Here is a 72089-nt window from a genome sequence, read left to right as displayed (position 1 = left end):
AAGCCCGACACGCTTTGTCGGTAAAATTAGTTTACCATGAATGGGTCGGTAATTGTTCGAAGCGGTCTTTGATAATTTTCGAAGCTAACCTCGTGTTAGTTTAAGCAACGGATTATTATCAAAGGCTGTTCCGAACCGCTTTTTGCGTTTTCTTCTGCTTAGTTGCTACAGGCTTCAATTAAGACTGATGCTTTTTGATCAATTGTGATCTTGACAAGCCGCAATTGTTGTGTGAAGTTCCAAGGCACTTTTTAAATTTTTTCTTGTTTTGTTGGGTCCTGATTTATGGCCGTTAAACATCGAAATTACAAGAAAGCAAGAAAGACAATCTTTGCGTTTCACGTCAGGCATGCTTGTATCTTGCCGAAGACACAATGTGTAGAAAATCGTTTGGAAAAAAACTGTTCGTTGCATCGTGCACTGTAGGAAGTAGGCTAATCTTTGTAGGGTAAGTAGGATTCTCTCATACCGCCTACGCCCTACATGACGACATGTTGTAAGAAAATTCGCTTTATTGTTACTTTAACGAGCGTCAATATCATGTCAAAATCCATTAAAAACGATGTAAAAACAATAAACTACAAGAAATGAGACAACATTAAAGCACAAGAGAACGCAAAGTGATCATTTTAACAAAGGAAAAAACATTCTGCAAAAGCAATAAGTCATACAATGACAAACAATGTTTGCATGAAGTTTAATTAGCCTAAAATGGAATTCACATCGAATTGCAATAACTTGGCCCACTGTATATCTAAAAAAAAACACTACTGTGCTAAATATCTAGTATTGCACACCTAGATTGGAAGCCTGTCATAAAAGAAACGTAAACTTTGAAAAAACTTATCCACATTTTAAGTAGTGTAGATTGTTGGGAGAGGTAGGCTGCTTGCTGTAGAAGTGTGGCTTCTTCGTTTAAACCAATTTATTGTTGAAGCTACCAATCAGCAGACGACAGGATAACATGAAGTTGTTTTTATGTAGGGTATGGTATATTTCAATATAACTTCTTCTAAAATGAGTAGTCACTAACAGGGTTGTTGAGAGAATATTTTGGGCCCGGTGCCAATGAGATTCCCGGGACCCAAATTACGACACTTTTAAGAAAAACGCATTACACCCGAACATTACGCGTTTCCGGGGCTCTTAAAAACGTACCGGCCCCTAAAATTATCCCCCATCCAAACGTACCCCTGGACCGCCCTGTCAACGTTACTGGTCAATAATAGGCCACGTATTGTAGCCTATGGTTAGATTCATTGACACGCTGCACGCTTAAATGTGCTTATTCCGAAAACACACTGAAAACGTTAACTTTACAGTCATACGTGCGTTTGAGAAAATGCAAAAATAGTTGAAAACGATAACTATTTCCAATAAACATATCAAGTTCTGTTACTTTTCTCTGGTTTTGATAACGGTGAAAAGCAAAGATTTTAATTCGATAGTGTCGCTGCCGATTGGACATACCCTGATAAAACCTATGATTCAGTCCAGACTTTTTGCCAAAAGCAAAATAACCTACAGTATACTGAAACGAATACATTGCAAACAGCATTTTCTGCTTCACGAGCAATGCTACCAAGCAAAATATGTGTGCTTTTGTAATTACAACATAACATGCAAAGCATAAATATAAGATAAAGTATTAAAACCCACCAAAAACATAAAAAAACATAAAACAATAAATACTACAAAAAGTGTTCAACGCCAAGCAGAAAGCCAAGCAGAGCAAATTAAATCAAATATAGTTATTACTCTCTAAGTCTAAACCCTTGACAGCCTGTTTCACCCTAAAAGGAGGATCATCACAAGGTCCTAATATAGGGACCTTTTGATGATCCTCCTTTTAGGGTGAAACAGGCTGTCAAAGGTTTAGAGAGTAACAACTATATTTGATTTAAAAAAACATGTATGCCTAAAGTACTAGGCCTATATTAAATATTTGACGTTATTTCAACTTATTGGTGCGAAGAAAATACGTCTCCCGACGAACTACAATCTGTCCAGTTTTTATGCTGGGAATGTTCTAAAGATAAATAGTGGGCATGAGAAGGCACGTGAGAAGAAGACGTTATGAAAGGATAATCATTAGAATAACCACAATTTGGAAAATCCACCGATTTGTTAATATAACGTGTCTGTACGCCATGAGTGTGCTGCATCTGCTTGTAAGGATGATGCCGGTAGTATTGGGTGTTGGAAGAAATGGGGAAAGAAAATCGTCTTTCCGCAGAATTGTGACTGTTCAAATTCTCACTTATTTGATCGCAAGATCGGAGGGAATCAGAAGACCGATGGAATGCTGCAGCATCTTTTATTGGCATACCATGTGGAAGATGATGTTCATCGACAGTGCAGCTGTCCACGTGTTCTTGTATGTTTAAGGACACGTTTCTTTGAACACCACTATGATTTAAAGACTGAGAATTTTCTAACCCAATGCAACCGATGTTGGATTCAGAATGTCTTTGACGTTGTGGTGGAGCTTGACTTTGAGGTGATCGGACAGCAGTAGATGACGCTGAAGATTTTTGGCACCGGAATGACTGCTCAGAGTTGACATGTTTGTAAAATTGTTTTTGAACTGGAGATATTTCTTCTTTTTTTACACACATATCAGTAGTCTGTGAGCCTTGTTGAAGATTAGAAAATGTCATAAAATTTGTAACTGATGATTGGGAAGAAACTGTCTGGTGTGATAGAAATTCAGGAAACTTCGTCTGCTCACAGTCATATGAAAATTCACTACCTTGATTAAATTGGTTGCGTTGGGTCAAAGTAGCATTTGATGAAGTATTGTCATCTTGCATGGATTTGTTGGTCGAAACTGTACCGGATTTTTCGGTCCAAGGAGCATTAGAGTACGTCATTCCTGAACTTGTGTGAGGAGAATACATAGAATCCTCAACTGAGTAGTTTATGGGACTATCAGCAGGTTCAGAAGGCTGGCCATAAGAGTTTGCATTGCTTTGGGAAATATTTGACAAAACGTCTATGCAAGGGGAAGGGTAGTTATTTGAGTCGAGGTTTTGTCTTTCTATAGATAAGCGATCACTGGGGCTAATTGGAATTGGAGAGTACTGAACATATTGATCGTATTCGGTGACATAAAAGTCTTTTTCCGCCGGAGTTGAATTTTTCATCCTCATAGATTCATAATTAAGAGTGTTATTGCAAGCGTTGTCTGCTGTAGAAACTAATTGAGAAGTTTTTGGTCGCGAAACATTGTGCAGGTTTCTTCTTATAATTTGAGAAACTTCTTCACCTGTATTTGACGCTTGAGATGAAGATGCAAGGATGAAATCAGAAAAAGGCTGGTAACTTGCCATACTTTGCTTTTGATCTAGTGGCATTTCTACGGAGGTAGGATGTTGCATGTGCATGGATGAAGTGCTAGCTGGAGACTGACACACCCCATTTGGTGAGAGCCGTTGGATGGATGACTGCGCTTTTGGCTGTTGCTTTAAAACTGGATTTGCTGACAACGATTGCTGACAATCATTTTTGTCTTGTGTTCCTGTGCACACATCTTCTTGTTTTTGGTGTTTTTCGTTCTGTGATTTTTGATTAATGCTGGATTGGCTGGATTCAGATGAGCTGCTTGCGGTTTTGCTTGCTTTTCGTCGACGAGGTTGATATTTATAGTCAGGATGATCTTTCTTGTGTTTAATTCTCAATCGCTCTGCTTCATCAACAAACGGCTTTTTTTCTCCCTCGCTCAACAACCTACACAACAAGTTGTAAGTTTACACACTATCAACACACTGTCACTTTACCCATAACCAACATTAAGATTGAGAACAAAAGTATGCGTGAACTATAAACATAATTGTAGAGCTGTTTAGAGGATATTTTGGGCTCGGTACCAATCAGATCTTCGGGGCCCCTACAGCAAGGTACTTTCAAAAAAGTAAGACACCTCTAACAATATTCATAAAACACCCCAAAGAAAGAGACAATGCTTGTAAAAATAGATTGGTTGTAAACACACAGTAAGCCTACCAAACTAATACGAGGTGCTTGTTGATAAGAGAAAGATTTAGGGCTCCAAAACTATATCACGGGCGCGGTTTCAAAAGTAGGATATCCCTTGAACCTCTATCAACATTAGCCTACTGCATGACTGGTAATTTCACCACAAATCAAAGTAAGGTAAAAAGTCGGCTTATTTTAGTTTTGATCAGTAGTTTTGACAGATCCCTGAGTTTTGATTCCACAGTATGGCATTATAACCGTTGCTTCAACTCACCTCCATAGCTTCCCCAACGTTTTGCTCAACTCTGCATTATGAAGATGGGGATATTGATCAGCTAGCTTTCTTCTTGCAGCCTAAGAAGTTAAATATAAAAAAAATTATTAAGATGTTGAAACAAGACAGTTTAGCTGCGGAATTTAGCTAAAACAAACTTCATGCATTTATCGTTTTTCAAAGAACCTACAATGAAATACTATTTCAGCAATGGGTTATCATTAAAATCAATATGGATTATGGAAACAACCGTTACTAGTATTAACTCGACAACGTTTTGTATTTTAACTGACTCAATGTCTTCTCACCTGTGCCCAAACCATGAAAGCGTTCATAGGACGTTTGACATGTGGCTTGTACTTGTGTGAGCCATTCATGCGAGCAGGCATTGGTACCAGCGTCCAATCATACCCTTCTAGAACTTGGCTCACTGCTTCTTTGATATCTTTTGTCATGTTATCTGCTTCTTTTTCAAAATTTTGATCTTTGTTTGACGTGCTGACATCACTGAGTTGTGTGCTTACAGTGACTGATGAAAGATCGTTTTTCACGGTGTGGGTTTCGTGCAACAAGTTATCATAAGATAAATCGTCACTTGTCGACTGCTTTGAGTCTATTATAGAAGCAGCTGCTCTTGCAACTGCTGATTTGACATTGCAAAACTGGCTCAAATCGTCAGAAGAAAAAGATAGTGATGAAAGGTCAGTGCCGTTCGTTGGACATTTTCTGTTAATTTTTTCAAATATTTCACAATTAGGGTGCTCGTCGGACATGCTTTCGTGTTTGTAGCTGCTTCTGGACACACTGCAATGCATTTCTTGATTGGAAGATGGTGATAATGATGGCCAGTTGTCTGTACAAACTGAGCTTGCATGATGTGAGGCTAGGATATTGGCAATATTTGCTTCACCAACCAAAGTCATTTTTTTGTTCATTACAAAATCAACTGAGAAGAAAATTAAATAGATTATTAAATACCATTTACCAGCTATTTGACCAAGTATCTAACAAAAAAAAAAAAAATATATATATATAAAATACTTTGCATATTAACTGTTAAACTTATAGGTCTTGAAATGTTTAGCCATGACTTATCAGCTCAAGTTTCCTTTCGATTACAGTTGCTGATCTGACTTTCAAGGATAAACTTGATGTCTATTTAAACTCCGGTTTAACCGCAAATTCTTCTCTTATTTCCTCTCTCGTTTGCTCTCTCGCTGCCATGACGCGTGTGTGCGTATGCTTAAATTTTTAGGATACGTTGTTCTTCGATACGCGTGCATTGTTCTGCACTGAAGCAATTCTTGAAAAAAAACAGTCATTTTTATATTATTTCTAAAAAAGTCAGCAGTTCGCAGTTGCCTGTTTTAAACTTATCACGTCATTCTTTAAGCCTGTGCATATAGAACGAATGCTCTCTCGTACGCACCCTTGCGGTTTGGTTATTACTTTTGTAGGAATCAAAAAAGTAGGTGTATTAGATTTTTTCACATTTTTAAAACAATTTCCGAAATAGGTCTACAATTGACATTACTATTTGAAAAGTTTTTGTAGTTTGTGCAAAATTGTTTTTCATTCTTAATGGTTTATAAATTCACCACCTTTCAAATAAAAAATAATGAGAACGAACGTTAATTTCATTGCGTCACTATAAATCAAAAGGCATTGTTTGATAGAGTGTGCCTTTGCAAAAGCGATCACGCCTTGGCGTACACAAGACTTTGAGATTGTGTCTTTGGAAATGCGCTGTTTAAGAAGAGCTGTAGCCTGCAGTTAATCTAAAGTATCTGACTCAACTTCAAAAGTCCTTTTAAAGACAGAATCTAGAAGCATCAAATCCTTCCAACTCTAGACGTGACAAACTTATTCCAACTCCCAACCCTTCATATGGCTATATGTAAAATAACAAGGTTCCAGCCAGCTGCGTCTATTTTTTGACGTATCGTATTTATTAAAGTGTCTTATTGCGAAGACAAAGTCACTTGCTTTCAAGCAGTGTCGAGACGTCCTTTTGAACGTTGTGCAAGCGCTTTCACCAGTATCACCACCTAGCTACGCAGCCGACAATTAAAGCAACACAATTTTCTTTCTTGTGTTTGTGTTATTGACCTATTTGTTTGAAGAGAAGTCAAAAATATGCCTTTTGCATGTAGACTACCCCTAGGAAAAAGTGAATGCTTATCCGACAACAATCTATTGTTTAGATTTAGAATGTTGGGGTCATTAGTTTCGTATTTTTGTGCTTCCTACGTGTTAATTTTTCTTTTCACATTTTAATGTAGTAAGATGAATACTACCAAAAAGTGTTTTCTGACATTTAGTAGTTTTTTGGTAAGAGCTGTGTCTGTGTGCATATCATATCAACTTGTAGGGTCTGACTATGTTATCGTAATCGCGTTTTTTGAAATATAAAGTTTAACAAGAGTAATACTTTTCTTGGAAATGGTAACTCAAACCAAAATGACAAAAAAAAAAAACTTTCTCCCTACTACACAGACAACACTTTTTATTCGGTTGTGGTTGAGTATTTTTGCGGCAAAACAGTAATATTTTGAAGTCCTGACATTACAGCGCAATTAGTTTGTTCCCAGGTCACAATGATCACCTAAAATCGTTTGACAGACGACTGACGAGCTGTAATCTGGTTATTTCAACCTTACGATGCACGGAGCCTTTTTTGCTTCGTGACGTTTTGTTCAATTTCACGCTTTCTCACATCTCATCTCCTCTGACGAGTGACCAGCATAACTTGCAAGGTTTTTCGTTTCAATAATCTCACAATGCCGCGACGACTCTTGTCCCATTAATGCAGCCGTACTTAACCTTTTGCCTTGTCGGCACCACCTTGAAATTTCCAACCAGTTCTTGCACCCGTTGCACCCCCTCCCAGGATTGGCTGAAAAAGTAATAGTCGTCTACAGTTCGAAATGAAATGAAACCTGGTAAAACAACTTTGCTTCTTGCGTCATATTATAACAAACCTTGATAATTTAACATCCTCGCACCACCTAGGCACAGGTCACGCACCCCTTAGTGGTGCGTGCACCCCTGGTTAAGAACCCCTGCAGTATTAATGGAACATTATTTCACGGTAGTCCGCGCTTTTGTTTCATTCACACTTTATATTAATTTCATTTTCTAATTTAAGCCATTTCGTTATATAAGATAAACAATTCGATTTTACTTTTATAACTTGATTTGGTTAAAAGATCATAGCTTTTATTTCATTAAATAACATCATCACGAAATGACAACAATATTTTAAAAACGATAATTAACGTATCTTTATGTAGATACGTGTTTATAGAGAAAGCGTAACACACGCTACAGCTTACTCAAAGGAAGTATTCGTGCAATACTGTAAACTCTGCGATAAGATTTCCAATCTCATGTCACCAGAGATTAGGCTATCTCATGTTTGGTCAAAAAGATGAATGTTAGATTTCGGTATCAATTACAACATGACCTGCAATTGATCTGGTACAGAAAGTTACACTCATTTCAGTATACTTAGCTATTTTTAGAAGGTGATGGTGTAAGAATAGACTTTCTGTTGCGAAGTATTTAGGTTTAGGTTTACCACCCAGTGGCGGATCCAGGAGGGGAGGGGGCGATTAGGGTTATCGCCCCCTTAAAACACAGAAAAGTAACTTTATTTTGGAAAATTTGCAAAATCGAATTAATGCAGATTTTAACAAACACATATCACTATGTTTTGTTAAAATCGCCCCCCTAAGACTACTTGATCCGCCCCTGTTACCACTCGTCCTTAGAGGATTTGTCTTTCGATCGTTTTGAAGTACAGTCAAACTTCCATACTATGCCACCTTGCTATTATGCCACTCTCGCTACTATACCACTTTTAATCGTCACCAACTAAATTCAATAGAAAATATATTTACTATGCCACCCTTTACTCTCGCTACTATGCCACATGAGAGTGCAGTATTACTGTATTAATGAAACAATAAATGCTACAAACGAAATGATTAAACGGCTGTAAAACGGCAAAAATATATGTATGTGTATGTAATGTGTTCTCTTAAGTTACCTACTGTAGCTCAGGCCAAAACTCTGAGGAATCGTCAGCTGGCGCATGTTCTTTCGGCGGATTTCGTGCACCTCGTCGTCTAGCCGATCGCATGCTTGCATCACGCTGGGCTTCCCGCTTCTCTACTGCATGAACTTCCGGACAGTCCTCCATGCCCGCTGGGCTTCCTCAGACAAAACGATTTCCTCCTCAACAGTTCTCGTCATCTTCGCTTTCAATCGGCTCCTCGCTGCGCAATATCTCCTTCGCAATCTCATCCAATGTGAAAAACCCACCAGGCTCGAGGCGCTTATCAGCTTCAAGAAAGTCAGACAACTCGATCTCCACGTTCTCGTGCATCTTTTCTTCGGCAGGCAGCGCTTCCCAGATCTCGAGCAGATTAACATTGTCTGGCTCAGATTGGATGTCCTCGTACATTATTATAATCATACAACGCAACGTGGCATTACATTGTCACGTCACAAGGCTGTTTTTACAAACTCTAGCTACTATGCCACTCTCGCTACTATGCCACTTTCTCTCGGTCCCAAAGGGTGGCATAGTATCGAAGTTTGACTGTAGCTTAGAAAATGGATTCCTTGGAGGACACTAAAAAATTCCCAAATAACATTCATTCTTAAATTTCTTATCGTTATGAATATTATTCTTCCTTTAGGTGCAGTTGATTAGATTATAATCCATACTTTTTAACTTGATAGGTTGAGTACCGAACTGTTAACTATTTGTCTAATTTGCTTTCAAACAGATTTAGACCTTTGACTTGCATACAAATGCAACATAACTAAGAGTAACGCACGCCGACCACAGGTTGGACAAAGCTGGTTTAGATTATGATTTTGAAGCAGTGCAATTCCTGAAAGCCGTTTTTCAAATACGTTGTAGCGCATTTCAGATCAAATTGTTTTGACATTTATAACCTTTAATTTAATCATCTTAACCCTCGCCAGAAAATATAAGCTTTCACGTATTTGTAACATGCTTTTGTAGTGCTTACAAAACAATTAAATGAGCTACAATGTGGATTAGGTTGCCATTTTTGCACTCAAAACAGACTCACAAATTTTGTGAGTAGGCTACTAAACACATCCATCATTTCAAATTACTTAATTAGGCCTACACTGTTTTGTAAAATACGCAAATCAGTATTGTAGTGTCGTGATGTGGCATAAAACAAATTCTCTTCTTGGAAACAATTTTGATAGATGGCCTATAACTTAAAAACACAAGTCATAATTTTTATAGCTTTTTTTTGGTGTGAAGACTTAAGTTCATTGTTGCTACATCCTAAGCTACAAAATTTTCAGACATTGCTTACTTCTGCATTTTTAGCACAAAGACATTCGTTTATCTTTAGATGCTGCATATAGAAATGTTTTACGAGTGCGAGTTCTCATTGCCTAATAGCCTACAATCCGTTCGTCTAGTCTGCGGTTCTATATGCATCTTTTTCGGAAGTGATCTTGATCTCTAAAACTTTTTCTTTTTCTTGATCTCTAAAACTATCCTTATTTGCCATGAATGAACTCTACAGTATATACAACCTATAGCGTGTCTATATGGTGAACACTTCGGTTTTGCTGTAGTAAATTCAATTTTGCGACGTGTGTGTCTCGACGTATAGGTGTCTGGCGTTTTCGCGCTTGACGTCATAAATGGCTGGTTATGTCCCAAAATAGTTATCAGACAATGCCTCTCCATGCTTCATGCTTGTGGGCATGCATCTGCGGTTAGGCACGCCCGTAAAAATGCGACGATAAACAAACCACTAGCGTTTTTAAAACAACGGTTTTAGCAAATTATTTCGTGTAAAATAGTGTTGTGACATCAAAGATTAAAATCTTTTGTACTGATTTGAACGGAACGTCTTTCTTTGGTATGCTCCAATGCTTGTAACTTCCGTTCCAGCGCGACTGCTACTATCATTGGCAGGGGCGTAGCCAGCACAAAATTTCGTGTAGGGGTGGGGGGAGAATAAGTACTATTACACATGTAGGGTTACCATATGTCCTCTTTTCTCAAGAAAAATGAAGTGTTCTCGGAAGACACTCGAAAACGTTTAAATGACTTCTTTTTTTTGCATTTTTAATTTTCTTGCTTATATATTCAACAAGAGTTTATTTTTTATGTGATTTTTCGACGTAAGCTAGATAGCGCAATGGCAAAAGGGAAAATTCTGTTTTTCGTGAGCTATGGCAGAAGTATCCTTGTTTAAGAAAGGGACTTATTGATTTTGAAGTTGAATGCATGTATATGATACATTTATTTGTAAGGCAAACAAAGGCAGTGTTAGCTTCAATGATCATATCAGATGTATTTCCATTGTACGACTCTTGTGTTTCCCATTGAGTTGAACAGATCACTTTGTTTAATTCAAATGTTTCGATTGGATGCTTCTATCCATTTAAACTATTCAATTCAATTTATTTTTCTTTCTTAAAACGCTAAAGAAAAGATATTGTAGAAATACAATACAGCAACAAAACTACTCAATTCAATTTAGGGGAGAGTGGGGTTAGTTGGAAGGCGGGGTTAGTTGAAAAATGATCATTTTTTTAACTCTCGATAACTTTTTTAAATATTTACTGCCAACATGTGAAGTAGTTTATAAAAACACATAATCCATGTTAGTTTCGATTTGTTGAGTCAAGGTATAGCCTACCTGTTTGGCTGACAATTTTCTATTTTCTTACTTTCGAAGTAAAATTTTTGGCGTATTAAAAAACATCTTATGCGTCGATATCGTTAAAGATAGGCAGAAGTTTTTTGATGTGTGTCATCTGTAGGTGTTCAGCAACACTAAGACATAAACAAATTTTAGTCCAATGCGCCATGCTTGAAAGTTTTAGGAAAATAGTTTGTCATATGCTAATGGGGCTAGTTGGAAAATATTGGGTGGGGTTAGTTGGAAAGTGGTTTGATAACGGTATGACTATGTAGTACGATACGAGTATATCGTCGTGGTGTGATAATAAGTAGTATAAGCTCCAATGTATTTTTTTTAAGCAGACATACATTGTAAAATTCTAATTTGAATAACTTGGAAAGTGTTATATATACGGCATCACAAGTTATAATAATGCGTTTATTAAAAAAATGGTTTACGATGATTAGGTGTAGAAGCAAGGTAGAAGTCATTGCATTTTGATTTTAAAGCAGGTAAACATATTTGCTTACAACCTCATGTAAATGTTTGTTGGTTGAAAAAAGAGTATCCATTCATTAGTAGGCATTAAACTGACGTTTTTCAACTAACCCCAGGCATGGGGTTAGTTGAAAAATCAATTGTATGTTTGTTTATTTTAAATTATCATTAAAAGCTGAGTTGACTCAATACTTATTTTTGGTTGTATGATAGAGGACACCATAGATGATAATTTAAGCCACTTCACGTTGCCAGGTTATGCACCAATTGTTTTAAATTTCAATTTAAAAAAAAATCTTTCCGACTAGCCCCACTCTCTCTTATTTTTCTTTCTTAGAACGCAAAAAATAAGATTTTAGTGGTTTGGATATTTTGACTCCTGAACTGAGCGACCAACGGGTCCTCGAAAGTCGCGAAAGGTTCAGTTCAGTTTGATTTCATTTCTGATCATCACAATGAAACACAGAGTAGCCTATGCCAAAAAAAAGGTAGAAGCGACAAAACAAGAAAATCCAGACGCTTCATTGTTAATGTTATCCACCAGAAACTATCACTTTGCGTGAAATCAGAAGTAGCCTAATAAAAAGTCAACTGAGCTGATCATTTGCAAGCTTTCTATCGGACGATGGGTTTGCCTGCCAAGACTGACCTTCGTTTTCAAAGCAGCGCTGTCATGACTCTGTAAGAAGCCAGCGAAGCGTAGTGTAGGCTACCTTTTCTGCCATGCCAAACGTGTCATCATCATGTGCAATGGCTATGGACATCCAGCTAGCTCATCGCATCTACGGAGAGCGCGTTTAATTAAGTGTCCTCAGTCCTCACATCAATCCAGATCCAGGTCAATTCCATAAAACAACGAAAGTCGGAATTAACCTAGGATAAGCCTATAGGTCTATATATAGCTAGTTTACGACAGGATTTATTTTTTGACCTTCGAAACCGATACTTTTACATAAGGCTGAGTAGTTCCATAATCTATTTTTAACAAATCAACGTATTAACCTACTACATAGCCTAAGATAAAACAGAAATAGGCAATTAATTTGGCCCGATTTGGCCACTCAGGGCCACTTTGACAAACCGCACGCAAAAAACACGAAAAGATGATTCATAAAACATAATTTGTCATCAGTGCTCTTGATACACAATATCCAACGCAAAGCAAGTCAATAAAATAAATTTGTACGGTTAAATTTAAAACTGTTTTGAAACGAGGAATATAAGCCCCCCGTACAATAGTTTATGTTCCAGGTTGAAATGATCTTTAATTGTACGCTATCTAAGAAGATTTAATTTTCCATTTGATGATATTCATACAAAAAAAAGCTTGAAATGCAAGATGCTTTCACAGAACTTCATACATTGATTGATGCTGTGAGAATCTTTTATCCTCGGATAGCTTTACAAACATTTTTGAGTAGCACATAAAATATCTACCCCATATAGGCCTAGAGAATGATGGGAATTAACTGGATGGATAAGATGACTAAAGAAGAAGTATGGAGACGCTCTGGGTGCACCCCTGGCGTCCTCATCACAACTATCAAAAAAAGGCAAATGGCTTTTATCGGGCATGTCTACCGCAAACGCGGAATTGACCACTCGGTAACGATGGGGCGACTTTCTGGTCAGAGGCACCGGGGTCGTCCACGTTTGGAAATTTTCAAAAATCTTTCCACATGGACAAACCAAAATTTTGAAAACCTAATTAGAACTACGGACAATCGATCGTTGTGGAGACTCACGGTAGCCGACGCCTTATTCAGGCATGGCCGATGATGGTGATAATAGGCCTATACATTCACTTCTGACAATGACAAAACGCAGTGGTGCCGAAGTAGGGGGGATGTGAGGATATATCCCCTCCCATATTTCGGCAGCAACCCCCCCCCCCAATAAGTTAATTTAAAAAAAATTATTTGCCATGAACTTGCACTTCCATTTAGTTATCTGCAAGCATCTCGAATTGCTGTTGCTTTTCTTTTATTGATGTTTGATCACAGTTCTAAATTGTCTTGGATTTGACGCTAGACAATGAATCATTGAAGGTAAGAACGAGTTGGACCCAACCACTGGCCACGGCACTGCAGTAGCCTATAAGCTACTGGCCACGGAACCACGGAAAATTGTTGCTTCTGGCAGTGCCGGTCTTAGGGTTTTTCGGGCCCTGTGCGGAATATGCTTTTGCGGGCCCCAATGACAATAATCCAATTCAGTGGCGTAGCTAGGTACTTTGAAAGGGGAGGGGCGGCGTGATCGCCAAAGACGACAACCAGGGGTCTGGGGGGCCTCCCCCAGAAAATTTTGAAAAATTACTTTGAATTTGGGACATTCTGAGAGCATGTTCAACAAAAATTTAGGTATGAATATTACTGTGAAATGGTGCTGTCCGGTGGCATAGCAAAAGGATAAGATCATGCTTTCTTTGGCATTTTTCGGAAATAAAGCTATGTCTCTACAGTATGTTGAGTCTGGATGCAACCTATTTCGTCCCCTGAAAAGATCGAGAAATTTTGAAATGTTTGCGGCAACTCCGATCAGCGATTTCGGCTATGTCGTTTTTTTTTCTCGATCTTTTCAGGGTACGAAATATTCAGGCGACGAAATAGGTTGAATTCGTTGAGTCTCTATGTTTTCTTGTTGCGAATTCCTTTGCTGAATTCACTTGTTGAATTTTTCCTTTGAAAATGACAAAATTACTGCATTTTCTGAGTAAATTGCGGGCCCCCTAACTTGCGGGCCCTGTGCGATCGCACGGTTTGCACATCCCAAAGACCGGCACTGCTTCTGGTCTACTGTCTACGCTAGAAGTAAAAATAAAACCACAGAGAATTTTAACAGCTTAGTTAAAGCTGAATTATATTTGGGACTTGTGCTGATTCTGAAGCCTTTGACACTTAAGGAGCAATTTAGTATCACGTTGCAAGGAAAAAAGCTTGACAATGACTCTTGTGAAAAGCTGTTTCAGACCTTGAAAATCACTCTAGAGAAATATCGTGATTTGGAGTTTGAAAACAATTACAAAAATGCAGTTTTACTTTCGGAAAAGTTTGCTGCTAGTTTTATCACGCCTTTACAAGCACCACGGCAAAGAATTAGAGTCTCCGAAAGATTGGGTGAAGGCTCGATGGCAGCTATAGTGGCTACTGCAGACACTCAACTGCATTATAAAATACTTTACAATCAGTTCATGGACAGAGTTATCTCTGAACTGACCGAACGATTTCAAAGTAGCCTGAATTCCGATTCGGAAAAGTAAGTTATAAAGAACTTGCACGAATTTTCAAGACCGGCTTAGTTCCTGAAATGGTCAAAAATTATCCAGAGTTGAATAGACAATTGATGATTTATCAAATTAATTCATTCAGAAAGGCAACAGGGGCAAAAATCTGTACGATGCTAAAAGAGCTTACCAGGCATTGTCCGAGTTGGAAAAACCTCTCTATTCTCAAATAGGCTACCGTACCGGTAGGCTACTCCTGATTAAAACCCTCTTAGTTTGCCCTGGTAAGCTCTCCTGACTAGTGACTTTGTCCTATAGTGCACCCAGGGCCTCCGAGAGAAGTAAGCACTGGTCGGGAAACAACATGAAAAATGGGCCCCATAATATTTTTTAGCAAATATTGCATTGCCTGTTCGTGTTAAGCTGAAATTAGCCTACTTCCAGCATGAAAAGAACTTCGTTCAATATAAAAATCATCAATATAATCACTGGATTACACTTGCAGCAAAAATGCCATTGAGGCAAACTATTTTGTCTAGAAAGCTTTGTAAACACACAATAGGCCGTCAGGCAACGAAAATAGTTCACCCAAGCGTTTAATTCAGGAGTGTACGAACTTTCTCCCACGCGAGCCAGTTTTGATAATAAGTGTTCGCGGGCCAACAGCCACAATAATTTTTCTGAAAACTGCAAGTTGAATTTATATGATTTTTGTGTGTCTGCAGGCCAAAAATAACACATTGTACAACAACAGGCGCGGGCCATACAAAAACGTCTCGTGGGCCGGAGTTGATCTGCGGGGCGGACTTTGGACATCCCTGATTTAATTCAACCCTTTCTGGACTTTTTGCAATGCTAAGTTACGGATCACAGCATCAAATGGTAAAATTTTGCGACGTCTGAATTGATGCACAACATGTCTAGTTAGGCTTTTCAATCGGTTTTGAGTCATAGGCCTACTGGAGCGCAAACAATTCTTTACAAGTTTCAGTAATTGCTAAAACCACGTTCACAGAGCACAACCGTTGAAGGTAGCTACCGAAACAACAAAAAAAATCATAACAAAACTATTTGGAAAAACCTTTCGAAAGTCGCTGAGGACTAGTAGAGATTATGGAGTGGTTCGTTTTGGTTTGCAGCTGAAGTTTGTTGTGTGGCTTTCTGTCAAAAGTATCAACTCATCCAAAATGTCTTGAAAATGTCATTGTTGTAGCCTACAAATGGTTTAAATTTGTCTCACATGCCCGCAACTGTACAGCAGACATACGATGAAATTTTCATGGAACTTCAAACTCATCGACGATATGTTTAAGTTTGTTGCTACATTTGTCAATTCCAACAACTATCGAATCCTTTGCAATGTACGGTAGAACAGTGCTCTTCAACCGGTGTGCACGGTGCACCCTAGGGTGCACCAAAATATGCATGGGGTGCACCAGTACGAAAAGGTATACACGGGTGCATCACAAACTTGTCACACTAAACAGACACTTTTTACAAAAACTTTCTGTGAGCAAAAATGAACCATTAATATTTGACTTTCAGGCATAGCCGTACGAGACCAAACCATTTTGGGGGGGCAGAACGTAAATTTGCCCAAATGTGCACGCTTTTATAGAAATTGCCCAAATATAATGTATGTGGTGCATGATAACAGTGAAAAACTAACATAAAAAGATCACCAGCAGTGGAGTAGCCAGGAATTTTGAATGGGGGAGGGGGATTGACGGCGTGTTTCGCTTATGGCGACACCCAGCGGCGGGGGGTCTGGGGGGCTTCCCCCAGAAATATTTAAAAAATAGCTTTGAATTTGGTATTTTGAATTTGGTGTTTTGAAGCTTTTGGAGCTTTGAATTTGGTGCATTCAGAGAGTATTTTCAACAAAAATGTGGGTATGAATATTCCTGTAAAATGGTGCTGTCCGGTGGCATAGCAAAAAGATAAGATCATGTTTTCTTCGGCATTTTTCGGAAATAAAGCTACAAGTCTCTATGTTTTCTTGTTGCTAATTCCTGGCTGAGATATTTGAATGTTTGGTAATGGCAAAACTCGCTCTGCATGTTTCATTTAAAATAAGGCAAACTTTGTTTTAGAGGCATAGACTGAAAGCGTCATTCTCAATATCGTGACGTCACACGCGTGCCAAAGGGGGAGGGGGGGGGTGCAACCCCCAGACCCAACCCACCCCCCTTGGCTACGCCACTGATCACCAACTAGCTAGAATTTCTTACCAAAGGAATCAAGATAGAATAACTGAATTCATCTTTGAAGATACCTTGCTTGTGCATGTGCATTGCTCGATGCTTCTGCACTTTGGCATGGTAGATAGGAGTAACAAACATTGTTTTACACACCACAAATAAAAAACAACCCCACTTAAATATTCAGTTGTGATGTCATAAAAGACTCAGAAAAATAAACATTGCAGGAAACCGGCTCAGGGTGACCATGCGGATTCAGAAAAAAGTACATAACAATAGAGAAATTATAATTAAATGTAATTATAATTCGTGAAGCTCTTGTCGCAAAGAAAATGAAAAGAGGAGGTAAAGAAAAAAATATTGGCAAAAATGATGCCGGTACCACTTTTGCAGAGGTAATTCAGGAAGTTGTTGGTATTGTTAACTATATTCGAAGCCGTGCAAAAAAATGCAGGATGTTCACTAAGTTGTGTGCACAAATGGACGCGTCATTCACAGAATTGCTCTTGCATACGGAAGTACAGTGGCTCTCCAGAGGCAAAGTTCTTAGCCGTATCTTTCTGCTTAGAGAAGAATTGGGAGTTTTTTTAACAAAGGAACATAACCAACAAGCTAGCAAATTTCGTGACAATTTTTTGTTGGCAAAAGTTGCGTATATGGCTTCCATTTTTGAACACCTCAATAAACTTAATCTGAATTTGCAGGGGAAGAAAGGGGATATTTTTGAAAGCATGTCCAAAGTCAATGCTATAAAGAAGAAACTACCACTGTGGCAGAACCGAGTTGCATCATACAATTTCTCTGATTTTCCGCTTTTCCACGACTTCATGGAAGAACATGGAAGCAATTGTCAAGAGCAACTGTTGCCACTTATTCATGCCCATCTTAATTTGTTGCAAGAAAACTTTGAGAAATATCTCAATGCTGAACAGAATGCCACACTTAATGCCAGTTCTTGGATATTACAACCTTTCATTTATGACGGGCCTACTACAGAAATTGAAGATTTGATTGATCTCCAATCGGATTTTGGTATGAAAGTATTATTTAAAGAGACACCATACACTGACTTTTGGGTGCACCTGTTAAATGTGCCAGAATACAGAAGCATAGCAGAAAGGGCAATTTCCGTACTTATTCAAATGCCAACAACGTATTTATGCGAAAGCGGCTTTTCTTGTTTGTGTGAAATCAAATCTCGAAAGAGAAATTCAATCACCCACATCGATCCATTGATGAGGGTAGCAATTGAAAAAGATATCATACCTCGGTTTGAGTTGTTAGTTAATAATGTGCAACAACAAAACAGTCATTAAATAATGATTTTTTATATCGCTTTTACCTCAGTTTACCTTTTAAGTAAACAGGGTGCATGAGTTCGTCACAACAACTTTAAGGGTTCACCAAACCAAAAAAGGTTGAAGAGCACTGCGGTAGAATACATTTCCTTCGAATGATTCAGCTAGTTTGGTGGAGTTATAAAAGCCTTCTGTCCTCAGGAAAAGAAAATCATTTTCTTTTAAATGTATAATTGCCACTGCAACTTTAGCTTGCGAGTAGTAGCCTACTCTTCTCAGCTTTCTTTTACTTAGATTACATCTTCCTTTAATTTAATTAAATTCATCAGTGAATCTTGTTTAGGACCGTAATCCACATAATGCAAAGCAGCCACAAATTTAAAACTGCTAACTTAGTTGTAGGCAACTTTAGCATTGACTCAGCTTCCGATCAAGCTCTTGTTGGTTTTAACTTGATGCATTTAAGAAACGTCTCTAAAGCTCCAATTGCAAAAGGATAATATAAAGCATTGGGTCTGACTGCACCACGCCTTGATTACATTCTCGAAGTCAATTTTCTTTGCAAGATCATAGGACAGCTTTCTTTAGATTTTTCAGAATTTTTTCTCTGACTGGGCTATAACTTTAAAGATGCCACTAGCTTACAGATAAATCAATTACTCCAAATATGATAAGACATTTGAACAACGCTGTCTGTATAGGCAACATTATGAATTCCAACTAGATTTAAGCAACAACATCCATAAACAAAACACCCAAATAAAGAAAAAAACTCACTACCTTCCAAATCACATCATGAGAAGCATGACCAACAAAAGGCTACTTGACCACACGAAAACAGAAGATCTTTTAACTATGACAAAATTACATCCAATTGCAGCAATAAGTTAATAAAATCAAAAGTTTTAAAACTGTTCGGCTACACTAAAAGATCACGATTCGGAATCAGCAAAGTTTGCACAGAAGGAAAAGTAGAAGGAAAAAGAAAACGTGGCATACAACCAACATGATGGCAAGACAACACCCAATCATGGACCGGACTCAACTTGGAGACACTGGGCGAGCTGGCTCAAATCGCCACTCTTGAAAGCAAATAACATGTTGATGCGCAATCTGCTGCAGGCGGAGATGATGACTGATGATGATGATGATCCATAAACAAAGAATATACAGGATTTACTTTCTTTAATCGTGCTTGGACTGATACCTTTAACTTTCCCAGATAACTTATATTGGATACAACATCCTATGCCTGGCCAACGCAAATTTTGAAGTTAAAGGGTAGGCTACTAAAGGAAAAGCCTGACTTGGCGATTTTCCACGTTCTTTGTGTTTAACATGCTACCATAAAACAATTTTCAATAAAATTTTGCCCCATTGCGGTCTGACCACCATTGTGGGCGTGCTTTTGTCAGAGCTTTCAAAATGAGTTTGAGCCTGAGCAACGAAGCGTGCGACTGTGCAGTCTACGTCATAAAGGCTAGCAATCAACCGATCACGCAATAATTGTTACTGCGGGCGATTTGACTGTAGGCTATGTATGTATTTACATCAAAACAGCACATTTTAACATCAAAACAGCAGACAGTTTGCTCAAAACATCAGATTGGTAACGTGGCTTTTGTTATTGCTGGCCTTTATGACGTATTCTCGAGCAGTGTTTGCACGTTTTGGTCATTTTAAAAAAAATGAAAATAAATGAAACTCTGGACTTTGGGCCTTGCCAGCGCCATTGAAAACAAATTTTTTTCGGTAATTGTTTTTGAAATGTATTCTTGAATGTTCAGTTTACTCATTTTAATGCTTAATTCCGGTTTGAAATTTTCCTTTAGTATGCCTTTAAGGTTCAGTTGTCAAGCAAAAATAGTTCCCGCTAAGCTAAAATAGCGCCAGTTTTCAAGTTGAAACTATCAATACAATCGAAACCGTTCAGTGATGCAGAAATCATTTTAGCTTCAGATTTTACGTCTTGAAGCTGTTCAACATCGCCCACCTTAACACGAAAATGATTTGTTCTTGATGAGAAGCATCGAGAGTGACATTTACAATGATTGAGAAATACTTGAGTTGAAACTACGCACATCATTTAAGAATTTGTTGATTATTTAGTTGGTACATTTTTACTTTAGTACTAAAAATGGGCCCCCCTCAAAAATGCAAAAACAAAAAAACTACTCGTTTTTCCTTTACAATGTTTTACTAGGGGGGAAACTGGCCCGACTTCCCCCCCCCTCTCGGAGCCACTGAGTGCACCCCGTGTAGTGATTCTAGTGAAGGAGAGGACAAGAAGAAAAGTAGGCTATAACTTCTGTTGTTTTTTTGGAAAAAATAAGTATTCATTGGAAGGTTATAGGTTCGAATACTGCTGGAGATACCAATTTTTCTTTGCTTGTTTCTTAATCTTGCAGCAGTCATTCACAAGAGCACTGGTAGCACTTTGATCCCCATGTTTTCTTATCTGTAAATTATGCTGTAAGCAGCTACAATTCAGGCTACCGAGGTCCGGTGATTACCATTAAAATTGTATAAAAAAATGCATTTTCCAATGTTCAAAATCATCTAAAATTTGATAAAATGTTGATTCATCCCCCCCAATCCTCAACTAACTTCTTCACCACTGACAACACGTGTAGGCAGTAGCGTACGCAGGGGGGGGGGGGGCTTTTGGCCATGCCCCCCCCCTTAAGAATGTTTTAGTAGTTAACGACGTAGATTAAGGCATTTAATATGTTTTGCATTGCTCTGTCAAAGCAATTACTGTAACAATGTTGTTTTATAGACTAAGCCAATACGAAATTCATGGCCCAATCCACCTACCCCACCCCAGGTATGCCAATGTAGCATAGTGTTCTGTAAGCCTATTATAGTGATTAGTGAGAAAGAAATGGATAAAGTCTAAACTAAAACCATACTGGGATATCATGAAGACGTCTGGGATATCAATGGCCAGTGGCATAGCTAAAGGGGGGGGGGGGGGGGGGGGTTGGGCCTTGGCGGTTACAACCCCACTTTGGCACGCGTGTGACGTCACGATATTGAGAATGATGCTTTCAGTTTCTTTATGCTTGGGAATGATGGTTTCAGTCTAAAAAAAACTGGCCTAATTTTAAACAAAACTGCATTAAAAGAGCGAGTTTTGCCAATACCAAACATTCAAACATCTCAGCCAGGAATTAACAACAAGAAAACATAGAGACTTAGCTTCATTTCCGAAAAATGCCGAAGAAAACATGATCTTATCCTTTTGCTATGCCACCTGACAGCACCATTTTACAGGAATATACATACCCACATTTTTGTTGAAAATGCTCTCAGAATGCACCAAATTCAAAGTAATTTTTCAAAATTTTCTGGGGAGGCCCCCCAGACCCCCCGCCGCTCGGTGTCGTCTTAAGCGAAAACGCCGTCGGGCTTCGCCCGCCGGTCGTCAAAACCTCCCCTTTCAAAATCCCTGACTACGCTACTCTCAATGCCCCCCCCCCCCTTGAGAAAATCCTGCATACGCCACTGCGTGTAGGCTACCCAATGCGGCCAGAAAAGTTAATGAAATGGAATTGAGTGAGGGAATTTTGCAGAAATAAAGAAAAATAGGCCTAGGTTTAAGGTTTAGCCTATATATTTTTTTATCGGTTTTGGAAGGTACATGTCCAAGACTCCAAGTGTATGTTACTCCTCTGGATTCGCGACAGGGAGTAGGTAAGTAATAACACTTTGTCAAAAAGATGTTTGAGCCCTTATTAGAATGACTTAACGTTCCAAAAAGTGAAGAGAGAAACCTTTTATTTTGTCTGCTGTATAAAAATAGTATAAATTACGGCACAAAAATAAACCGGTACAAATATATTCAACAACAGACAGGAAGCAGCGAAAGACTAGGCTATAGGCCTACTAGTCATCGAGTCAGCTGCTTCCCGTGCTTTTAATGTGACAAATGTAAAGCATCGCCTGCATCGGCAATACGTTGAAAACAGGATAAGTATAAGTTCCGTAAAAATGTAAACAAAAAAATGAATTCCTGTGAAAACATGCGTAGCATAGGCGTAGCCAGGGGGGGGGGGGACAAAAGGGGCAATTCCCCCCCAAAAATTTTCAAAGTTTGGATTCAGAAACTGAACCTTTTGTTAAAAATATAATATAATTTGTATAAATTTATGTCGTTTTCCAAGACATCTGGCTATTAACACCCCCCAGGACTTGTTTCAGACACACAGAAAGACACCAATAAATTTTGCAAATCGTAAATCGCGCAAAGTTTACCCGATTTACGCTTCTTTAACTAATCTGTGGAAGCAATTTCAGAATCGCTTACTCTGTTGGTTTTTTTTGTACTTTTTGTGTAGCTGAGTTTTTTGTGTTCTCTAATTTTAGCCGCAGTTTTGCCCGTTCGTGTGTAACAGCTACCTTTATTAAATTAATAGCTGTTTATCTGCTAATAAATTTCATACAAGTATCACCCTGAAAGTGTTTCCAGAAAGAGCTATAATCCATTATTTGAGTGTATGTTTGCAAAAAATTTTCGGGGGAGCATGCCCCCGGACCCCCATACAGTATTCTCCACCAGATTTATTGCTTCCCTTGCTTAAACCATCACTGCACATCATGTGGCGATGTCTTAAATCAAACACTTTGTCGTTCTCTTTAATTCATCAAAAATTGGCCCCCCCTATTTTTTTTCTGGCTACGCCACTGATGCGTAGTCTCACTATTCTAACCAGCGTAAATAATAAGTTAATCTATGGCTACACCAGAGCCGCTCTGGTTACACACTGCAGTCACAGCTACTGCTTATCTCTTTCTTATCTGATCCGCAATATCCATCGGGACAAGTCATCTGTTTTTAGAGATGACAGTTTTAAAAAGTGTGAGTTTTTTAGCTTGTTGGTCTTAGTGTTTATTTTGCATAACAAGCCTATTGCACACTGTAATAATCATTGATGAATTTAAAATGGTGAAGTCTTTTTTGTCCACTTTTGGACGAGCATAAACTTTCCATCTGGCAAAAACAGCGGAAAAACAATACTCCGTAATGATCTTCTTGGCATCCCTAATTCCATTGGTTAAATCATTTTGCTTCAGCAGGCCAGCAGGCAGTGTTTGCTTTGTCTGAGTCCATCTCCATGTCTATGTTTAGTTAAGTTTAGGGCTCATAGACAGGTTTTAGAACAGTGTTAGAATAGTTGGACGAATTTAGGTCAGGCACAAACCTGATTTCTTGCTCAATTTGGTCTGCTTGTTAGTAGTTTAAAGCTCACCATGGAGTAAATTTTGGCTTTTTCCTAACCCAAATGTTGAATTTTGTTTTACTATTGACAAGTTTACATATGTAATTTAGGAAAAGGTTAATCGTATACACTGCATTTTCATTCTTATCGAGTAGATTTAGTAGCTGTACAAATTAACAGTTATTGATTTTAGAAAAGTTCCATCAATGTAGAAATCCTTAAAAATGATGTGACAAAATTTATTTATTTATAGTAAATTATTTTTTGAGCGTGATTTAAAAAGTTTGTGTTTTTACGCTTTCACCTTTTTCCAAGCCTCTGCTATGTTATAGCAGTGATATTATTTTTTTCTTTGATGTTTGAAAATAAAAAACATGATAATGATAAACTTTACTGTAGCCATGGTTATATTATTGCAGTGGCTATTCTTACCATGTAGCCTATACCAGGGCTACTCAACTGGCGGACCGCGCTCCGAATCCGGACCTTCTGGGTGTTGATAGTGGACCTTGAGCTTTTGGAAGAATAACCTCATTGCCACATTTCACCGCTTTAAACAGATTTCTACTGGAAAGAAGCAATTTTTACTGTGATTATTCTAGTTGCTGAGGGGCTTCAACTTCCAGACTCATTAACACTTTCTCAGAAATTCAATTCGAGTTACATTTTACCTAAAAAAGTGTTTGGTACAGATAATTTACCTTTTGTGGTTGCGTGGGAAATAACTTATTTACCGGCCCGCTAAAAATATTCAACTTGTCAAACTCGACCTTTGTTAACGTTAGTTGAGTACCGGTAACCCTGGCCTATATTGTACTGTAAATGTGTTGTAAATCTAAAATATAGCCTCAGAGGCTATCTGCACTTGTTCACCAAAGCATAACATATTTATTCTTATCTTCTCTCGAAAACAAAAAAAGCTGCGTTTATAACCTCTAAACTCGACAAATTTTGGGCAACACTAAAAGGCAGAAATGCGGAAACGCAGAAATACGCCGAAATAACTTTAGAATTAAAACAGTGATAGTATTTAATAATCTCACAATTGCTTCTAAATAATATCTTTCAATAATATTTCTACGTAAGAAAATGTTCGGTTTGAGTTGTGGCTAGAAAATCGCATTTCCGTCTTTTTCCTATTTCAATAAATTGGAACCATTAAATTTCGAAATTTACTCCAATAACTGTGGAATTAAAACAGTCAAAGTATTTAATGACCTCACAATTGCTTCTAAACAATACATATCTTTCAATGATATTTCAACATAAAAGTAGGTTCGGTGGTGAGTTGTTGTTAAAAATCGCATTTCCGCCTTTTTCTTGTTTAAATAAATTCCTTTCAATTTTCGAAATTTACTTCAATAACTGTGGAATTAAAACAGTCAAAGTATTTAATGACCTCACAATTGCTTCTAAACAATATCTTTCAATGATATTTCAACATAAAAGTAGGTTCGGTGGTGAGTTGTTGTTTAAAATCGCATTTCTGCCTTTTTCCATGTTGCAACATTTCATTCTTTCATGATGAAGTTATCTCTATGTTAAACAATATGGACGCCAAGATTGTACTTCCGAGTTTTCTACATCGACATTAAATCGCTACTTCTGCGGACAATACGCCATTTCACGCCCGGCTTATTTCTGCGTTCCGCACTTCCGCCTTTTAATGTTGCCCACAAATTTTAGCATGATTGTCCATGGCTCACATCGACTTGCATTGATTTTAGATTGCAAATGGTGTCGGTTTGACACCACCCAGGAGTGTTTGTTTTAGACCTTGATTAATAAAAGTGCTTTTTTGCTGCTTCCAGCTGTAACAGTACAGTAGGAAAAATTATGTTCAATTGTTAAAGTTTAATTAAAGAAGTTAGAGAATTTCTCTTGTTAAATTTTCGTTTAACAAAAGAGATTGACCACATTTGCTGAACAAACTTGCACGTGATCTTAACTGCACAAGTGTTTGCTCCAGGTCACTGAGTCAAATTTCTTTTCATGTAATTTGCTAGCCAAGTTTACAAAAATGACTAATTTTGTGCACTTCATTTTTACTATCAACTAGTATTTTTGGTGGCTGCAAAATTAACTAGCCTATAATTATTTCAAAAAAATAGTTTTATTACATGTATTATATATTTAATGGTTTTAGTTTTGCAATTTTTTAAGGCAGTGGCTATTTGACCGGCGCCGGTCTTTGAATCTGAAACACTATTTGACCGTCATTACGTCATTGTACACTGTACAGTCACTTTTTTTCTTTTTCTCTTTCAAAGCAAAAGACGAGAAGCGCGTATATAAGTTCTGAATCCAACCATTTTATTCAACTCGTTACGTTGCGCGTGTGGTACGTCGCCCCTTCCTATTCTATAGGGACCGAGTTCGATACTACCCGAAAGCGTTCTTTTTTTTTTAACTAAATTTTGACCCGAAGTGCATTTTTGTAGTCAATTTTTAATTTGAGTTGCATTACATTTACATACCATTACCATTTTGTTTAAAGAAGCATTGTATATAAGTTAATATAACTAACTTGTTGAGAGCAAAAATGTATTGCTTTGTTCGGCAAACACGGTCGCATCAATCAATCAATCATTTTATTTTTCGTCATTAACGCGTCCGGGACGAAAAAGATACTAACTACAAAAATCGATATAGACCTACCAGCACGTTAATGAACTATAAAAGGTGGCAAAACCTTGAAAGGTTTAAAACGTGCCTGAATGAAAAATTATGTAGTAGGCTATAGTTAGCACGGCCACAAACACAAAATTATCCAGAGAAATTCTCAAATTCCAGCAAATTAAAAAAAACTCTAACTTTATTACTCACTAAAAAATCAACCAGGTTTGGTAACTACAAAAATTTATTGGTAGAGCTTTCGCCACATTAAAGGCGGCTTCATCAGTACTCTTATTCAAATAGAATATTATTATTACTCACAATTTATTACTCACATTTGAAAAGACCTATAAAAATGAGCTGTAGACAACTCAAATTAAAAATTGACTACAAAAATGCACTTTGGGTCAAAATTTAGTTAAAAAAAAAAAAATACAAAAAAGTGCTTCCGAGAAGTATCAAACTCAGTCCCTCTAGAGTAGGAAGCGGCAACATACCACACGCGCCACGTAACGAGTTGAATAAAATGGTTGGATTCACAACTTATATACGCGCTTCTCGTCTTTTGCTTTGAAAGAGAAAAAGAAAAAAAGTGACTGCATAGTGACGTCACGACCGGTCAAATAGTGTTTCAGATTCAAAGACCGGCGCCGGTCAAATAGCCACTGCCTTTTTTTAATGCTGCCGCCTTCATTAGTTTATTAAAGCATGCACAACTTTAAGTTTCTCACTTGGCGCTATGGTTGCGCAAAAATATATAGAGCCTACCATATGTAAAACGGGTGCAACCTAGTTTGTACCCTCAGTTTGTGGGAGCAAGTCTTTTAGGCGCAGACAGTTAGGCACCGGTCAAATAGGTGCGCACACTGTGGCGTCTGGATACTTAGGTGCGGAGCACCTTGGCGCCCGTTCATTTAGGTGCTAGGTATTCCTAGTAAAGTCTGCAGATTGTATCAGCTTGGCAGGTGGGACAATGCTTTTCACACAAAATGTTGTATTGAACAGAAAAATATGTCATGGCTTCAGTGAGTGAAGTTGCTTAAACCGACAATGCTTTTCACACAAAATGTTATATTGAACTGAAAAATGTATTGTATTTTAATGTGCATGTTCGGCATTTATTTGTTGTTAGTCCAGGTTTCAAGTTTCCGAACATGACTGAGTTCACTTTTAGTGAGTCAAATAATAACTACACTAAACATCAGTAAAAAATATACCGTAGCCTATATTCAAGAGGGTAGTAGGCTTAAGTGAAGAGTAACTTAGTTTTCTGTCAAAACCTTGACTAGGTTTAATAATGAGCAAAGTCGCACCATTATGCTTGCAACTTGTTGCCAGGGTTCATATGCCCTATAGAAATGCAGGCCTTAAAACTCGTGTTTTTTTCCGGCAGCCATCGTGGCCTACCGAGAGCTCCTTCTATGCGGACAAATCTGCGCGCTTAGAGGCCAAAATATAAAACGATAGGACAAGTAAATAGAATTAAACTTGCAACAGTGTTACAATGATCACTTAGTGTTGTTGATTATGTTGAAGTCTGGGCGACGTCCTGCTATAGAATCGTTGTACCACGCAATAACTGCTTTATCGGGATTGTAATCCGGTATTGCAGGACCATCTGACGACACTACATTGTTGCAACTACTCGCAGCTCAGAAGATTGTTTCAACTGCATTAAACCGCCTTTCATAAAACCTGACCATTTATTCCGTTATGGCGCTGGTTTTTTTTTGCTGAGACTTTTCGGTCATTTGTCTGAAATGACTTGAAGAATTTCGGTTATTTTTTATTTATTTCGGTCATTTTTTCTGATGAAAATAGTCCTTTAAAGTATAGCTGATACAAACCAAAATTTGCACTTCCTGACTAGCTACAACATTAAGTTTCGCTGAGAAACGTTGTCGTGTTTTATCTGAGAAAAGTTAAAACAGACAAACGTTTCTTCAACGTTCATCAGCGAAACTCAACCTTGCAACACCCGGCCGCAGCCATCTTTTATTGCACCGAATTGACTAAATATTTTTTCGGACATTTTGACCGAATTGACTGCATTTTTTCGGACATTTTGCTAAAAAATCGGTCAATGACCGATAAATGACCAAAAAAAACAAAAAAATAGTTATGATGTCACCATTGAAGGTGTGAAGTCACTAACCCACAGCCGGAAAATTTCTCAACTTTGAAGACACATGCTTTCCCTTCCGATTTCAACTAACCTAGTTCTCCTTTTCAACAACGATTCAATGTCCGACAACATTGAATCGATATAAAAACAACAACATTGCCAGCCTATGTAAATTATCACTTTGATTAACACTTTGTTAAAATAAACGTCGGGAATTGCAAACAAGACTTACAGCGCTGGTGATCGCAGCTGGATGTATTCCATTTACAATATATAGGCCTACAATAGCAAATGTTCCCGCGCAATACAATAATGGTGATTATGAGGCGCTGACCTAATTCTGCGTCACTCTTTGATACTACATATTTTTGACATTTAATCCACGATCATTCTAATGCGAAATTAAATAATTGGCTAGAAGAAACCGGCGGCCAAACTTGGCCGACTGAGGAGGTAGCACCGGCAGTCATTTAAGCACTACTTAGCGGCCATGGCCGCGATGGCCGCCGGTTGCTTTAAGGCTTGGAAATGTATTCTTGTAGTAGAGCGTTGTCTCATACGTACTCGCCATACGACCAATCCAATCCTTCAATTGCACTACAGTAGTATATAACCTGGTGAAATTTTATTTTATATGTTATTCGCTCTGAGAATGCGTATTGTCATGGTGCGCGAAACGTCAGTGAAGCAATAAACCATCTTGTTTGTTGTTAATTTTACTTTCAATTTCATCAGATGAACGTAGCAACTAGTGCTAGAAACGATAACTGTCCTGATAAACACCCAAACTTTTCAGTATTCAGATTAAGTGAGGTTCCATCTGGCTGCAACCCCCTGCTGCAACCTGTGTTCAGTATGCATAGCAAATGTCCTGCGGAGACGCGCTAATATCAAGAGTAGTAGAGCGTTGTCTCGCACCTATCTCCACATGCGCATTAACAAAACAACATATTTTTCTGTTCAATATTTATATAACATTTTGTGTGAAAAGCATTGCCCTAGCTGCCGAACAATCTGCAGACTTTACTAGGAATAGCACCTAAATGAACAAGCGCCACAGTGCTTCGCACCTAAATATCCAGGCGCCACAGTGTGCGCGCCTATTTGACCGCCGCCTAACTGTCTGCGCCTAAAAGACGTGGACCCCAGTTCGTACTAGGGTGGAGTGAAAAAAATAAAAATCACCATTTCAAAAAACGTCCCCTCTCAATAGTTGCCTTTGGTCCCAAAACTAAGTTTAAAAGTGGTTTTGGAAAGTTGCCTCGAATACTCAGGTGACAACCTTGACGCAAAGGTCATGCGGGGGTCAAAACCCATAAAAATGCCATAACTCTGTGAGCGGTGATGCTAGGGAGCTAATTTTGATGCTAAAAGCAGCAGAATGTGCACTTTCCTATCTGTCTCAAAAGAATTTTTTTTCGAAATTTTACTAGATATATGGTTATTTTCACAAAATGTAATTTTCAAGTCAAATATGAATAACACATGGATACATAGCATTATGCACAGTTTAACATCATCATAATGAATAATTGAATATGATATACCTCTAACCAATGAAACGCACATTTGAGTGGTTTTAGAGCAAGCACAAGCACAGGATGGTAACAACAAACAAATATAAAATTGGGTTTCATAATATTACAATAGCCTAGACGACAGACGTTAAATGCCAGTTTTATGCAGGGGGAAGTGGTATCGGCAGGAGGACCTAAGATTGAAATTGCTTTTTGGTATTGTATTGCTTCATCAGTTTTTGCGACTGAATGTTTAGCCTGATCAGACCGTCACGTCTGTTAAAGCCAGCTATTGCTGATGAAGCTTTGGTTACAAGCTTTATGTGGCGCTCCACAGCTTAATTGTGGCATGGGTGGCACATAATGAGCTTTTCTTTGATTTTTTCGATATTGCAGTTACTCAGGTGTCGAATTGCTGGTGGTTCGTTGGTTTGGTCAGAATTTAAGTTCACAAGTTTGCAGTAAGATTTAGCATGATTGAATTTTCTCACATGGACAGAAGCTACGGATTCTTCCCCATCGGATGGCTCATTTTGGACTGGTACTGCTTTGCTTTCAGGCACTTTATTTTCGATTGAAAATTGTTCAATGACCCCCCTCAAACTAAGGATTTTGTTCACAGCTAAATGACGAATATTATGGGTACAGAATCTGCATGGCGTAATGTTAGGCACTGTTGATGAAGATCTCGAGCTTCTCGAAGTTGGAGGACTTTCCCATACAAGGTGGCTGACCTTGGCCTGTCGCATACCCCGTTTCTATGTTTCTGTACAACGACCAACCACAACATTGACAACAATCGTAGAATTTTGCATTATAGTTTACTTTCCGGCATGGTTTGAAATCAAGCACTACCACACGATCACAGATGACCCGAAAAACTTCTTCAACATGCTACAAAGAGTCGTCAAATTTCCAAACAATAAAGTCAAGAAGATTGCACTGGATGTCCTTAAGTGAAATGCATTCTTTGCGCACCAAGAAAACATTTTCTTGGGGATGTTGGCAGATGATTATGAGACAATTCGTCATTTAGTTGTGAACAAAATCCTTAGTTTGAGAGGGGTCATTGAACAATTTTCAATCGAAAATGAAGTGCCTGAAAGTGAAGCAGCACCAGTCCAAAACAAGCCATCCGATGGGGAAGAATCCGTAGCTTCTATCCATGTGAGAAAGTTCAATGTTCCAGCAATCAACGTTCATGCTAAATCTTACTACAAACATGTGAACTTAAATTCTGACCAAACCAACAAACCACCAGAAATTCGACACCTGAGTAACTGCAATATCGAAAAAATCAAAAAAAAGCTCATTCTGGGCCACCCATGCCACAATTAAGCTGTGGAGCGCCACATAAAGCTTGTAATCGAAGCTTCATCAGCAGTAGCTGGCTTCAACAGACATGACGGTCTGATCAGGCTAAAGATTCGGTCACGAAAACTGATGAAGCAATACAATACCAAAAAGCAATTTCAATCTTAGGTCCTCCTGCCGATACCACTTCCCCCTGCATAAAACTGGCATTTAACGTCTGTCGTCTAGGCTATTGTAATATTATGAAACCCAATTCCATATTTGTTTGTTGTGACCATCCTGTGTTGTGCTTGCTCTAAAACTACTCAAATGTGTGTTTCATTGGTTAGAGATATATCATACTCATTATGCTGATTTCTTGTGGAGTGATTATGTCATGATGATGTTAAACTGTGCATAATGCTATGTGTTATTCATATTTGACTTGAAAATTACATTTTGTGAAAATAACCATATATATATCTAGCGAAATTTCGAAAAAAAATATTTTTGAGACAGATAGGAAAGTGCACATTCTGCTTCTTTTGGCATCAAAATTAGCTCCCTAGCATCACCGCTCATAGAGTTATGGCATTTTTATGGGATTTGACCCCCGCATGACCTTTGCGTCAAGGTTGTTACCTGAGTATTCGAGGCAACTTCCCAAAACCACTTTTAAACTTAGTTTTGGGACCAAAGGCAACTATTGAGAGGGGACGTTTTTTGAAATGGTGATTTTTATTTTTTTTACTCCACCCTAGTTCGTACCCTGAAAAGGTCGAGAGAAAAAATTAAAAAAAGTCGAAGTCGCTGATCACAGTTTAATAGCACAAAGCCAAAGTCGCTGATCGGAGTTTCTGCAGACAACTCGGGGGTTAGGGTTAGCGGAAACTGCGGAAAAATATTTGCGGAAACTGCGATCAGCGAGGGTTAGGGTTAGAGAGCATAGATTACTCGATGATTAGAGTTTGGGTAAGCGGAATCTGCGATTAGCGGAAACAGCGGAAAAATGTTTGCAGAAACTGCGATCAGCGAGGGTTAGATCATAGATTACTTTATGGTTAGAGTTAGGGTAAAGGTTAGCAGAAACTGCGGAAAAATGTTTGCGGAAACTGGGGTCAGCGAGGGTTAGAGCATAGATTACTCTAAGGTTATGGTAAGGGTTAGCGGAAACTGCGGTTAGTGGAAACTACAGAAAAATGTTTGCAAAAACTGCGATCAGCGAGGGTTAGAGCATAGATTAGTCTATGGTTAGGGTTAGCGGAAAGTGCAGAATAATGTTTGCGGAATCAGCGAGGGTTAGCGTTAGGGTGAGGGTTAGGGTTAGCGGAAACTGCAATCAGCGACTTCCGCTTTTTTAATTTTTTTTTTCGATCTTTTTAGGGTACGAGTTAGGTTGCATCCATGTAAAACACGCCTGAGGTGATCGTTTTTTTTTTAGTATACAGGAGAATTTAGCCTCAGGCTATATTTTGTACGTATGATATGGATATGAAACGATGCAACGTATTCCGTCCCATGAAAAGATTGGGAAAAAAAATAGAACAAAGCTGATGTCACTGATCGGAGTTTCTGCAAACATTTTAAAATTTTGAATTAATTATTGAATTTTTATGGATCACCACAAAATATGTGTGACTAACTTTAACCCTAATCTTAATTTGATAACCAACATCCTAGCGTGATCAACTGATTCGGCAACTCCAATCAGCGACTTCGGTGCTTCTGTATTTTTTCTCATTCTTTTCAAAGGAAAGATTTTGTTCGCTGCAACTCCGATCAACAATTTCGTCTCTGTTGTATTTTTTTCTTGATCTTTTCAGAGGACAAAATCTGATGACGAAGTGTTTAGGGGACGGAGTAGATAGGGGACGGAGAGAAAAAAATACAACAGAGCCGAAGTCGCTGATCGGAGGTGCCACAAACATTTCAAAATTTCTCTCAATCTTTTCAGGGGACGAAATAGGTTGCAGGCCTCAAAATTTGATTTTGTTGACGCATACAAACGTGTCCGGTCTGCGCAGCTATCTTGGCTGATAAATAAAGCCTTATCGCAGACACACCAGTTTAAACGTCGATCGTCCAGCTTAATACTTTATCTTGATAATTTTTCGCCATTTGAGAACTGTAGCTACAGTTTAGAAGGCTTTTTAAAATTTGAACAAAGTCAATCTGAAAGGCTTTCGTTAGACCAACAATGTGCGCTTGAAGAATCAAAGCGCATTGTAGCTGCCCAATACGCCACATGTCTGATTAACTTCCGAACCGAACCAAGTCATCTGGCTTTATGCGTCACAATGCTTTGGGCATGAGTCGGAAAACTTCTGCAGTAACAGTACGGTACTGTTTTTTTTGGGCAACATTCCACTAGGCCAGGGGTTCTTAACCAGGAGTACGTGCAGGGTTGGATTAAGGGTACTGTAGGCCTAAGGCTGTTTACTAGAGAAGGGCCTAATTCTGCAAACCAAGCTACAAAAAGTAATAAAAATACATATATAAAAAATTGAAATTATTTACTTCAAAATAACATGAACATAACAGAAAAATGGCTAATGATGGCGCATAATTGGTTTTGGAAACAAACACAATTTTTTTTGTCAAATTTGAAACAGATGGAAAAGATTTTGGAAAGACAGAAATGGATTGTAGGTGCCTACTGCCTATGGTAGTACATTACCTAATGCCACTCTAAACCAGGGGCATTCAACCTTTTTTCCAACGCGACCCCCTCAGAGCAATCAATGTAGTCTCGCACCCCCCCCCCCATAAAAGTACTCAAAAAAGCATAATTAATGCAAAATTTAACCAAATTTGATTCATGTCGACATCCAGTTATATTTAGTTTTGCTGTTCCAACGTTAACTTCCAAAACAAAAAACGTTTTTTGCGATGTTATTACGGCTTTTATTACATTTCCTCCGATTGTTATTTCCATTTTCTATCAAGCTTAGCTAGATAATAGGAGAAAAAATAATGAGGATAATCTATGTTTTCGCACTTTCACCGGTTGAATTTATTGCAATCTTTTATTGATTTATTTAAATCAATTTCAGTGAGATGGTTGGTGCTGCATATTTTTAACTATTAACTTTGTCAATGCGTGCACCTGTTGCTGAAAATACTTTCAAATAAAATAACCGACACTAATTTTTTTCAATGCCATTGAAAACGATACTGAGAAATCTATATTTTGCATAAGATTCTACATAAAGTGAATAAAAAAATAACAGTAACTTTGCATTTTTACCATAGCGTTGTTACTGGTTAACTTTAGTCTGCACAAAACAGGGAAAAAGCACCCACCACCTCATACAAGAACTTAATGAAAAATATCGAATGCTTTCCTATAATTAAAGTCTTTGCAACGTCTGAAAGCTTAAACGATATAATAACCTCAAGTAGAGGAATGGGCAATTGCGAAAAAAACAAAGGTTTTAATCCTTTCTGGCAACAGAGAATTGAAAACAATACACTAGAATTTCAAGCGCCTCGCGAACCTCCAAAAAACGGCTCGCGACCTCCAGGTTGAAAAGCCCTGCTCCAAACTCAATTTCGGGAAAAGAGGCGCCTACTTGGTTTTGGAAATTGGCTCTTCATATGTATTGACTCAACTCAGTATTGACTCAAAACTGTAGGCTACTGTACTACTGTATTACTAGATCTGTATCACTATCATCCTTACAAAAATTGAGGGCCGAATTTTTCCAGGGCCTAAGGCTATAGCCTTATTAGCCTAATGGTTAATCCGGCCCTGGGTACGTGTACCCCTTGAGGGTACAAAGCACCAAAGCAGGGGTACGACATGCAGTGTGAAATTATACGCTATTTAGGCATATGTGTGAAGACTGCGTAACAAGTAACTTTTGTATATTATGTCTGATTGTCTGTATACTGGAAAGGTTTATACTTCTCAGTGATGGATGCAACACCCATTTATTTTCAGCCTACATTCTATGGATGATAATGACCAAATGAAAGACTATTGTATTGAAATGAAAGCTAGTAGTAAAAGCAAAATGGAGTTTGATCCAATGCAGTTGGATGCCTTCTGGTGTGCACAACTCAACACATTTCTCCAGTTAGAAAAAAAGCTTTAGAAATACTAGAAATCCTTGTGGCTTTTGCGACAACCTACCTATGTGAAACTGGGTTCTCAACTTTTGTAAACATCAAAACTAAGTCGTACAATTGTTTGGATCCAAGAGATAATATGCGTGTGTCTATCTCAAAGAAAGTACCTTGTTTCAACATAATCATTGACGAAAAGCAGCAACAAAAAAGCCATTCGTATATTGACTAATAAATATTGTTGAACTTGCAAGACTGTTTTTAATGCCTACATGCATACATTCAACACGTAAGTTATAACTACACTGAGTTTAATTCCTATTATTACAAATTTATTTGCTTCCGTCGGCCATTGTAGGCAGGGGGTACGACAAAAGTTCATGAAAGCTCAAAGGGTATGAGCGCTAAAAAGGTTAAGAAACGCTGCACTAGGCTTTTTTCCTTAGGTTTGTTTTTGCGTGTCATGTGAGCAAAAGTGACGAAGAGCATTCATTGTCCTCATTCTCACTCATAGGCATCGAAATAGGGTGGGTCGGGTGGGCGGCGCCCACCCTGCCGTGAAACGAGGGCGGGCAAAATATGTTTCGCCCACCCTGTTTTCATGACACTTATGAAGTGTTCGTTACAATTATTTCCATTTTTGTTAAACGCTGAATTATCCAACCAACTGCAGCGCAACTTCTTGTTTTACGCTATGACTCTCGCTAGGTATCCGACATAACAAAGCAATTCCGCAACAACACTGCATTGAAAAAAAGGCGTTTGGGCACGATTTGATATCAAGCCAATACGCTGTAAAACCGCCAAACTCATCTCTCTCTTGGGACGTCGCACGTTGAAAACCTGTCTCAGAGAGCAGAAAGCCAAGAAAATTAGAATCCGTGTGGCCTAGCTTTTCGTGGTTATCGAAATTTCGCTGACAAGTGTGTCTGTACTTAAAACGCTAAATTGGATGCAAGCATTTACCGCACTCCTCTCTTCTAAAAGGACTTGTCGTATGTTTTCTCTATTTACATATTGAATTTCGTCGCGGTTAGAAACAAAAAGCAGCATCTGCAAACCTTTTTCGGTACTGTTGTTGCTACGGCAACTGCCACACGCTGGCAATTCCTGGTGAGAGAAAGCCACGTTTGATCTTTTCTCCGAATGGTCTCACTTTGGTTACGTCACAATCAAACTTCAGTTATGTGTCAGCGTTAGGGAATATGAATATGACATCATAATGAACATGACAATAAAATAACCCACACCAACCAAAGACGTACGGTACTGAAACAATTGCTTTTTACAAATCTTTCCTCACAAACTTGTTGCTTGGTATAAATTGGGGCACCGCGAGATGTTGTCATTTCATTATTGAAAAGTTAAACATGAAGCAAAGTCAAACATCTATTCGTGCATTCTTAAAACCAGCTTCTGAAAGGCCACCCACCCAGAATTCCTCTCTTCTAAGAAAAAATCGACGCCTATGTTCTCACTTATAGAGTTTTCGGTTCTCCTATAGCAGGGTTACTCAACTGATCTTAACAAAGGTCGAGTTTGACAAGTTGAATGTTTTTAGTGGTCCGGTGAATGGGTTATTTCAGATGCAATCACAAAAGATAAATTATCTGTACCAAACCACTTTTTTTAAGTACAATGTAACTCAAATTGGACTTCTGAGAAAGTGTTGGGGAGTCTGGGAGTCAAAGCCCCCCAGCAACTAGGATAATCACAGTAAACATTGCTTCTTCCCAGTAGAAATCTGTTTAAAGAAGCCCTGAAACGTGGCAATGAGGTTATTCTTCCAAAAGCTTTAGGTCCACCATCAACACCCAGAAGGTCCGGATTCGGACCGTAGTTACCCGTCGGTTACCATTACCCAATACCAGTCGATCAAGAGGCAGATGGCTTCATCATCATCAACTAATTTTGATTATACAGGCCATGAATTAATCCTCATGTCGAGGGTGTGGCCTATCTGTCTGTCGAGAACGAAATCTTCCCCTCTACACCTCGAGATTTATTGGGTTGGCAGAGTCCATGTTCAGGGCTACAAGGTCACGTTTTACAAGTTCTTCCCAAGAAAGTTTTGGTCTACCTTGACCCCGCTGTGCTGCGATGTTGACGCATCAGTATTTTCATGATCTGGTCAATCAGCTTCAAGCCTCTGTAATTACCCCTATCAAGGGCATTCCCTGTACCTTTATAGATGTTGACGATGTAGCTTTTTCCCAGTCTGCTGGTATACGACCCTCGCTAACAATAGCTTCTACAAGATCTCGTATTAGAGCTACTCCAGTTTTGCCTGTTGGCTTCAGCATCTCTGCTATTAGGCTTCTTTGCGACAAAGCTCAGCAGGTTGGATGCCAGCAACAATGGGGGATTGTTTATTTTCTATTTATGGTATCGTAAGAGATTCGCAATTAGTGGATTACAATCGGTTAGCCTGAAAATCGGCTACCATACTTTAAGAATTAATATATACTTCCATACCATACTTCTATACCATACTTCTTCCTTCTAGAATTAGCTTACTTCAGTAAAAATTCGACACCTATGCTTGTGCACATATAATTATGTCGCAACTGATGCAAATAAAAATAATGTCATCATCATAATCCATCCTCGGTTTGTTCCCCACTAGTGGGGGTGGCCGATTGTTTCCGCGCAGCAATTGTTTTAATCCCTTTTCTCCATTTCACCCTGTCCCTTGCATCTTCCTCCTTCAGTCCGACTTTTTTAAATTCATCCTTCACTTGTTGTTTCCACGTTCTTCTTGGACGACTGCGTTTCCTCTTCCCATCCACCTTTAGATCTAGTGCCTTTCTAAGAAAATTCCTTCCTCCCTCCTTATCACATGTCCATGCCATCTTACTCCATTTGCCCTTGCCAGTTGGTCTATGGTTTCTCTCATCTCTAGCATATCCAACAATTCTTCAGTCCTTTTTTCCCTTCTCGTTTTCACCCCACACATTGCTCTCACCATTGACCTTTCCGTTCTTTTCAGGATTGCCAGTTCACTCTCTCTCAATACCCATGTCTCGCTACCATATAGCATTGCAGGCCGCACACAGCTCCGATATACTTTTCTTTTCATCCTTAGTGAAAATTTTCTGCCATGCAACATTTCCCCACATTCCCTGAACTTTGCCCAGCCCAATCTTGTCCTTGTTGTCACCGCTGCTTCACATCCACCACTTCCATTTATCCGATCACCCAGATAACAAAAGTCTGTCACTGTTTCGATGCCATGGCAGAACTCATCATCATGGCCTTCCACTTCATTCCTTCCTTTACTGCATTTCCCACAAACAAAACACTTCGCCAATCTTGTTGCGGCTCTCTTGACATTAGCACATCTTGCATGTACCTACTTTCCACATTCCTTGCATTGAATTTCTCATCACTCTTTTGCCACATATTCCACAGGGATCTACTTTGTTCTCAACAACTGTTCCTTCTGCTCCTGTATTTCTATTTCCTTCTGCTTCTGAAATGTATTTCTTGGAAATATCACATACCATTTCAATGTTGAACTTACCGGTAAATTAGGTTTTTTAATGACTGAAGAGTACTGGTATGTCAACTACAGTAGTTGAAGATTGAACTGAACACAAACAAGTTATCTATGTAAGGTAGGCTATACCAAAATTAATTTCAATCTAAGATATATAGGTGGAATGTCTCTTGTATTTCTGATACACTAAATTTTATTGTTTGATTGATTGGTTATAAGTCCACTGCAGTTCTCTAAGCTTCCAGCAGTCATGGCTGCCGAGAAGTCGTTAAATAGCCTCTGAAACTACCATGCTGGCAGGCTATGTTAGTCGCCGGCTTCCGCAAGCCAACATTTTTCCACTTTGTTAGTATTTGCAACTTTTGTCTTCACTGGTGTTTGTATGTTAAACTGTTTTTTTTTCTTGCGTTTGTATGTGAAACTTTTTTCTCTTTACTTGCATTTGCAAACTTTATTTCACAAACAAGTCAAAGCCTCTTGCACGCTTACAAGAAATATTGCCGATAAAAGTTTCACATTAAGTCTGAGGATCAATCTATAAACTACTGAATACTGATAGTGATAGCTCTACACCTGCTCTGAAAGCAGTGTGTTTAAATGGGTTTGCTACTATTCGGTGAGAACCTTTTTCGGAGAGTTCCCTATTTGGGGATTTTTTAAAAAATTTTTTGAAAATTATTGGGTACCATAGCCTAATTATCAGTGCCGCTTTTACATCAAATGTTTTAACGTCGCTAAACGTTGAAATAAGACCCTAACCCCTACTCCTACCTCTAACCCTGAAACGGCAATGATAATTAGGTTACGGTACCCAATAATTTAAAAAAAATCATCAAATAGGAAACTCTCCGAAAAAGGCTCTCACTGAATAGGGAACTCACCAAATCGGACTCACCGAAATGGGCCATTCTGTGTTTAAATGCAGCTGCAATTGTTTTTCAGGATCTTGTTTATATTGTTCTTATTTGAGTAAACGCAAAACATGATATCAATTGACAGAGTCTAGAAAGCAAGTGTTTTTCAGCAATTTTTTACTTGACATAAAACTAAAACTACTCCACCTCCAGAGCTCTCTTCTATCAGAGCGTAGCTCCAGCTCCGGAGCTTTTTCATACCACTGCTCCGACTCCAGCTCCATTACTGTAATTTCTCGAATGATATATGACTTCATTCATACGCGCCGACTTCCGGGGGGCGGCGCCCTCTATAAATTTATGGTTGAGGGGCAACAATAATGACTAATCACAAGTGGTGTTTCAAAGATAAAATATTTTGTGAAATAGATTTAGATCATTTAAACAAACTTTAAGAATTCCGAAAGCGAAAAACAGCCTACCTTTTTCTGGCCTGCAAAACAGCTGATTGCACGGCTTTTTCTGGAACGTGAATTACTGCAGAGATGCGCACGGCACGCACACTGCTTTTCTTCCCGCGCATGAGGCGCAACTTCAAAGTTAAATTGCGTGGTAGCAAAAAAGCGAATGCGAAGTTGAATGTTTATTCTCATTTCACGAGTTATTTTTTCTGTAACTTCAAACATGAAATCGATTTCAGCAAACTTTGTACGACATAACGAACAATTACGTGAATACTGTACAGCTTTAAAAAAGTGCATTTTTCAAAACTGTCATCCGTGTTTTTCTTTAATAAGCACTGTATTGATGTATACATTTTTACAATATATACATCAACAATTATGAGAAAACTGCACTATTCAAAAAAAGGCTAGCCATTCCCACTAACAGAAGAGAAAACACTTTGTCGTTATTGACGCTTTGAAAGTAACTACTGTAATTAGCAAAAGGAGCGAAACGAGGTATTAAAACTGATAGCGGGTTTCCGCTCTGCTTGAAATCATGATTTTTTGCGTATTATTTCGATAACTTCACTGTCTTGATCGTTGTTATTCACTCGCCCGAAAAGGAAATGAATCGGCTTGTTTTCCAACTGTTCCAATTATGAGCTAACACTATCAAAATTTTTACGACTAGGCGTACTGCATGCTTAAAACTAATCGTTTCAAGCAGCGGTTCTAATAAATTTGGTTTGCGACCTAGGTGTCAGTATAAACAAGACAGTAAGCTATTTTACTATTTTAATTGAGTAAAATAGCGTTATGGTTATGACGTCATCACCTTTCTCGCCCCCCAAGGTTTTTTGAAAAGTTGGCGCCTATGACTTCATTAATAGTCGCCCTCGATTAGTAATCATGCCAAATTTAAAGTTTTACAAAATAGCAGATGCACAACAATTAAAAATACCAGCCAACAAGTATCAATTTTGTAATGAGTTGCTGTTAAATTATGTGAAATCAGCCAATAGCAACAGCATCTCATAAAATTAATTGGAGCTGAAGATGTCTATCAAAACTGGCTCCAGCTTTGGTACACCTGAATTTTACATACAGCTCTGGCTTTTTTTGAAAATACAAAGCTCTGTTATTTTTAACCAATTTGTTTTTGGCTGCTGGGCGACGCGACAATTTGGCCACCAGGAAGAAGCTATGGTATGTCATGCTTGAAAAATAAAGGAGCTTAGAGGCCTGCACTGATTATAGTGTTAAACAAGTCTTGCTTACCTAACGTTGAATATTTTTTATTTTGTTTGCAAGAAAATATAATTTTTGGAAATGAACTCAAGCAGTATTGATTTGAAAAAACTTCTTTGTGTGTCATCAGCAAACAATGAAGCTGCAAAGGAAAAGTTTGAAAGAGTTTCTTACTCTAAAGTAAGTGCATCTGTGAAATAAATGTATATCATATAAGTGCTTTGTGATTTTTGTACTGAAGTATCATGAGCTGCACTGTGTACAATAAACTAAATTAACCATTTTCAGACTTCTAAGATACCCTGTTCAATGCAGTAGAAATATGTTTATTGCATATGTACAATGTATGATACATCTTGTATTTATGCAAGTAATATCAGAATTTTGAAACAATTGTTAGGCCTACTATTCTTTGAGATAATTAAGATCTGTGCTCAAAGATTATATTAAGAGTAGACTGAATGTTGGTGCATTTGTTTACTCGAAAGGTATTTCACTTTTAGGACACTCTGATGATATTGTCAAAAAATCTTCCCTGCCAAACTCGTCCAGACTGCCTTTCCCCTGATTGCTTGGGGTATGATGAGTGATTTTATTATTTTTATTGTGAGGATGTTAAAATGTGCTATTTCTCAATATTTGTGAACCTCTAACAATGATTGAATGAAAATTGTGTTTTTGAAATAGTTTGTGTTTTTATTATAATAAACATTTCAATCAACTTAGTACCATACTGTAGTTTTCATTTATTAACTATTTTAAGCATTATACTATGAATATTGGTTGGGTTGCATGACAGCGGTGGGATGGCACAGCGGGTAAGGCGCTCGCTTTCCAAACATGCAATCCTGGTTCGACTCCCGGCTTATGCTGGTTGTTGACAAACACCGCTCACTCACCTACCCAGGGTGTAATAAATTGGGTGGGCGTAGTTGCTGAAGTAAAGGCGGCCGAGAGAAAGGAACTGGCCACCCTACTCTCGTTAGTGCCGAAGGCTTAGTATAATGAGAACCTTATCTTCTCATCCCCCAATGCTTGGATTCAAGTATGGGACTCACCTTTACCTGCATGACTGTGGTGAGAATGTCTGTGCAATGCTCAGAAGAATATTAGTTTTAACATTATTCCAAAGCATACATCTATGTTCTGACATGCTGACAACACGCATAATGGTGTGCCATATAATTGGAGAAGCTGACTCTGTAAGTAAATGCCCCTTTACTGCTCCTAGTTGTCTATTGTGTTGCATCTGGGATCACAGTTACGTTGTCACAGTAAGCGTGAGATGAAACATGATTATTATGACTAGGATTGATGGACTGTGGGATCCTGAAAAATGGCATCAAACCTTCACAACTGCCTCATCGTTACCAGAAGGTTTGTATGTGTTGAATTCATGAATTGTCATATAGGTTATTTGCATTTTGTAGCTTTGCATAAGTTTACAAATCATTCTTGTCACAAAATTATATTTGCATTGTTAAACAAAGCTGAGACGTTCCATTTATGTGCTCAAATTTTGTGGTCCTAAAGAGCACTCCATTGCTGTTTTCAGAATCAAATTTTGTTCTCAGAAGGTTGTTTTATATAAAAATGAATTGCATGTTTTTAAGGACATACCTTATTACTGGGTGTCTGAAGCCCACAAATACCAACGAATTTCATCTGTTTGCTGGCACTGCAGCACCACACATAAGAAGATATGTTAACGGTCAAGCTGAAAGGCTAAAGCAAACATGTGATGCAAAACATTCTCTGTGTTGACAAACTGCTGCTGCACACTGCACAGACCAGGTTGAAATCAAGAAAAGGCTTCCTAACACACGTTCAGCCACTAACCTTGATCAAAGAAGAAACAAGGCGTAAGCAATAAGCAACAGTTCGAAAATAACCCATCATATGAAAATAAATGAAAATTCTACCGTCAGAGTCCCCCCTCCCCTCAGGAGCAAACGCTCCTTGGGAAAAACGGAAAACATAGAATCGATTTCGAACCGGTGTTTTCCATACTAAATCTGGAAAGTGGGGCTACAATACAGGCCCAGTTACAGTACATGTGTCTGCGGCATCAAGTCCCAAGCAGTGGACTATCTTTTTGTGTGCCCTCAGCATACCACACTGTGCAGTAAGTGGTACCTTTCAATCTACCACTTTGTCGCTAAAGAATGTGTCAGTCTGTGGTGTAACAACCCAATTTAGATGACTTTATAAAAAAAAAAATAACAGCTACTGTTATTAATTCTACACTGATAGCCTAGTGATACACAAAACAAGGTGAAAATTGCTTTATAATTTTGCAGACCGTATTAGGTCACTGTCTAGTTTGTTTTGTTATTGTTTTTCTTTGTAGTTCAATAATGTAGCAATAAAAATGAATACAGTACTACAGTTTTACATAATGTTCAATCCAAGTGCATATGAACAGTCGACATTCAAAAAAGTATAACAAGTGGAGTTTCAAAGTTACATAGGGTCATGCGGGGTCAAACGGGACACTTTTTCAGTTTTTTGAATGCCACATAAAACCTATGATGAAATTAAAAAAAAATATATTTACCACAGAGCATTACACCTTTCAGCAATGAAATAAGACATTTTTCAGAAAAATTAAAAACTTGCAAAAACACAAAAAAATGTGCTAAGCTGGGGTAGGTGTGGCCCATTTGACCCCATCAGCTGTGGGGTCAAATGGGCCACAACTTCTATACGTCTAAATGGTAAGGAAAGAACTTTATTTTTGCTACTTTATCACAGACCTGTTGGGTGGCATGTATTTTGTTCAAGTGATGCTCAACAATTTTAGCAATGAAGGCCTTCTACGCCCTTTTCAGATAAAGGTAGAACACATAATTTGCACTGCTCTTTTTCGCAACTAAAATTGAACGATATGAATAAGGAAACATTTTACAAATGTTTAATTTTAAACCGGCAGCCATAAACAGAGTACAAGGGGCCAAGTCAAACAGCACGGTCTATAGTTGACAATTGAAATAGGATACTATACAATAGGGTGATTCATAAATTGGGGAAAAGTTAAAAGTTTGAAATTCAAATCGGGCACCCTCTCGCATCGTGTCAATACCTGAAAAAATAATCCTGTCAAATTTTTGGGGCAACTGAAAACATTTTTAAGGTTGCTATCTACTTTGAAAGCTTCACGGAATACACTAATAGCAACACGGGATTACATGATAGGAAAATAATGACAAAATTACTCAAAATTAATTAGTTCAGTGTTGACAGATGTCCAGAATGTTATTAGTTATAGTTATTGCATCAGTGTAGACTTATTCCTATCTGGATACAGCTGTCTGGAATTTTAGACTGTCATGAGGAGGAACTGTATTTGCTCTTTGTCATTGGTGTGCAGAAAATTGTATTGGCTCATCACGCTCAAATTTGTATTTGCCACACCACATTCAGATGTCATTCACAACTCTGATGCCAAGTAGAGTCGATGTTGTAGCAATGTAGGTGTCATTGGGTTCCTAAAGAGGTGGGTCTTGACTCAAAAAGTCAAAATGCAGTTCAGTAATTTTTTAAATCGTGTGTTGTTTGCTGTGATGAAGTCCTGCAGTTCTTCCCTATTGACAGTCATCAAGTCCACAATGGCACGTTTAGAAGGGTTCTCAAATCTTGGACTTTTCAAAGCCTTTACCACTTTCAGTTTTATGCTTTCTATTTTCTTTTTGCTCAAAGAGAAAAGGCATGTCTAGAGCATGCAACCAACAGCTATGTATATATGTCTAATAATAATAATAGGCCTGTTTACCTAAAAATACCATATAAATTAAATAGAATTAAAAAAGTTATGCGAGTGAGCTATAACTTGTCAAACAGTCAATGTGGCCCATTTGACCCCATTTTATTTAAACAGAAAAATTACAAAAAGTAAAAAAGTGGGACTATTAATATTTTCAACATACTAATTCAGCATTCTGGGGTGTATGCTGTTCAGTAAATTTTCATTTCAGCTTAATTAGTTTTTGTGGTATACCAAAGTTTTTTTGGTAAATTTTCAAATTTTAATATTTTCACATTTTTTGACCACTTTTTGCATCATCTGAAGTATATTTTCTAAATGTAGATCTGTGTTTGTTTTACATGATGCAAATCTATGGGAAAGCAGCTTTTAAATGAGCTATTAACTTCCGATTTTAAAAAAGAATAAGTAGGAAAAAAAATGTGATAAGTAAACAGAGTAACAGAATGGCCCGTTTGCCCCCGCGTCCCATTTGACCCCGCTTGACCCTACCTGTTCTAACCACATCATGTCGATTAGCACAGTTTAAGTTTTGTGTAATGCAAATGCAGGTGGCTTGTGTAGGACTGTAGGTGGAACACTGGTTGCTTAATTATGCAGTTTCGATGAGTATTGTATATTTAAGGTTTGGTAAATCAAACATTATATACCAAAATTGTATTATAACCTGTATTGTAATAGATTTTATACTTACGGTGTAATCTAATTTCATCATTCGAGATTCAAGAGCCGATAAAATTTGAAAAGCCCATGTAAAGTAATTAAACTTTTCATGAGCAATGATTGGAGGCCCTAGAAAAGCCAGAAAAAAATTTGAAAATTGGCTTGAAATTTTAATGCATAATTTATGACTGTCAGAAATATGACGCAAGGCTAGGCTACGGCAGCAACGATGTTAAAGTCTTGTGCATCGTAGGTAACAGTTAATGCTTCCCACAACCTAGCATATGAATAAGCATTCTCATTAATGCTTTTTTTTATTTGTTCATGATTGCTTAATTCAAATAACTTGGTTATCTTCTACACGTTAAAATGAGAATGTTTCGTGTATTCATACGCTTCTCATTAAGTTGCTCTATACCTTATTCGTTTAACTTTTCTAAATTAACCAATTTGCTGTGCATCTATTTTGGAGATTGACCTACTTGTCTGGATACCAATTTTCTTCAGGAAGAAAACACGTTGAGCATCATGACATTGGAGAAGAGAGTAATGTCGTACTCGGACCACAAAGACGAAGTTTCCAGGGTGGCTGCCACGTTGCTCCCAAGGAGAAAAGCACCAACGCATCAACTTTTACAAGATCGGGATTAACATCCGCTGGACCAAAATTATCAGGTGAGAAAGACTATTTCTAGCTTTCTTTTGTCATAGTGTACATGTTATTATTGCGTTTCTATTTTAAGCACATCAACAAACATTTGCTAAAAGTAAGTTAAGATCAAAGTAAGATTTTGAACAATGCTTACGGTGCTTGTTTTTGTGAGCCTTTGGTCTTGATCAGTTTGCTTGTAGACGTCACAGCCACGTGACATGTTTTGTTCACGTGACCTAAAATTACTGTCATGTTTTCTCGTTGAGATCGGGGATTGAAGATGTCGCGACAGGAAGAACACGAGCAGCAGCATCCTCACTTGAAACGCTTTCATTCCTTGCAAAGCGACAGTAACGACTGGTCAGTACATTACGCATGAAGTATCAATCTTGTGATTTTGTGTGATTGAATATGAGAATTGAATAACGTGATTTGACCTCAAAAGTTTCATGTATATATTATGTTATTTTACATTCCGCTGTACCAGGCTCGGTGATATCCACATTTGGTCAGAAGCTAGCTATTCGTATGATTAGAAATAAACTTTTTATTCTGTGTCGAGGATGGGTCGTTTTGCTGAGGATTTGCTGCAATAAGACCTTTTAATAACTATTTGCAAAAAAGTCTGGTTTTCTTGTACCGGTATGCATTGCATTGCAACGTGTACTTTTTCATGTTCATTCTTTTATCATCGAATGTCTGGTAGCGAAATCTGTCTGTGTGTGACTTTGTTACAATAGAACGTATCATTGTAGGCCTACCAAGTTTAACGGCTGTCAGCAATTCCTGAACAAATCGACAAAAAAACTGTGTCGCTTATGAAACTTTGATCGAGTGACAGCGTGGTGCGGCTATGACTGACTACATGAACTAGGCTATCTAGCTTTTTCATTATGTCATTACTTCTTGCGATTTTAACAGGTAGCTGTTGTGTTTATGTTGTGCGTGATCTGGCTGGATAAAGTTGCATTTCAAAGCAACTTATGGATAGAATGATGTTATATTCTGAGGTTGAGTTAGAATAATATTATTAGATTGAGTTGTTTCCGTTTGTTTTGCGAATGACAACTCGCATGTGTTGATATCAATTATTTAGGTCAAAACCGGAAAGCAGTGGGAAAAAATCCTTTGAAAAATTGGAACCAGCTTACAACAGAAAATCAAGAAACAGTGACTACAAAAGATTTTCGTCAACTGTAAGTCTCAAATGCAACTTTTGCTCTCGTTTCTAAATACTTATTCATGATGATGACGTTTGTTTATAGAACTGTTCTTAGGTTGTCCGTTAAAAATCGATATTTTTATCAGATTCAACCATCGGTGAAGTTGTCCTTCACCTTCGTTGGTCAATTTCCCACCAATTGTTCATATTACATTAAGACGTTAAATCAATGTAGAAAACAATCCCACACTTTTCTAAATACGACTGATTCGTGCACTGCTTAAGGCTTCAATTTATTGATTGTTCAACAGTCGTCTTCGAACACAAGATATGGTGAAAATAACTACCAGCATTCCCGGCAAGCCTACTACGAAGAAAGCGAGCCAGAGTGGATCAGCTATGGCCCCAAGTCTCAATTTGACACTGTGGAGTTATCTGGTTCGTCTCATCTCTATGTTAGAACACGCAGTTTAAGCGCGCTTTTTCGTGAATTTATGGGTTAGATCAGGGGTCACCAAACTTTTTTCTCTGAGGGCCGAATTGCTGCGAGATTAACAGTTGCGGGCCGGATGCAAATTACGAAAAGATATACAACTATTTAGAATCTCCATTGACTTGAATTGAGCACAATAAATAACAAAGTCAGCGGTGGAATAGCAAAGTTGTAATGAAAATCGAAAAGGTTGCTGGAAAAGTTATCTCCTGCTGTGATACACTACAGGGCATCGTGCTCTTGAAAAAACATTACATCTTTCCAAATTTGGCCTAGGCTGTCCCAATGTCCCATTTGTGGTGGCCTAATAATAAAAACAGAACACTAACATGTAGGCTGCCTGGTGGAAAAATGTACAAATTCAACATAGCCTACAAGTACAACAACGAACTACAAGAACGAACAATTTTAACAAAGAAGTCTCTATTACACAAAAAGGCAAAGCCAAAAACGGTTGCTAATGCCAAGGGAAGCACATGTACAGAATTGTAGTGCAGCTGTAATTTCCGCAGCATGTGGCGGGCCGGATGAAATCAGTTCGCGGGCCGGTTCTGGCCCGCTGGCCGTAGTTTGGTGACCCCTGGGTTAGATGCACCAAGACCAAGAGTGGATTATTCACTAATTAACTAAATTGGCCGATTACATAGCTAAATAGTTCGATTAAACCTTTTCCTTATGCAAACTTTTTCCATCGCGATCTGCGGATTAGAATCGCCGATTACTGATGGAACGATGAGCTTCGTGCAAACTGATCTTCGATTAACTAATCAGATGTTAGCGTAATCAGCCGCTTACAAGATCCGCGTTGGTACATCTAACCATGAGTACGAAGGCTACGACCCACCACGTTTTAGTGATACTTTAATTTTGGAAAAGCATTTGAAACTCCGCACAAGTACTGTCATTTCGTAGCAAGTTAGTGTGGTCGTTGCTTTTGTAAAATTCATTACAATATCTGTTCGTGGTGGCAGTGTTTTTTGTACTTCATAAAACAATCCAAAGATCACTACTTGCTTAGACTTACCAGAAGCTTATATCCAGCAGTTGTAAGATGAATTATTGCAACCGTACTATACTACTTCCGTCATATCTTCTATTTCGAAAAATACCTAAGTTATGACTCATTTGATGAATTTTTCAGGATTTGAGGAAGCAGATGATTTCAGCTGGATGGGTGGAGAGATCCCGATGGACGATGTTCCTGAGAGAAAGAAAAAAGAAGTTAAGATCGAAGAAAAAACTCCAGAAGATGACCCATTGGAGCCAGAGGAGAAAGAAGTTCCACTAGAAGAAAAAGAAGATAAAACACCAGAAATTGAATCGAAGAATGACAATAAGGAGGAACCACCAAGCACAAGTACAGGCGAGTCGAAGAAGCTCGGAGGTTTTCACTTGTACTTCCTTGTTCACTTTTCAGAAGAAATTTCAAGCTAATCTCCCGTGTCTTGGGATTAAGGTTCACTCTTGAATTGCCTCAACCATGACCAACTGAAACCATTTTTGGCGATAACGCTTCCAAGTTTTTTTGGAGCCAACATAACTTTTTAAACAGATCTTTTCAAAGCATAGAAGAACCTTCTTCGGTTATTAAGTTTTTAAGCTCAGGTAGCCTATATTACATTCTTTCCACTATCTGCAATTATCCTATGCCCTACCACTATTTTAAATAGCTGTTGAAAGCGACTTCGCCTTTCACAAATATACTTTGTTTTTCAGAAGAACAAGCAGTTACAAAAGAACCCGAACCTTCTAGAAAAGAGACTGTAGCCAAAGAAATTCCAGTAAGAAAAATATGTCATAATCTGAAAAATTTTCCAGTAATCTTATTGTTTCATGGGGATAGCAAGTTGTGCTCCACTGCCCGACAAAGCAAGTTTTGCTTTTTTTTCTTCTCGTTCGTGCAGATTGAAATAAAGAAATGTAATTTTCCACTTTGAACTCTTAACTCAAAATTTAGTAACTGTTACTTCAACTTGGAGCCAACCAGACCAATCAATCCGCCACAAATATAGGGCGTTAGCACATGTTGTGAAATGCGTTTGTACGTCCTTTGATGATACTTTATAACTTCGCAACTTGTCCCTTTTACATTGATATGGTACTTTATAACTTCGCAACTTGTCCCTTTTACATCGATTTAACATTGGCTGATGATAAAGTGACGTTCATGGTGCATTTGCGGTATAACGCATGATTAAACCGACCTGCACACAATCACTGCAGAATTCGCTTTCCTTGGATGAGGAGTTCTTTGGCTCCGATGCGGACACGAAACAAGGGAGCAGATTCAGTCGCTGGTTCAACAGCGGATCGCGTGAGTGTATTGTATTATTCATGTTGTTTCACGGCTTCAACCTTGATGACAAATGACCCAGACACCAAAAACCGTCATTACATTGTTTTAACGTCTGCGGACGTTGAATCAATGTGAAAATGACGGATTTTGCTCTCTGAGGATGCATAGTGAGGGAAAGTTTATGCTCTTAATGCTGCTATCACACGGGCAGAATTTTAAAAGCTTAACTCGGCTTTTGGAAATTTTGGTCTTCGAAACAAAATGGTGAGAAGAGGCTAACCATGCCTTTATGACGTTTTTGGGCGCTTGGTAAATGCAAATGCAATTTTGTTGTACCACATTGAGTCAACTTTCAGGCTCACACATAAATCATTAGTAGGGCGCCAAGACGCAGATTTGATTAAACAATAAAAACAAATATATTGCAAAAATAGACATCGTATGTTAAAGTACAGTATAAGACAACTTGAAGCCAAGTAAAACCAGTTGTTCATCTTAACTTAGAGATAGTTTTCACCCTGTAATGCTGCAAAGTTCTGTATTTAATTATTGTACAAAATCAAGTACAGTATAACGCTGCATGGGTCAATATTTAACCCTTCAGCTGCAAGCTTCGTTGAAACTAATAGTAGCCTAATCTATCTTTCAGCTCTTACTCCAGAACAGAAAATGGTCAATGATCTCACCTCTGATGCATCTCCTGCGAAGGAGGAACAACTTCACTCTAGCGCCACTCAAATCGGTTTGTCTAATTGCTCAATATAAAAATTAAATATTTTGTTGACGCTATGTTTTCCTTTGGGTACTGTCCTAAGACTGTGCTTTGGACAGCAGTTAAGTTATGATATGAAATGTAAAATTTCGGTTTTGAATATGTAGTTGTTGTATACCTAATATGCTTCACACTCTTTGTCATCCGAATTTCTGAAAGGTGGCACTTTCATTTCTTCTACCGAAGACGAGTTGATCCTATTCTCCAACTTTTGGCATTTTCCGAAAACATAACCTTGTCAGAAATGATAAATAAGTATGAAAAAAACAGAAGCAAACGGACCTTGCTCTTCTTGGATATTCTTGTTGAAGCTTCTCCCACTTCTGTTTACCGAAAACCCTCCTTTGCTGGCCAATGTACGTTGAAGCTTCTTTGCCCTTAACAAGCGTAGGATCAACCTGATGACACGAGGCAAACTTTAAATGTTAACCTGGCTGTATTTTTTTTAGGAGCTCAAAGACTTCCAGAGCAACAAGAGTTGAAAAAGCCAGAAAATAAACCGCCGAGCTTCAATGCTCGACCAACCGACTTGCACGAATCAGACGCTTTCAGTCGGCTCATTGCCTCCATACGTGCGAGTGATCAGGAAAAAGAGAAGATTCAACTTCGGGTGGGTTGCTATGTCACGTATTTTTAAAGAACGGTTACATATTGAACATTAGGACGAATTCACACGAGTACTTTTAATGCATTGCATAGTAATAATGCTTGTTTTTATATAGCGCTGTATTTTTCGCATTTTGCAACATCATTCAAAAAAAAACAGTATACAGAAAGTCGAAGAAAAACGAAACACTAGAAATAAAAAGCTAAAACTGCCACGTCCCCCACCCTCCATACAATTTCACTTTTGCCCACGTCTTTTCCATCATAGACTGGCCTCCAAAGCCACATACGACATCACCATCCAAATCCAAATTCGATTTGTAGACGAAACCAATGCTCGGACACGAGCTGGAGCCGACGACGATCGTTCGCAGAATACGTTGCTCTTCAGCGCTTTACAAAACAGAGATAGTAGTCAATGAAGCCGTGTAGAGGCGCAACTGAGTACATTATTACCCGAATCGTTTCCCTTGCTGGGTGGCAGGCAGGAATAAGATTCAGTACAAATTGTTAGCTCATTAAATCTATCGGCTTGCTTAAACTTGTGTTTCCTTCAACAGAATCAAAAAATGCAAGCACTTCAAAACATGGTGAAAATAAACGCCGACCAGCAAAGAAATCAAGGTGATGTTGTTGTTTGTGAAACTAACTTTACCATGACTATGTGTTTGTAACCGACCTGGTGACATGTGTCGTCCTATAGCCTATCAAACTGCAGTTTTGGAAATTGCGCTCTTGGTGTTTCAGGTCTGGAATGTTTTGTCGTGTAATGTAGCCTACAATTTTTTAATAAATACATGTCATGTAATAAAAAATTGCCTTAAAAGATTTGAAAGTACGTTTTGTTGCCTTGCGGAAGCAGTAGAGAAAGGAAGTTAAAAAACGTCCAATCGAACTGTTAGCGAGTGGTTAACAGTCTGACTGACATTTTATGAATCAAACTGTCTTTGTTTCTCCACGCCTGATGATTAACCCAATTCGTCACCTGGGGAAGACTGCAAGAAAACATTAAAATATAATTTTAATTCGAATGTTTTTGTTTCTTGAATGTAGCCTAATTGACTATCTTGTCAATTTTGAAAAATGCGTTCTCAATATTGAAGAGATGTTCGGATTTTTTCAAGTCTTTTTCATTGCGATATTTTTCCTGTCTAGGTTTCAACGTAAGTTCGTTAGAAAACGCAGGAGACCAAAATTTCAGGAACTTGCAGTCCATGGCGCTAAAGCAACAGTTCGAAAAACAGAAAGATGTGTATCAGCAAAAGCTCAGGTATGCGTAGCTGATTCCCCACTCAGAATTCATCCAACTGTGCAACAGTGGAGTTACGTTTTTAACTCATTGCAGGCAAATTGAGCAGCAGCAACAAAAATCGTCTTCCACTGTTTTCTCTGGACAAGAAGCGCATTTACAGGTTCGTTAGTTTCGATTTTTTTTTGTTTTGCTTCAATCAAAATAGTTTCCTAAAGCCTTTGAAATGAGTGGCGATTCAAAGCATGGATGCCAGAATGACAAAGATTAAACTTTTTAAAGGCTTTTGGACCACTTAAGTCGTGCTGATTTTTTTTCAATGGCTTCGAAAACAAACCATTTTTATTTATACCATGTATTTTTCCTTTTAAAATAAATTTGAAAGTGGAAAAAAATTTTTTGTACCGTTTTTGATGGTCAGACTACATTTTGCACCCAAGAGATACAAAACGAACATATTAAAAGGTTTGGTTTTTCAGGGTATGATGTCTGGGTTTTCTGGACCAAGTGCGAAAGGTACGATATAACCTACAATGTATTTTATCCAGTTTGTATATTGTGAATATTGTACGTTGAGAGTCTCCGATCCTAAACTAATCATAAGTCTATTTTATAAAATAAGTCTCTTGGGATGAAGGAAAATGTCTTTAAAAGATATAGCCTCCCTTATCTACTCATCGGTCAAATACATTGCAGTGGTCAATTTCTTTTCGTACTTAATGTTTTTCTGTCAACCTTTTTTCTTACTTTTCATTCGCAGATGCAGTAGATGAAAGAAAGGCTGCCACTGCTTCACTTGCTGCAAAATTAGCCGGAAAGGGCAAGAAGGATGAACCGGCTAAGCTACCAACCAATGCCCTGGTTGAGAGACTCTACTCCAACAGCGGACAGACACAAACGGACATGCTCAATGAGCAGGTGTTATTAGAGAGAGAAAAGTTTATGAAGCTGAAGCGTTTGCAGTCGAATCCCGCCGAAGTTTCTAAAAGTAGCGCTTTTCCAACTCCTAATGCTGCTCAAAATAGTTTAAAAAACAATTCCCTCATGATAGCGCAGATGCTCGCAAACGCAGGCGTAACTGAGGAACAGCTGAAACAACTCACGCTTGGACAGCAGGAGCTAGTCATCAGCATGGTTCAAAATCAGTTCACGCAGAAAGACATCGGAAAATTTGTCAATTTTGAAGGCCGAAATAATGCGAAACATCCCGATAGCGCTACTGTTCCAAGCAAAGGTCAGTTGCCTGGCGGATTAAATGCAAACAACTTTGGAAATCCAAATGTCTCAAAAGAAATGTTCACTAATAAATCACTGCCTATTCCAAGAGACGGACGCCTCCCTAACGCTGCTAGCGTATCTACGACCTCAAATGCCCTATCTTTTCTCACAGATAGTCAACCTACATATAAAGAGAACAATGTACACCATGGTATTGCCGCACAACCATCAAATTTAGCTCAAGTGTCTGCTGCGCAATCACGTTTGTTGCCGCGTAATATTATGCCGATTCATCCCACCATAGTTTCTCCGGTGGTTCCTTTAATTTCCCCGAACATAGCTCCTCACATGATAACTCCAACGGGCATGGCTGCTCCTCCACACCTCGCGCATCTCGTTCGAACTCCAGCTTCCCTCGCACCGCCGCATCCTGCGCTGCTCCTTCAAATGCAGCAACACCAACAACTGTACGCAAACCAACTTGCTGCGGCTCAGCAGCAACAAGCCGTCCTGGCTGCTTTTCAAAAGCAGCAACTCGCCAAGGCACAGTCGAATAACGCAGCCAAGTTACAACAGAGTATCCAGAACATGACGTTAGGTAAGTTTTGAAAATAAACCTCATAATCTTATTATGTATTTGTAAAACATACTGTATATCAGTTCAAACATGCACAATCCTACCTACAATATGTTTGCCTTGTGTTTATGAACACCGTGAAAACTTTTCACTGCATTAACAATGCCTGTTTACGTTTGAGACCCATTTGCAAGAGCGACAGAAAAGTGTCTTTGTTGTTTCAAGGTAAAACGTTAATTTGAGTCAGTGTGAACGATGCTGCACAAACTTGACACACGTCAGTATTTTGGCTATATTGTTCTATCAAGAGGCGGAGATGGTAACTTGCCTGTATTGGGATATCAAAGCATCGTAGGACGCCATTTTCTTATGCGATGAAGGTTTTTTTTTTAATTTCTATCACGTAATTTCATTGTTCTTACCCCTTTATCGTTGTCCTTAGTAGATGGCTACATTATAATCTAATTGTATTTTGCAGCGGCTACTTCACGCTCCGGCACCTCCGATGGGTCTACTGCCCAGGATCGTGCGCAATTTAATAATCCTCTCTCACAGTGGTTCAGCAGGGACGTACTTCAACAATCTCAGTTTCCTCCAGTGTCTCAGTTAACCGGACAGCAGACAATGAAATTATCGAATAACCCACATGGTGTGGAATCTGTCGTTCACATCACAAAGCATTAACCTTTCTTGTCGTGACGCTTTTGTAAAAAGTTTCATTTTCCTTGTACGTATTCTTTCTTACTACCAAACTGAAAGCTGTCAAAATGATCATGCTGTAATCACATGATGTTTAGAACTCTTAGGTGTACAGGCGTATTTTGTGCATAGTCTTATAAAATTTGGAATTGTCATACTGCTAGACCGTTGGTAGGGTTGAAGCCCACTCAGCAAAATCCGTCATTTTTACATTAGTTTAACGTCTGCAGACATTGAATTAGTGTAAAAATGGCGGATTTTTCTGTCTAGGTGATACAATACAATTACATACTAAACTGCAATTTTAAGTTGTCAATAAAAACGCATTTTCAAGTTCAAAGTTGATCAATGATCGTGTATCGCTCGGAGCTAGTTCATTCGTTCGTTCCTTGATTACACCTTTGCAACGTTTTAACAGAGTTCAAAACACGGTTTAAGCACTGCAAAAACTCCACTCAATTATAATTTGCCAGAACATCGTACGATATGAGCATTTTAGAATTCCCCAATTCTCTCGTTTTGTGCCATATATTTACTTGTAGCGACGTAATTTCAGCTCGGAGTTGAAACATCCCTTCATGTTTGCAACCGCGCGACTCTCATGCTCTTGTACAGTTTGTTCACGAAAAGATGTTGTAAAATTGCCCGGGATTCATTTGTGTGGGATAATAACTTTCTAATCTGCTTCACTGTCGGCATCATCTGCAAGGCTTGATATCATTGGGGAAGCACACCTTGGTCCTTGATGTTTTAGTACTATCTTGGCACTTCTCCAAACATATCAAGCCGATGAGTTTACTGTGCACTGCTTTTTCAATGGTGTTCCATTTGTGGCTGTATACTCAATGTTGTAAAGTATACAAGCATGTCAAGATAATACGTTTGCGACTTTTAAATGTCATTGGAGAAAAAAAAAACATTTTTGCTTGTCTAATTTATTATCACAGAAGCTAAGAAACTCGCATTTCTAAAATCTCCAGTTATTGCCACAGACAAATCCGATCATAGGCAGATCACCTGATTGAACGCATCAACAGCCTATCCAATTGATCACGGGTATACGAACTAATCGAATCTATCTATTCACACACAAGACCACCGCAGACCTTGTCTTGCAAGAGCTCATTGTTTGCTAACTTGGTTACCACGGAAATAATTTCGTATAGCGCTGGTTAGTACAGTAATAATGATATAGAGTTCAAAGTAAAAACAATCATGTTTGCCGTCACGTGGTTACAAAGTTATATTGAACAAATGGACCCTTGTCTATCGCTAGAGCTGCGAATAGTTAAGCAATTTCGCTGATGTGGTAGAAATTGGTTTATGTCATTTTAAGAAAAAGTAAGTGGATTGTTTGGCTACCACGTGTAGCTTGCTTCCAACTTCTAGAGTTGAAATGATCCAAAGTTATACTCAGGTTGTATTGAACACAAAAGAGCATACAATTTCTAAAGTACCGTATACATTTTGGCAGTGAAGATTTTTAAAAAACAATGATATCGCAGTTCATAAGCAAGTCTGGCAGCAACATTTATGTCATCATTATGATATAATATATGCACTATGCAGTAATCAATTTGTTATTTTGCATAGTTGTTATGTGAGTTATAAGAAATCACTATGATTGAAAATGCGAAGTGGAAAAAACAGTTGCATCAGACCAAATAGAAATAAAGTATTTAAACCGAAAAATAAATAACACAATCAAATGCATGATCTTAGGAGTAGTACATCAGAATAGCAAAATTGATTCAACAAAATAGTAATGATAGTACAATGGAATACTGTAATTGCAGATTCATTTTATCTTTCTATTCATGCATATTGCATATACTGTAGTCGAAAAATAAATCCAGCTGCAAATATTACATCATCGTCAAAAATTTAAATGCACCAGGGTGATGACAGTCAATTTTACTTATGGTAGATAAATATTAATCCTTAGTTTTGCCTTAGTAATGCCATTTTTTTCATTTATCTCCTGAATTTGTATAAAGCCAAATACATTTATTGCTATACACTGGGCCGGATTTAGCCTAAGTGCTTCCCTAGGCAGGTAAGAAAAGTGCCGCTCCCCCAATTTTTTTTGATTTTTCCATACAACACAGGCACTTGTCCTCAATGCCGCCATTTTTATAAAACTTCATGAAACTAAAGGTCTTTCCTAAACTAGTCTTACTTTTTGGCTTGTTTACATACTTTAAGCATCAAGGCCAGTACACAAAATAGCCTGCAACTTTTCTATCAACCTAACATTGACTAAAAACATTTTTTCTAGGCTCATTTACTAACAGTAAAACAAACCGAACAAAGATTAATAAAAATTGCACAGACAAATCCTAGTCCTCCATACTAAGCGAGACAGATAACTAAAAGAAGTGCTAAACAGCATATATTGTTGAAAACCAATAAAGCGTAAAGTACTCTAGGGACGATGACTTGCCATACATGACTTGCCGCACTGTTTATAAATGTGTGTGATAACATATTTATTATAATTGCTATATATCTGAGTATATCTGTTGTGAATTATTATATTCACGTACAGTATTATCAATGTAATATACCCTATTCGTATATTTTGCCGCCCTAGGCAACTGCCTACTGATAAATCCGGCCCTGGCTATACATGAGAAAACATGATGATTTTTGACACAAATATGAGATGAATGTTTAGCACCAGAAATAGTTTTTCAATGGCTAGATAGAGTAAACAGATTCACCCATGCAAGATGCTGCCAACAATCACCACTTTCAAAAACCTCTAAACGGGATATTCTATTGTGTATACAGTGTATACTGAAAACTAACACATATGCACACCAGCATTTGTTGGTTGTTTCATAGCTTGCAGGAGACTATTGCAAAAGGATCCATAGGTAGCTGTGCCAGTCACTACACCCGGGTTGGCAGGGTTCCTTCTTACAGTTTTCACATGGAAAGAAGATCCTGTTTTGGTTGGATGCCCTGAAACTTCAACTTCCACAACATGCCATTGTAACAAGCTTGGATCTGAAATAAGGCAGCCTATCACTCTGTCAAAGCCTAAAGTATGTGCAGCAATAGCTGCGGCAGCCATTGTGTTGACATTGTTTGGTGCTAAAGGACATAAGCCTCTCACTGGGCCATCGTACAAAGTGACAGAAGTAGATAAATCTTTCAAAACTTTCTCATTAATATCCTTTAATTTACCCATTAAGCGAAAAGCTGAAGGATGTTTTTTCATTGTAACTTTTAATTCGCTTAAAGTGTTAATGTCAGCCATCTTTTTAATATCCTGAGCACCCCAAAATGCCCCACTTGGTATAAACAATCTGCGATTGTGAGTAATACAAGCCTTTCTAAGACACTTTTCCACTTCTTGGTTGGCCAATGACGTAGGAGAACCAACTAAAAAATCTGCAACAGACAAAAACAACTCTCCATATTTCTCAGTTATGCTAGGATGAGCAACTTCAACAATCAAGTTTACATTTCTCGATGCCACATCTTCAATGTCTTGCAACACAAGTTCACGCTGGATATCATTCAACTTGTTCAAGTTGCAATTCCACACAAAGTCCAACTCCAAATCATGCTTGTCATTTTCCAAAATAAAGTCAACCAAATATTTTCCCAGATGACCATACCCAACAATTCCAACACGCATGATTTTTGTTTAACTTTCTGCAGAGAAACAAGGACACAGTAAAAATCAATGACATGTTACTGCTTTTTTACAAGGGCAATAAATTGTCTTGCAAATGAAAACCAGTCTTCAAACACCTCCAGTTGATTGAAGCAAAACACAAAACACTGTTAAATTTAGACTCAAAATCAAGCCCAAAAATAAAAAAATAAAATGGTGACAACATAAACACAAAACCAAGCAAACATTAAATCTAAAAAAAATTTGCAATCTCAAAAAATACAAGGCCACTGCCCAAATTTGCAGGAAAACTGCAAGGTTGCAACACTAGGACTGATCTCCATTCAGCGGCACTTTGTGGATAGAATATTTCACAGACAACACTTTTAACAATTAAAAATTTACTTTGCTAAGGTGCCACTCTCGGCTATTGGGCCTGCGTCACCAGTTCAATATGTCTAAAAGTATGCAAAACTGCCAGGAATAACTTTTCAAAGGCTTTTTGAGTCCGGGACCAAAGGTTTAAACCAACCAACAATAATAAAGGTTTCTCTTAGACCTGGATGAACAATGATGTTCCAGTTGGATCGATCTTGTGCGCCTTGCCAAATGTTTAATAGCATTTCTGGTGTATTGTTGAAACTTATGTTAAAATGTACATCTTTGAGCTCCTCTGAAATGTTATCTTGGTATTTTATCACTTAAAGATAAACCTTCGAGCTTGCCTTTTTTATGATGTGGCCACTACTTCTGATCAAAAGAGGTTGAAAATGACATTATGAAATACTTTTCACTGTAACAACCCATGTTGGACTTTATTTCGTCTGTTGCGAGAATAGTATACGGTACAAATATAAACAATGCGAATAAAAGCACCATAACAAGTCCGCCCCGATAGCTCAATTGGTTAGCGTGTCACTTCTGGAACGAAGAAGCTTCAAGATCAAGCGGCGCTGGTTCGACTCTCAGGGTGTGCGATTGAGCAACGCACGTTAAGGAATGCTCTCCATTCAGCGGCATCTAATGGATGGAATAATTCCCTGGTAACAAGACTTCAACAATCGAAAACTTCACTCTGCCAATCTCGGTGACCGGGCCTGCGTCAGTGATTCAAAGCCTCTACAAGTATGCGAAACTGCCAGGATTAAGCTCTGCAAGAAGCTTTCCCAGTCCGAGGATAAAGATTCGATCAATCAAGTCGATTCCACAACAGACAAAGCAGCGAAGCCGAAAGACTGATTTAACTAACAACTAATTTAGGGAAATTTCCCTAAAATTGGAAACACTGATACTCGTAGCCCCAACTATTTCTGAAGATAAATCATTCCATATGTTTGGGCTTAAGAATTTCAAACTGCCTTGACCTTTTCTTGAGCTGACACTACGTACAGTCTACGTAAGTCAAAGTTATTTTTTTGAGAAGCTAGTCTAGTGCCATAGCAATATACTTTAGTAATTTCCTGTAAGTAAGGCTCACAGTAACCAGGTATTATAATATTTTTAAATTTAAAGACAAGTTTAGAAATTTCTAATAGATGCAAATTACTGATAGAAAGTATGTCGAGATCTTGGTAGGCTACAGTAGTGAAAGTTTTCCTCCTCTGTTGCTAAAGGGGATTGTACGAATGATTCGATTTTGCGTTGTTGAAATTCTCTCGAGTATTTTTTGTGTCTGAATCAGGTATCATGCTTACAGAAAAAGTAAAAATTATTTCAAACCCTTTTGATCAAATTTATTAAATTTACTAATGGTAATAGTTAATCTGGCAACTCTGAAAGAAGGACAACCCCAAACATTCAGGTAAACACTAGAAAGTAGAAACTAACCATAGAATCGACAAGGATGGAAGTAAGGCATAAGCTGTAAGGAAAAAAATGTATGTTTCAAAAAGGTAAACCATTATACAATTATTAAGGTAGAATGAAAAGCATACCCTGTGTCGCGGTACTCCCCTCCATGGAACCCAAATAATAATGTGTTTTGTGCATCACTGGGCAGACAAGCTCGTAGTAGCACGTGATTGGTCCTCTTTTCCACAGTTCTGGAATGTGACGTTAGATTTAGTGAGAGCGCAGTGTTTGTTTCTTCGTTATGAGAGATGCGCTCCTCTCTTGTAAGAAGCCATTTTTATTTCTGAAACTTGAAAAAGAAAGTTAGTTCGTTTTGGACGTCTGCTTAACGGTCGCTTATTACAGTCAAGCACTGGATATATGTTTAAATGCATAATCGATTTATTTCGGATCTTGTATCAAAGTAATGGTTATATATTGGAGATACAACCCTCAACCTTTGGATGTACAGTAACGTGGAATAAACTACTGGACGCAGTGAACAGTGAATACGGTAATAAGTAGGCTACGCAGTTATTGTTATACAGTTACACGGTCGCGTCGCCGAAGCGACTTCCATCACAGTTGTTTCGTAGACCGTGTGACGCTTAGCAAAAGGCTAAGCTGGTGACCCCAACTCATCCATACGCGGAAAGGCGACATTGGTGACCCCGACGTGATTGGATTTGGAACGTTGCAACAATTTTTTATGTAACTTAACTTGGCCTAATTCAACCAACATGGAGTTTATTGTTATTGTAGTGTCACTTTTGGCTATTGTGACGTCATTTTTAACTACCTTACTGTATTTCGTAGTGCGTAGCATTAATACTAAGGCAAATAATAACGCCACAGAGGCTTTTCACACTGCTGCACAAAATATTATGAACTTGTCGGCAAACGTACCAGTATCAAAAAAACTTAAATTACCTGTGTTTACTCATAGCAATGTGCAATTATGGTTATCATTGTGTGAATCTGCGTTCATGCAGCACCCTGACATGAGCTCACGTGATAAGTTCGATTGCATCGTACAAAAATTTGATCCTAAGCAATTGGCTGATATGACAGAAATTTTGGATAATTGTGTACATTGTGATTTACCGTATGAAAATTTTAAAACTTTGATCACTGCCGAGAATATGAAGTCCTCTACGGAGAGACTTCACGAGTTCTTACATGGTAGCAAAGATCGAGGCCTTAAGCCGACCGAGCTCTTAAAGCGTTTACGTCAGTTAGTTGCTATAAACGGTCGTGTTCCTGAGAATTTTTTTCCTCTCCTTCGCATAGTTTTTCTTGACCGTCTTCCTCCTGGAGTGCGACAACTTTTAACCATCTGTAAGGGTGACGATCTTCAAACGCTCGCCGAACGAGCAGATGACATCATTGCTGCGGGAGAGCCATCTAATTCTGCTCCCACGCAAGATACCAATAAACAGCCAGAAATTAACTTCCACTTGGAGAACCGCATTTCTTCACTCGCGGACCGCCTGGAGGAGCTCCAAACCTCCATTACTGCTTCTTCTGACTCTCGTTCATGTACAACCTCGATGTCTACACTGAGCTCGCCTGCGAATTTTAGGCGCTCGGAGCCGAGTACCTCTACTCCGAAAATTACGGACTCCACCGACTTCAAACCCAAACCGAGGTCCAATGACTCAAGGCGTGTTTTATGCTATTACCACCTCAAATATGGTAATAAGGCACATCGCTGTGAAAAACCTTGCTCTTGGGTCCCAAGAGGCAAGCCAAAAAACGAATAACGCCGAGGGATGGACGAGTGGGCAGCCTCGGCTCCGCAGGACCTATGACACATTCCGCTCTTTTCATGATTCTTGACACTCTTACTGACATTAACTTTTGTGTTGATACAGGATCGACCTTTTCGTTGTTGCCGCGTTGTTATACCGACGTTTCCGAACCGCAATCCAGTCTACGCGCAGCTAATCACACTGCAGTTAACATTTTTGGCAAAAGACCATTGACTTTGTCGCTTGGTTTTGACCGCACATTTGAGTGGACGTTCCGCGTTGCAGACGTAGATTTTCCCATTCTTGGACTGGATTTCTTACGCCATTTTTGTTTAACACCTGACGTTGTTAACGGCCGTCTCCTACAGACGACCCCAGCCGATCTCTGTGTATCGAGTACTGACTTTGCTCCTGATACGGATTTGTCTACTTCACCTACTGATGCTTCTGAAGTTCAACTCTATTCTGATGCCTGTTCACCTTCTGCCAGCACGGCACAGATTTCTGCTGAACTAGCTTTCCTAGAGGAAGAGTTTCCTTCTGTTTTTGAGCTGGAGAACTTCAACCGTCCAGTTCGCCACACAACGGAACACTATATTCCTACCAATGGTCCACCTGTGTGCCAACGGGCACGACGACTATCTCCAGAAAAGCTGGAGGGTCTCCGCAAGGAACTGCAGACGCTCCTTGACTTGGACATTATAGAACCGGCGAACTCTCCATACGGTACACCAGTACACCTTGTACCCAAGCCAAATGGGCGGTACAGAATCACGGGTGATTTTCGCTTGCTCAACAAACAAACCACGAAAGATTCCTACCGCATACCCTATCTTCACGACTTTGTAGACCACCTCTCTGGATCCACTATCTTCTCCAGCCTGGATCTCGTGAAGAGCTACCACCAGATTCCCATAGCAAAACAGGATCGTCACAAGACGACCCTTGTGACTCCAATGGGGAGTTACAACTTCAAACGTACAGCTATGGGTCTCTCGGGTGCCGCACAGACGTTTCAGCGCTTCATGGATGAAGTGCTGCGGGGTCTTCCCTATGTCTATTGTTACATTGACGACGTCCTCGTCCATTCTCGAGACTTAGAGGAGCACAAACGCCACCTATCTCAGGTGTTCAAACGTCTTGACCACTACGGTCTCATCCTCAACAAGGAAAAATGTTCCTTTGCGGTACCCGAACTGAAGTTCCTAGGACACCAGCTCGACTCGAGCGGCATACGGCCGCTTCCTGGCAAAGTCTCAGCTATCCTGAACTTTCCTCTACCCACCACCGTAAGACAATTACGATGTTTCCTGGGTATGCTCAACTTCTACCGCATGTTCATACCACACTGTGCGGAAATCCTTCAACCTCTGTACACTTCCTTACCGCCTGGTAAGTCGTCAAAGAAACCTCTGATCTGGACTGACATCATGAAGCATGCTTTTGAGACTGCGAAACAGAGCCTCGCGAAAGTCACGTTACTCTCTCACCCCGTTCATGGTGCTCCCATCCAACTAGTCACAGACGCGTCAGATACTGCCGCTGGCGCTGTTGTTCAACAACTCATCGATGGCGAAGCCAAGCCGCTCATGTTTTTTTCTCGTTTCTTTAATACAGCTCAACAGAAGTATAGTGTCTTTGACAGGGAGCTTACAGCCATGTACCTCGCCGTCCGACATTTCTCCTACTTCCTTGAGTCACGTGATTTCACAATCTTTACAGATCACCGTCCGCTAGCTGCAGCTTTCAGCGCAACGATGGCGAAAGCCACAGAACGACAGTTACGTTACTTGGCCTACGTCAGTGAGTTCTCCACTGATGTTCGCTACTTAAAGGGTAGTGAAAACTTGGTCGCAGACTGTCTCAGTCGCGCTGCAGTCAATGCCATTTATGAAGATGGTATCAACTTCGACTTTTGTGACCTGGCCATTGCTCAACACGATGACACCTCCTTAGCTGACTTTCGTATGAGTCCTACCTCTCTTACGTTGGAAAAACGACTCCTACCTGAACACGGCATCTCCATCGAGGGGGATACCTCAACTGGACGCTTTAGAGTCCTGTTGCCGACGACGTATCGCCAAACAGTTTTTGACAAACTGCACAACCTCAACCACGGAGGAATCAAATCAACACAACGCCTAATTGCTCAACGCTACGTTTGGCCTGACATGAAGGCTGACATTAAAGCTTGGGTTAAGACATGTGTCTCTTGTCAACGCGCCAAAATTCAACGGCACGTCTCGGCGCCTCTAACTCATTTTCCTACTCCTGACAAACGTTTTGCGAATGTCCATGTTGATATCGTTGGAGAACTACCTGAGTCCAGCGGATATTCGTATCTCCTCACCGTTATTGACCGCCACACGCGTTGGGTCGAAGCCCTACCGTTGACCAGCATTACTGCACGTGCATGTGCTGATGCCTTTCTCTGGGGTTGGGTATCACGCTTTGGCGCCCCTGTCACCATGGTCACTGACCGTGGTCGACAATTCACCTCTCTCCTGTGGAAAGAGCTATGCCAATACCTTGGGTGTGATCATCGTACAACTACTGCTTACCACCCTGCTTGCAACGGATTAGTTGAAAGGGTGCATCGCACACTCAAAACTGCCATTAGAGCTCAATCCAACCCAAACAACTGGTTCTCCCACCTCGGATTGGCACTCCTGGGCACTCGTGCAGTGATAAAGGAAGATCTTGGTTTTTCTTCTGCTGAAGCCACACTTGGCACCACCCTTCGTTTACCAGGTGATTTTTTTGCAGACCCCGTTGTAGGTCCTGTCAATTCCCACTACGTGCGTCAGTTACGTGATTTTGTCAACAATTTTCCTTACATACGCCCGCGTCATGGCAAACGCTCTGTTTATATGGACGCTGACCTTGACACATGCTCACACGTTTTTATACGACATGATGCAGTGAAGGGAGCGTTACGTCTACCTTACGACGGGCCTTACCGTGTAATCGATCGTTGTGAGAAGTACTTTACCGTTGACATCGCTGGTCGCACTGATACAGTTACCATTGACAGATTAAAACCTGCTTATATGGACACTTCCCCTGATGAGGATTTTTCAAGTCATGCCGAAACGTCACTGCCGTTTCGAGACGATACGTTCTTAACTTCTTCGACTTCTTCTATGCAGTACGTTCGTTCCCAGGATGATCCTAGGGTTTCCGATGAGCTCCCAGTCTCATCGACCGCTTCACAATACGTGACACGTACCGGCAGAGAAGTCAGGTTACCTACTCGTTTCCGGAAGTGATGAACCCTTGCCTTTACCGTACCTTTCTGCTGTACACAGCTCCTTTTTTTTTACCTTACCTTGAGTCTAGGGATTCTGTGTTCGTGTCCCTTCGTTTCTCTGGTGAGTCTTGAACGTCTTTGAGTATGAGTGTGATTCAAAGTTTTTGACTTACTTTAGACACCTTCCTTATGAAGGACTCTTACTGCCTTGTATATACTTTGTAGATATTCACCTCCAACACTGCTGTAGACTGGGTGACACAACTTTGAAAGATCAGAAGAAATCTAAGGACTGATTGGACAATTACGGACATTATGTCATCGCGAGCAGGGATACTCTGCATGTCGATCGCTCACGCGATACTGCGGCCGTTCCGCGGGATTTTAATCACATCCGGATTGCTACTCGGAATGACCGTCATGCTAGAAGAACAACGATCATTCTTCTCCGCCTGCTTCATGCCGTAACAACGACCATCAGCCGATTCACCCAGAACTACCAATATTTTTGTCATTTCGTTTTGTATTCTTGTCGTGTGTTCGCATAACTTCGTACCCACTTAGAGGGGGAGCTATGTCGCGGTACTCCCCTCCATGGAACCCAAATAATAATGTGTTTTGTGCATCACTGGGCAGACAAGCTCGTAGTAGCACGTGATTGGTCCTCTTTTCCACAGTTCTGGAATGTGACGTTAGATTTAGTGAGAGCGCAGTGTTTGTTTCTTCGTTATGAGAGATGCGCTCCTCTCTTGTAAGAAGCCATTTTTATTTCTGAAACTTGAAAAAGAAAGTTAGTTCGTTTTGGACGTCTGCTTAACGGTCGCTTATTACAGTCAAGCACTGGATATATGTTTAAATGCATAATCGATTTATTTCGGATCTTGTATCAAAGTAATGGTTATATATTGGAGATACAACCCTCAACCTTTGGATGTACAGTAACGTGGAATAAACTACTGGACGCAGTGAACAGTGAATACGGTAATAAGTAGGCTACGCAGTTATTGTTATACAGTTACACGGTCGCGTCGCCGAAGCGACTTCCATCACAGTTGTTTCGTAGACCGTGTGACGCTTAGCAAAAGGCTAAGCTGGTGACCCCAACTCATCCATACGCGGAAAGGCGACACCCTGTAAGAAAAAGTGTGGGTTTTGAAAACTGGAAATTAAAATTTCTTCCTTGTCGATTAGGCTATATGACTGAGAGAGAGAAACCTTTTATTTTGTCTGTTGCGAAAAATTCTATACGGTACAAATATATTCAACAACAGACAGGAAGCAGTGAAAGACTATATTAGTCAGCTGCTTTTTGCGTTTTTAATGTAATAAATGTAAAGCATCGGGATTATGTTAAAAACAAGATAAGCTTAAGTTCCATAAAAATGAAAACAAAAAGTTGTTTACTGCTGCGACAGTCAAGTGAATTCCTGTGGTTTTATTCAAACATCAAAAAATATCATGCCCTACAAAAGTAGTATGAGAGAAACAAAACAAAGAAGAGAAAAAAACACCTATATGCAAAAACAACAACTGTTAACTACTAGCATGCTTGCCAGATGTTTCGTCCCTGAGATCTTTCGTCCCGACGTTTCGGCCCTAGCTTGCTAGATGTTTTGTCCCTGAGATCTTTTGCCCGGACGTTTCGACCCTTAAGCGTTGGATTGTTCACCCACCAACAGGTAACGTAAGCTGGGTGTAGACCGTCGTGAGACAGGTTAGTTTTACCCTACTGATGAACGCTCGTTTCCAGACCGAGGGTCGCCGCTACAGCAAAGTACTCTGCTCAGTACGAGAGGAGCCGCAAATTCGGACATTTGGTAACTTACATGCGCTTGGCCGATCGGTCAGCGGCGCAAAGCTACTGTCCGCGGGCTTACGGCTGAACGCCTCTAAGTCGGAATCCTTCCGACAAGCGACGATTTGTTTGTGCCCGGTCCGGAGCGGGCGAAGATAGGGCAATCGTCTTTATTTCGGCAAAGCCGCGGAGAGGCCCTTCGGGTCAGTCGCGGCCAAGGTGTCGAGACCGGGTGACCTAGATGAAGATCGTGTCGTGATCGCTATAACAGTATTTTGACTGCGATTCGTTGAGTCTGCCTTCTGGTCTGCGATTCGTCTTGTCATGATATGACAAAGGCACCGCCACCGTCGAGTGGTCGGGGCGTTCGTGCGGTCGCTCGGGTTAGCTACAGTCTAAAATACAGCTACAACTAACTTAGGCTTATATGCTGACTTCGAATAAAACTTCGTTTCGGTTGCGGTGTTTTGCCACTCTCAATCTCACACGCTTGTCAGATGTTTCGTTCCTGAGATCTTTCGGCGGTGTTTTTTCACTCTCAATCTCGCACTTTCCCCCAAAGTAGCCGATGTCTGTAGGGCCGAAACGTCGGGACGGAAGATCTCAGGGACGAAACATCTGGCACCCTACTAGCATAATGGCCAAGTCAGGTTCTAGTATTTACCATATCAAGGCAAGGCAACATAGTGTTAAAAAAAATAGTACTTGAAACTTTGGGGAAGTTGGGGGCTGGAGCGAATGAGGAAAGCTAAAAAAGAAGACCTCAAAGAAGACTTGAAAAGATAGGAGACCTTTTTAGACATCATGCAAAAATTGACTGCATGACCTAGTGGTATGAATGTCTGCATAACGCGCAAAAGAATGTCAGTTTAAAACTGCTACAGAGCAGGTAGCTTTATTTGTGTGTCAGTCGATATTTTTTGTATGGATATTTTTGGATGAATTTTTACTTACATCTGGCTACCATTTTGGCCAAGTCATGAGTAGGCTAGTGTCATATAGAGCAGGGCTTCCCAAACTGGGGGTCACGACCCCGCAAGGGGTTGCGTAACGAACTGCAGGGGTCGCAGAGAGTATGCCAATTTTACTTAAAGTACTGCATATTAACACTTCTGTGCAAGTTATTAACTGTAACCAAACACGTTGAGAGTAACGCACCCTAGTAGGCCTACGCGTATTTTCGCAAATTGGTATAGTAAAACGGAATCGAAATTCAAAACCCTTCTATGGCAATGTGAAGTAAGATGGTTTTCAAAAGTTGAAGCTAAAAAGGTTATTAGTGTTGAAAATTGAAGTCTTGATTTTTCTAACGAAAAATGCAGATTTTGCCCACCATTTTCGCAATGACATCTGGTTCTTGAAATTAAGCTATTTACCAGATTTTCTTAAAAAACTGAACAAACTGAATTTGTCCCTCCATAGAGAAAACATCTATGTTTTTACGTTTGTTTTACATTGAAATTTAAAATGAAAGCGTTCATCAACACATTAAGCGTTTGGAAACAAGAAGTTGAAAATGATTCATTTGAAATGTTCTCATTTACTGAATTTTTGGTTAACAAAATGATGTGAAATCTAAACTTTTGTCAAATCTGTTGACAGTTTCAAAAGTATTTTTTTCTAGAATTGGACAATGCCGGCAGCAGTGGCCGAGTGGTTAGCGCGTTGGGCTCGCAGTCAAGAGTCTGCATGTTCAACTCCAGTCACCCGCACCTTGCTGTTGTTTCTCTGGGCAAGAAACTTTACGATAATTGCCTCTACCCAGTGATCGATTTCGAGTAATGGGTAGTACCAAATTTAAGTCATAAGTAGAGTAGACAACCGGAAACAGACATTGCAGTCGGCTGCAGCGTGGGTCAGGTGTACGTCGGAAGGCGTACACCTATGCATAGCGCTCAAGTCCGCTTTCCCGCAATGCAGGATAAAGATAAACAAACAAACAATATTGAATTCAAAACCTTTTTGCAACGCAAAAACAAAGTAGCTAACCGAGCACTTCTCTCAAAAAGAAATGACTGATCTATCTTCAGACTTAAAGTTTAAATTTTGTGCAAATTTATAAATTTTATGCAAAAAACCTTTACATGTTTTGGCTTAACGTTAGAGCGGAATATCTACTATGACCTGATTCAGCAGTAAGCCTAACCGCACTCCTGTCGCTTGTTTTGACGTATTTGTCTTGAAAATTTCCAGCAGAGGAAACTGAGGCAAATGCTAGGTACTCGTTGAGAGGATCGTCTCACCAATGACGCAATTACAAAAATCAGTTAAAGTCTCCCTCAACCCAGCAAACACTGATCTAGATTCTAGAATAGTGGGAACAACTTGCTAGTGATAAGTCAATCTGGAAGGAGAGAACATGGGAAGGCACGGAATTTTTCAACAAAAAAAGCAGGATACAAAAGGTTCAGAAAAAATAAAACATTAGAAAAAAGGCTAATACAACCACGTTCCCAAGTCCCAACTCTCCATGCAATGTGATTTTTTCCCACGTCTTTTCCACTGTAGTCTAGGCCTCCAAAAAATAAAACCAGTGCTCGGAAACGAGCTGGAGCCCACGACAACAATTTGTGCGAGTCAGCGTTTTTAACGTTGATGAACAGACATCATCAAAACTAAGCAACGTTGAAACCGCCTTGGAACCAGCATTAGCCAATTGAGCCACGGCTGGACTTGCTTTGTAGCAAAAAATGGTCGCATCCATCACACTCATATCCATCTGAATAAATGTGTTTGGTTCTTTGTTTTGTTTCCAGTAGGCTGCGTGTAAACTGTAAAGTAACAGTCATTGAGTAATGTTAGCTTGTTTTTAGTTTTCATTCGAATTAAACCTTTTCATCAATATCACAAATGTAGGTTATCTTTTGCACTGTTTATCATTTTAACCGTAAAGGGTCGCGGAAAATTTTAAGAGTTTAAAAGGGATCTCGAGCAAAAAAGTTTGGGAAGCCCTGATACAGTGTTGCCAGATTTTTTTTAAAAAAAGAGCCCAAAAATGCGCCAAAGCAACTTAAAAGTAGCCCAATTTGCCGTCGCGACGTCGACGGTTGAGCAACGAAGGCGCAGGCTTTCTAGCGGGGTTTTTGGGCACGCCCCCAAAAGTCATGGGCAAAGCAACATCTTTGTCCATCATGCTGATTGTGTAGATACAAAATACATACATTAATACAACATACAATAAGTACAATGTTCAATATTGAATCAAGCAATGTTCAATAGAAAAAAACTTAGACGAGCCAATGCTATACAAACTTCATACAAATTCCTATTTTCAAATTCAAGATACAAATGGTTCCATAGTAGATGCTAATGCATAGCATAAGCCCGTCAACTCAGATGAACTACCAAGAACCAACACCCAACAAAATTCTATCATCAACTGCTGAAGCTTCATTTTCATATATAGAGCTGTCATGCTTCCGCATTGATGACCGGGGATCAAACAGCATTTTTCCAATTGTTGCAGCAAAGTTCTGATCCTCACAATCGCTGACAAAAGTTGAAGTCCGATACGATTTCGCAGTTTGGTTTTGATTGCAGAAACTCTCGAAAAGGCTCGCTCAACTACCGTAATGCATTGCTGATTGGTATAGGCTACATTGTTAGTGCCAATTGAGCAACTTCTCTAAATTTATACTCCCCGGCAGCATTTCTAAACTCGTACACCTTGGTACAAAAAATACAAGAATCTATCATTGTTTTTCAATCATACAAGGAAGACCAGTTTACATTCAGTAAGTTTCTCCACTGACATTCAATTTTTCCCACTTTAATTTATAGCTTAGACACCAATAAAAGCTTCAAAAATTATGGTACGGTACCGTACTAAACCAAGATCATAACTACCCTATAATTTCCGATATTCGATACAAGTGCAATTTCGCTTTCGCCACTCGCCAGTCAGTCCTTCCATTCTCCCGGATGAAAATGAATACAGCATTGCTGTAACAACAGTCAAAGCTGCTAATGGTCAGCAGTAAAATCAATCCTCATGCCGAATCAAAAAAATAACGTCATTTTTTCCGTAATAAACCGAAACTTTACCCACATTTTCAAAGGCTGGTCGGATTCTACCAATTATTCAGTACTGCCAACTCAAAATTCACTATCAAACAACTTAAAATTCTGCCAAATTTAGGCGCCGTCTCGCGCCAAATCAGAGACTAAAAGTAGCCCAAAAAAGCGCAAGTCGCAAACCAACATTTTTTGGCGCCAAGCCCAACTAAAAGTAGCCCAATTGCAGATAAATCGCCCAATCTGACAACACTGCCCTGATATAGAGGATAAAGAGGAGATACCGTACACTGAATAAAAGTGTAAATAGTATAGCACAGATGCTAAATTGTTGATGAAATTATGTGAGATATCATTGTCCAAAACTTTATCGTTTTTCAATGACAAAGCTAAGTCAAGCATTTTTGTAATGTTGATTGCTTGTGGAATTTTTTATTCTCAAACTGTGAAAGCTACTTTGAGAGTTTCATCCTGTCAGTTTTCCATTCTTGTATAATGTAGAGGCTTTGAAACACTTGATGCATGCCCGGTTACTGAGATTTACAGTGTCAAGTTTCTACTTGTTATTGAAGTCTTGTCGGAGTAGAACTGCCCATAAAATATCTTTTCAACTGCA

At 39.0% G+C, this 72089-nt stretch overlaps 3 protein-coding genes across 3 annotated transcripts; 1 reads left to right on the top strand and 2 right to left on the bottom strand.

The window, feature by feature from the left end:
* Positions 1-1961: 1961 nt before the first annotated feature.
* LOC145783992 (uncharacterized) lies at positions 1962-8456 on the bottom strand. The gene is made up of 5 exons (XM_082595751.1): positions 8375-8456; positions 6969-7148; positions 4561-5198; positions 4253-4332; positions 1962-3729 (listed from the first exon to the last, which is right to left on the bottom strand). Exons 1-5 carry the CDS (start codon positions 8454-8456, stop codon positions 1962-1964), a joined length of 2748 nt encoding a protein of 915 aa, XP_082451877.1.
* Positions 8457-41116: 32660 nt separating this feature from the next.
* Positions 41117-56047, top strand: LOC145784396 (uncharacterized). Its single transcript, XM_082596207.1, has 18 exons — positions 41117-41235; positions 41559-41632; positions 42365-42432; positions 45989-46156; positions 46400-46493; positions 47230-47329; positions 47607-47733; positions 48930-49151; positions 49505-49569; positions 50012-50102; positions 50734-50826; positions 51306-51466; positions 52023-52086; positions 52618-52732; positions 52808-52874; positions 53191-53227; positions 53472-54527; positions 54985-56047. Exons 1-18 carry the CDS (start codon positions 41137-41139, stop codon positions 55188-55190), a joined length of 2907 nt encoding a protein of 968 aa, XP_082452333.1. The 5' UTR covers positions 41117-41136; the 3' UTR covers positions 55191-56047.
* Positions 56048-56299: 252 nt separating this feature from the next.
* On the bottom strand, positions 56300-58854 carry LOC145784397 (aspartate dehydrogenase domain-containing protein-like). Its single transcript, XM_082596208.1, has one exon. It carries the CDS (start codon positions 58852-58854, stop codon positions 58012-58014), a length of 843 nt encoding a protein of 280 aa, XP_082452334.1. The 3' UTR covers positions 56300-58011.
* Between the last annotated feature and the right edge of the window lie 13235 nt (positions 58855-72089).

The sequence above is a fragment of the Aplidium turbinatum genome, chromosome 15 (assembly GCF_918807975.1).
Source record: "Aplidium turbinatum chromosome 15, kaAplTurb1.1, whole genome shotgun sequence".
Lineage (NCBI taxonomy): Eukaryota > Metazoa > Chordata > Ascidiacea > Aplousobranchia > Polyclinidae > Aplidium > Aplidium turbinatum.
This window is presented reverse-complemented; position numbering and strand designations above follow the sequence as displayed.

Bases quoted from the DNA above. Each gene is read 5' to 3' on its own strand.
- LOC145783992 (XM_082595751.1), bottom strand. From the start codon at position 8,456: ATGGAGGACTGTCCGGAAGTTCATGCAGTAGAGAAGCGGGAAGCCCAG. The intron at 5,199-6,968 runs GTGAGAAAGCGT...TTTTCTTCTCAG, and splicing joins CTCGTCAGAGGAGATGAGAT to TTGATTTTGTAATGAACAAA. The intron at 4,333-4,560 runs GTGAGAAGACAT...TTAACTTCTTAG, and splicing joins CTTTCATGGTTTGGGCACAG to GCTGCAAGAAGAAAGCTAGC.
- LOC145784396 (XM_082596207.1), top strand. From the start codon at position 41,137: ATGAACTCAAGCAGTATTGATTTGAAAAAACTTCTTTGTGTGTCATCA. The intron at 41,236-41,558 runs GTAAGTGCATCT...TTTCACTTTTAG, and splicing joins AAAGAGTTTCTTACTCTAAA to GACACTCTGATGATATTGTC. The intron at 42,433-45,988 runs GTTTGTATGTGT...AATTTTCTTCAG, and splicing joins TGCCTCATCGTTACCAGAAG to GAAGAAAACACGTTGAGCAT.
- LOC145784397 (XM_082596208.1), bottom strand. From the start codon at position 58,854: ATGCGTGTTGGAATTGTTGGGTATGGTCATCTGGGAAAATATTTGGTT.